The sequence below is a fragment of the Prosopis cineraria genome, unplaced genomic scaffold, assembly GCF_029017545.1.
Source record: "Prosopis cineraria cultivar Desert tree isolate PC_DT_omini unplaced genomic scaffold, ASM2901754v1 PC11, whole genome shotgun sequence".
NCBI lineage: Eukaryota > Viridiplantae > Streptophyta > Magnoliopsida > Fabales > Fabaceae > Prosopis > Prosopis cineraria.
This window is the reverse complement of record NW_026555342.1, coordinates 7,710,885-7,782,973: the sequence shown is the minus strand read 5'-3', so window position 1 is coordinate 7,782,973 and position 72,089 is coordinate 7,710,885. Positions and strand designations below refer to the sequence as shown.

General features: G+C 34.9%; 3 protein-coding genes across 4 annotated transcripts; 1 reads left to right on the top strand and 2 right to left on the bottom strand.

Moving 5' to 3' along the window:
• The first annotated feature begins 14,019 nt into the window (after window positions 1-14,019).
• LOC129286648 (protein FAR1-RELATED SEQUENCE 9) lies at window positions 14,020-17,915 on the top strand. Of its 2 annotated transcripts, XM_054922624.1 has the most exons (3): window positions 14,020-15,859; window positions 15,938-16,038; window positions 17,470-17,915. In XM_054922624.1, the coding sequence occupies exons 1-3, from the start codon at window positions 14,557-14,559 to the stop codon at window positions 17,635-17,637; spliced, it is 1,572 nt and encodes a 523-aa protein (XP_054778599.1). In that variant the 5' UTR covers window positions 14,020-14,556; the 3' UTR covers window positions 17,638-17,915. The 2 variants fall into 2 exon arrangements, with proteins under 2 accessions (XP_054778599.1, XP_054778598.1); XM_054922623.1 differs by having other exon boundaries at window positions 14,021-16,038.
• Window positions 17,916-18,376: 461 nt separating this feature from the next.
• LOC129286772 (brefeldin A-inhibited guanine nucleotide-exchange protein 1) lies at window positions 18,377-51,593 on the bottom strand. Its single transcript, XM_054922798.1, is given in 12 exon segments — window positions 18,377-19,810; window positions 20,711-21,381; window positions 21,672-22,029; window positions 34,560-34,881; window positions 36,725-37,227; window positions 37,554-37,827; window positions 38,080-38,372; window positions 38,965-39,320; window positions 39,323-39,386; window positions 40,489-40,822; window positions 49,184-49,501; window positions 50,211-51,593. Coding segments are annotated over 12 exon segments (5,184 nt in total). The 5' UTR covers window positions 51,293-51,593; the 3' UTR covers window positions 18,377-19,201.
• A 12,041-nt stretch (window positions 51,594-63,634) lies between these two features.
• LOC129286784 (probable serine/threonine-protein kinase PIX13) lies at window positions 63,635-67,941 on the bottom strand. Its single transcript, XM_054922825.1, has 6 exons — window positions 67,660-67,941; window positions 67,130-67,473; window positions 65,530-65,663; window positions 65,278-65,419; window positions 64,374-64,497; window positions 63,635-64,238 (listed from the first exon to the last, which is right to left on the bottom strand). The coding sequence occupies exons 1-6, from the start codon at window positions 67,727-67,729 to the stop codon at window positions 63,844-63,846; spliced, it is 1,209 nt and encodes a 402-aa protein (XP_054778800.1). The 5' UTR covers window positions 67,730-67,941; the 3' UTR covers window positions 63,635-63,843.
• Between the last annotated feature and the right edge of the window lie 4,148 nt (window positions 67,942-72,089).

The following is a 72,089-nucleotide window of genomic DNA, read 5'->3' as shown; positions in this document are numbered from 1 at the left end:
GTGGTCCATTTTGAAGATGCTTCTGCTTCAAAAGTACTTTAATGGATAAAGGTCCAATTTTATCCATATACTTTTTTTTTAAGAGCAATGGACACCCTATACTCTCAAGTAGGGCAATTTTACCCCTAAAATATTTTTCCGAGGTCCGAAAAAGCCCCTTCATTAAGAGCCCATGAAATCCACTGTTATATCATGATGTGGTAACTTGTGGGGCTTAGGGAAAATTTGATTTGGCTTTAAAGATGTTTAAACTTTATTCATTTCACATATACATGGTTTACTGCTTTAACATCAAAGGCAATCTTAACTTGGTTCAATATCTTCATCATTTTCCTTTTCCGTCCAGTTGCAGCGGCAGCCATTTTAGGTGTTGAGAATGGTTGAGACTTCATCTTTTTCAACAAGAAGTAGTAAAAGGAGGGTTGCTCTACTCCAGCAATGTGGTGGGTAGTGAGATTATGAGGGTCCACCCAGGTACTATCATTGTGGCTTGTTGGCTATGCGATAGACCTCATGGAGCGACAATAACTCAGGGACAAGGTTTTATGGTTGCCTAATGTATCACCAGGTAAATTGAAGCTTGTAATTTGTTCATTGTATCAGTTTCATCATTTTTTATATATTTAAAACGAAATGGCAGGGAGGTGGATGTGGGTACTTCTCATGGCATGATCAAAGATTAGGGCTGAGGGAAAAGAAAATCATACATGAGTTGCTGGATCACATTGATAGATTGTATGATCAAAATGCTATTGTGAGAGGAAGAGATGAGAGAGAAGTCATATGTGAAAAGCTCAATGTCATTCATGCAGAGGTGAAAGGGTTGGAGAAGAAATGAGGGAAACTTGATAGTAAAGTAGAGCTTGACGAGAAGAAATATATAATGGCAATTAGAGCTTTTTGTGCTTCTTGGCTCTTTTTCTTTGTTTGCATAATTGCATGACAATCATATGTAACTTTTGTGAAGGAATAAGGAATACTTTGCAGTTGTTGTCATTCGTAAATTAGTATTAATGACTTTGGTGTTAGAAATTGTGCCTTAGGACTAATCATTGTACAATAAATATTGTTATTTGATGAATTTCTCTTTTATTATCATATTAATTACATGTTCATTATGATAATTGTATCCTTGAACAAACTATAATAATTGTCTTAAATGTCTTTAGTCGATCATTTATGAAGGATCAAAAATGAAATAAGACTAGTATGATTTTAATTAATTATAAAGATATAAATCAAAGTTGTAGGCACTTGAAAGAGTATAAGGTACTGGACCAACCTGTTATGAGAAAGCTACATGGTATAAGTTATAAACTTATCTTATACGTAACTATATCACTAAACCCTTTGACCTAAGATCATCATTGATTCCTACATGATGACCATTAAGCTTTGATCAAGTCAAAAGTCACCTTTGATTGGGTGATCATAAAAGCTATGATTGAATTTAGTAATATTCATATAGAGGAATATGAGTGGTCAAGATGAAATTTGTCCCCCATATTACTTGAGAGATATTATTGGGCTCCTCAATAAGTAAAATTAAGAAAAATATATGGCTATACTATAATGGAAAGGATTTTTTATTGTTATGTCAGTTTACTCAAAGATCGAGAAAGTAATGGTTAGTTAAAGGAGAATGATAATTTCATGTCTCACACTTGACCGAAATATCGTGTGACAAAAGGAGTATGATATAGTTACATGATAGATTATATTAGATCATCGATCCTTATATGAATTAGGTAGTTGTAATGTCTTGTTAAAAGCTACTTGTGACTTATGGGCTAGTAACATAATTAGCCTGCTGTCAACTTCATGTGGGCTTATAGGGTCACACACAAGAATAGCCTAACTGAAACTATAATATTCAAATTTATTAAATTTAAAATGTGTCTAGATTCAATGAATGTAATGCTTTTTTAGGGTGAACAAATTTTATATATATATATATATATATATATATTTAAATATTTATTTGATGAATATTTATATATATTTATATGAAATATAAAATTTAAAATATAATTATATATATTATTTTTCAAAAAAAATATATATATCTAATATGTATATCTATACAATATATGAAATTAAATATATATATATATATATTTATAATATAATATACACATATTTTTGAAATATGTGTGTGTGTATCATATATATAATATAATATGTTTATGTGATATATATGTACATACATACATACATATATATATTATACTCCCTCTTTTTAATAATGTAAGGCATTTTAATTTTTTTGAGGTGTAATCAATGACTTTTTTTTTAAAATGCCCTTATTGATAATGACTTTATATTTATTAGAGGATGTTTAACACAGATAAATATAAAAAGATAGGATTAATTTAAAATTAAGTAACTAATTTATTGGGGGGTGAAATTTGATTAAAAATGCCTTACATTTTTGAACGAAGGGAGTATTGCATTGTATTATATTATATTATATTATATTATATTATGTGATGTTAGTTTTAAATTTAATTTTATGTGATAGATTAAATTTAAATAACTAATGTGATATGAAAGAATATCATGTCAGTTATATAATTTAAATTTATGAGATAAATTCAAAGTAGATATGATATCATAGATTAAATTTATGAGATAAATTTAATTAAATTTTCGTGGGCTTTTTAAGTGAAAGATAAAAACCCTAATCTATATATTATATATAAATAAGGATGTGTTTAATGATGAGATGAGAGTTAGAAAAGTTCTGACAACAAAACACATTGGGAGGTATGAAAGACTCCAGAGAAAAAGTAGTTCAATGTTTTCAGAAAATGGATCGACATTTCCAAGTATTAGCATGCCGTTTAAGTTAGAAAACTGTTCGTGTAGATACCAGTAGAGGGAGCAGATCTACATTGTCAGCTCTTGAGATTCAATTTCTTAAAGCCAGCACGTGAAGCATGAAATGTAAAAGATACTTGTTTTATCCACCTTGACTTAAAATGAGTTCATCCAGTCCATATCAGGATAGAGATTTAAAATTTTCAATCTTCTGTTGCGCCTCCCTATCCAACATTTGGTTAACATTAATATACCATTTACTTTGGATTTCATTCTTAAGTAGTCCTTGTCCGCCCTTCCAAAAAACATATATCATCAACATGGAAACCAATGCACTAGTAATCTAATGCATGATGGTGTTATTCTCCTATGGAACAGAAATATAGTGATATCTAGAAGCATTTTGAAGGAAAAGGATGCAAACTCTGTCTTAAACAATCACTATTTAATAGTACAAGCATAAATGCCATAAAGAAACCAACTCTTAAGAATAAGGATTAGCTGAAAGACGTAAATAAGGAAAAGGAAAATATCTAGCAAGTGCAATAAAAGACAAGAAATAATATTGAAACATATGCTAATGTGATTCAATTACAAGAATCAAGCTCAAGCTTAGTAAAAAGGTCCTTAGCCAGGGGTTGGAAGCGCCTTTGCTAGACTTTCTAATCGAACATGTGGCAATAGCGCAACGACCTAACCCAAACCACCTGCTTAAAAAATCTAGTGGCTTGGCATTCTAAAGCTATGTAGTTATTTAGAGCTAAGAAATATAATCTCATCACAAATTTTGGTTAAATCATGAATTATGAATGAAACAAGCAACACTATAATGATGTCAGATGGCTTTTAAATTTTAGAGCACCATCTTTTAAATTTGCCTGCTTGGACAGCTTCTGTTTGAGGTCAGACAGCAGAACATAATTTAGTCCTTAGAAATATGATACAGATGTCAAGAGGTCTTTACTTAAAAAGAAATCATACACTAAAGGGTCCCTGCCATAGATATTGAAATAAAAGCATACACTAATGATATGATAACTTAAAAAGAAATTACATTAACTAATATAATTAAGTAGTCCTTGCCATATACACATTGAAAATGATCCTTACCATGTTCATTATAGTTAAGAAGATACAAAATGAAAATTAGCCAACAAAAATAATTCAGTACTCAAAATGACATAATACTATATGGCATCCTTAGATTTGCTTTTTATTTGCATGTCAATCCTCCTTTATTGTTCTCTTTCAAGTTGTGTGGTGGTCACACTAGTGTGATCCATCCATGTAAGACCTAGAGGTATTATGCATAAATCAAAAGGTTATGATGCACCCCTTTATTCGCAACTCAGTCTTCCTAGAACAAGATGGTGCTGTTAAAGTTTGTGCTTGATTTCTTCATATTTCCTTCTCATTAGGGATATGAAATCTAGTGTCTGGGTCAGAGTGATGAACCATATACTCTATAGTAGTTCCCTCTTCAAGCATTAACTCAAATCTTTGTCTAGCCTAAAAATGAAAAAAAGTTTAGAGAATTATATGAAAGACATTTTTTATTAAGGAAGGAAACAAAAGATTACATTGTGCACAATCCTCCCTATCAATATATCTACTCTAATTCCATATCTAACTTTATTTCTTGACTGATACACGATTCTTCCTCTAAGTGTCCTCACATCAACACTTGTTTGACTTTGTTGAGTGATGGAGACGTCTCAACAGTAGTAGATCTATAAGGAACTTGACCTTTAGTATTTGAATTACTTTAGCTCTGTGGTGTTTGGTTTTGCCTGCCAAGTCATGTGGTAGGTATAGGATTTTGTAACAACATAAGATTGATCATCAGTACATTAACGTTATTTAAAACTGAAATAAAGTGTAAATAATACTCATTTAAGGGAATTTTGCTTTGTTATGGCCTTTTTCTTTATAGTACGAGCATGTAATTAATCCACGCTTCCTTGTAATTTTCTCAACCACTAGAGTTTGAAATGCAGAAGGTTGAGGAACTGCTACATCTCTATACAGTGAAATTCCTCTAATTCTTCTCCTAGATGCTTCCTCAATCCTTTGCCTTTTCTTTTTGGCCTGCCAGGCATCTTACAAACTAGAGGTGGCTCAATAGGCTTAATGTTGTCTAAATTCCAGAATTATTTTTCATGCACGGGTTAAAATTTAGTTCCATAGCTAGCAAAGTAAGAGTCTTTATGGTAGTAATGGGAAATGTAGGTTATAGGGTCAACTTTGGCATGGTACATCACACATATGGCCTGTTGGCATGGGATACCAGTTAAATCACATGCCCTACATGTGCAAATATTAGTACTTAACATCACAATATGCCTATCTTGTCCCTCGATTACCTCGCACCCTTGATCCTTATTGAATACAACATAACAAGACATAACATCTAACCTATTCTATTCAAACAACTCAACATACTTTAGACTGTAATCAATTGTCTACCTCTGTACAACATGCTCATTCTCAACCCATCTAGTTATCATTTAACTATAATACCATTAAACATCTTAATCACAAGTAAGTATTTGCACTCATCAATCCATGCATTAAAACTTTCACTAAAATTATTATCAACAACCTATGACTTACACCTATTACCAAAATTGGTCCTTACCCAACCTATTGGAGGATATGACATGGCAGTCTTAGCAGCTTGCTTGCTTAATTGTCCAAGGGCTTGTAGGTTATCCTTAAATTCTTCTTGAAATGTGCTCCACACACATATAAAGAATCTTTTCTTTAACTTTTAGCCCCTACAATGCCTACTCCAATTGGCATAAATATGTCTTGCACATAACCTATGCTCAACTTACGGCAAGACTTGCAACATAGCATGATATAAGCCCTGAAATCAAAATAGACAACTAATCACTACAGGTAAAATATTTATATGAGGCTTATATAAGGCAGTAAGATATATTTAAACATGTCAAAAAAGAAAAGCTACTAATCTTACAAACATTTGTTCCTTGAGTAAAACATTATCAGTAAATGACTTGAAGGCCATATGGAACATAAATAAAAATTAAGTCCTTCCATCATCTACTTAGGCTACAAGAAAAGTTAACAACTTTAAATCAATAATTTTACATAGAAAATAAATATTCATAGTCATTTAACATACTTGACATAGCTTCAAACCTTAATATAGTTTATGATTTATGCCAATGGTGCTCCAAAAGTACATAGATGCAAATATTGGCTGAATTACACATTACTAATCCTTCACCTATGTGGATATAGAATGGAAAGTTGGTGAAAACTCAAATGTTTTAAATTATGGTTTACAAATCATAGTTCAAGAACTTGTAGATGGTAAAAGTAAACTCTACTAAGTCAGATAGTAAATTCCTATATTAATTAACCAACTCAAGCTGTGACTAGTTATAGTAAGTAAAAATGAACTCTACCTTCTGTATGTCAGACATAAGGGTCACAGTTAATTTATCGCAAAGGTCTAGAGACCTTTGTAACCATTACAAAAACCACTTCTAGTTCACATCATTCTCTTTTTGTGTTAACCTGAGGGCAATGGGAAAGAGCCCATATCTGCATCAACTCTTCTGGCTATCAACATAATTCCTCCATCTTTGCCTTTCAAGAATGTACCATCCAAGCCAATTAATGGCCGACATCCCATTTTCCATCCAATCTTCATATAACAAAAAAAATTAAAGTAGTGACTAGTAAAGTATAAGATGGGTAACAAAAGGATAGGTTTCAATAATTACCTTAGAAGCATTGAAGTAGATAAACAACCTACTCAAAACCCTTCGACCTTTTTGTAGACTATCTCTGTTGAGATGAATAGAAATGTCAGATCCGGGGTTTGAGAGTCTTAACTCATTGTAATATGCTTCTAGCTTGGCAAACTCATCTTAATAGCTTCCTTCTATCTCTTCCATAATTTTCCTCTTGGCTTTCTTACATTTAAACTTGCTAATGTTGAGTTTCAGATCCATCTCTAAATCCTTATTCATATAACTGACCTTGTATTGTGGCCTCTTTTGAATTTTATCCTTGAAATATTTAGCTATCCATTTCACACTTGCTCTTGGATTCTTAAAAACCCTAAGGTATCAATGGTTATAGCATAGAGTCTTGACCTTTAAACCTAGGTTGCTGCCATCTCGTGAGACAAGAAGTAGAAATTGGCACCCCTCTTTACATTTTGCCTTGACTCTTGTGGGTTCACTCTTAATTAGCCTTAAACTCACACTAATAGTAATTGAATACCTATCTATAACCCTTTTAACCTCTTCTTTGTTAGCAAATGTCTAGCCTAATTAGAAGAAAGGCTTACTATTTAACCCAGTTTACTCTTTTGGCCTTCTATCCTCTTCAATAGGCCTAGCTTCATCATCTAAACCCATTTTTAATTTAGAGTAATCCTCATCATCTGAATCATCATCTTGTGACCTCTCTTTATCATCACTAGAACTCTTTACTCTAATTTGCTCCTCTTCATTTTCCTCATCCTCATTGTCCTCTTCCTCATAGTCACTTTCTTCTTCCACAGTGTCATTATCCCCCAAATTATGACTAATCAAATTGCCTATCCCTATGTAAGCCTCATCCAAGTACTTCGAAACATTAATTATAGCCTTTATGATAACTCAGTTAAAGGTGACTTTTGACCAGGTCAAATTTTAATGTCATCATGTAGGAATCTATGATGATCTTAGGTTAAATGGCTCAGTGATATGGTCACATATGAGCTAAGCTTATGACTTGTATCATGTAGCTTTCTCATAGTGGCTCAGTCCAGCACCTTGTACTCTTTCAAGTACCTATGACTTTGATTTATATCTTTATAATTAATCAAAGACATACTAGTCTTGTCTCATCTATGTTCCCTCATAGATGATTGACTAGGAACATTTAATACAATCACTATAATTTATCCAAAGATACAATTATTATAATGAACATGCAATTGATATGATAACAAAAGAGAAATTCATTAAATAACAATGTGCATAGTACAATGATTGGCCATAAGGCACAATTTTCAATAGTTGGACAGTCTTTGATAATGGCTAGTTTAAGGGACGACACTTAGTTATGGGGATTATAAATGTAAATGCATGAATTCACACCAAATGTTCTAGGATCCTCATTTAGTACTGGATTGAGAGGAGATTGGAGTTAATAATTAGTGTATTTATTTATCTTTATATGGGAGCTTGGATCACATAAATTAAAGGTTTAAGCTAAAAATTAGGTATCTTAGACATTAAAATTTTATTGTTATTATAATTGTGTTGCGATTAGGTATGCATTGTGATTGATTGTCATATTGGCTGCAACAAACATATCATTTTAGATTGGCTGCAACTAATTATGTTGTTGGTTGTGGTAAGTGGCCTTTTTGCCACTAATTGTAGTGAACAAACTCTCGACCATGCTTGATGTGTGGTTTTGAGGGTTGGCTAAGGCAGGATGTGTCGTAGGCCGCAATGAGTGGCTTTTGTTCCACAAATCACATCAGATGTGCAATTAGTTGCGGTAGATGTGTTAGTTTTGCTAAAATGTATATTTTGCCTCTATTTAGACCAGTCATAAATGCTTAACTTATCTCTATGTTTCCACAAGCTTTTATACTCTAAATTTGAATATTTTTAAATATTTATAAATTATTAATCTTTTTTAAATAATTTTTTAGATCCTATTGTTCCTAATACTTTCAAGTCATTTGAGAATTTAGCTAAGGTTGATCTTTAGCTTTAATGATTGGTTTATTAATTGAATTTAAGATTGATTAATGATGAAGGTCATTACAGCTTTAAATGCCATTAATAAGAGGTTGAAAGTTAACCCTAATATTAAGTAGCTAAGTTTAAGTTAATGAGGGTGACTAGAAGTGAACTTTAAGCTTAATGGAAGTTACTTTTGGGCTTAGTTGTCTTTAATCATGCTTCATGAAGGATTTAGGCCTTACTTATAATTAAGGATCAATTAATGATGATTAGTCATTAATGTTTTTTCATGACATTTGTGTAGAACATAGTATTTTGGAGCTCATGCTAGTGGGGTGAAGCTCCCTTGAAAATCCAAGTTACACTCTTAGGGTAGTAAACCCAAGAGTCAAGGTAACCGGAAATTTAATTTGAGTATATCATTATATATGTCTAATGGTATTAATGTCAGTGATGGTTTGATTGAATAATGAGAAGCATGATGATGAGTATGTTAGTTGTATATTAATGCTTGAATTAAGAAACATGTTTTTATGTAATAAAATAATTTAACAGCTTTATGTATCTAACTTTCTCATGTCTTATTAATTATGATTTTGTGAGCTTGGAGTAGTCATATATTAATTATGTAAGTATGATGTTGTATGAATTATGATAAATATGCAAGTTCTAGAATCCATTGAAATGTTGAGTTTATGAAGTATGCATGAGTGTGTAATTACATATGATCATAGAACTTGCATACAGATGGCGGGTGAGATTTTACCTAAGATATGTAGAGGTTATGATTTGGAAATCCATATGGTGTAGTCTCTATTGAGTTTGTGCATAGTAGTTGGCATACTTAATTACTAAATGTGCTTAATATTGCTAATGACTCATAGGTGTGGCATGGGTCAAGCACGATGCTTAATATCACTAGGCTTGGAAGGGATGGTGTGGGTCAAGCACATATAACACTTTAAAATTTGAGTAAAGGGAACTTATGGTACAAGAGTGAGAGTAGTAGCCTTTTGCTAGCCTCACTATTAGAGAGCATGGCTAGTCCAAATACATAAGCTAGCCCTATATGATTTAAAAATCTATGGGTTTATTCAGATGATATAAAGAAGGATATAAGGCAATCGTATTGAGCATATGGCATTTGGCTTTGTGATTAATTGTGATTAATGTATGCCTTGATTTATGTGTCACAAGTTGCTTGCTTGATTGTAATTGCCATACTTCAATATGCTTTAATTAGATTTCTTGGTTATTGGGATTATATAATCTCATTCTCATTTGTTAATGCCTTTTTAGGAGACTGTAAGGCAAAAAGAAAAGGGGATGCTATTGAAGTGAGGAACTAGAGTTTTCTAATTTAAAGTCTCTAATTTAATTATGCATAAATGGGATACATACTTGCCAACCTTAGGGATTATTTTATTCATGGAGCATTTATTTGCATGAACCCTTATTGCTAGACTTGGGTATTTTTCTTTCCTTTTTTTTAAAAAAATATTCTAGGAAAAAGGAAATTGAACAAGTATAAACATGCTGGGTTGAGGTTTAAATTTTGATAGCATGAGTTGTGCTTGATTTTATATATGTATCATCTATGCTTGTAGAGGGTGAATGATAATGGTCAAGGAGGGAGACACTTGATTTTGGTGCTTTTAGTAATTGTTGATTACAGTATAAAGTATTTTAGGATCCTTGTTTAGTATTGGATTAAGTTATCTTTATGTAAGCAGTTGGATCACCTTAATTGATGATTTAGGCTGTTAACTAAGGGCATTAGAAGTTTAATTTTTATATGTTGTATCCATATTGTTTTTACTTGTGAGCTGTGGCTGATAAAGTAGTTGGCCATAATGTAAGGGTTTGTGTGCCACATGTCACAATGTAGGGGTTTTTGTGTCACAAGCTATGGTAGAAAGACACTTAGCTGTCACAGAAAGACACTTAACTATAGCAAATTAGGTGCCTTAGGTTGGCCATGTCTGATTGAGCCGTTGGACGTAACGAGTGGCCTCTACGCCACAAGCCATAGTGGAAAGGTGGTTTAGCCTTAGTCGATGGTCCTAGTCTCATTGAAATGATGTCTTTATCCCTATTTAATTTTTTTCAATATTGAACTTTTTCTCTATGTTTCCACTAACTCTTGTACTTTGATTTTAAGTATTTTCAAAAACAACTACTTTAAATATTTATTTTCAAATGTTTTGGGATCCCATTATTATTTCTAAATCTTTTCCAAGGCTTATTGAATTATTAGTAGTCGTGGTTGATCCATGATTTAAGTATTTTTTAGTAGCAAGTTAAATTAGGTTTAAGTTGGGTTAATGATAGATGTCATTACACCAACCATTGTCTAGTAGTGCAAGTAAGCAGAGTCAACACCCGAATGGGCAGGATCCTCCCCCAAATGCTATTGTTTTTGTTTATTTGAATATTTTTATATTGGAATATTTTAATGTTTGGATATTTTAAGTGGTAGTTTTACTTTATAATATTTTGAATGTTAATTTATTTGAATTTTATTTTTTAAAATTATTTATATGTTTCATTTATAAATTTAAAAATATTAATTTAAATAAATACAATTTAAATATTAATTTATTTTTTAAAATTGTAGTGGTTCACGTAAACTAGATTTTTGTTACAATTTGATTTATGTTAAAATTGTAGTGGTTCATTTATAAATTTAAAAATATTAATTTAAATAAATACAATTTAAATATTAATTTATGTTACAATTATTTTTTAACAATTATTGGAAACCGTTGCATCTTCATTTTACTTCAAGTTGTAATACTAGATTTATGTTACAATTTGATTGGTTCTGGACTTTAATTTGAGATCATCATCTTTTGTAATGAAGAAATGCTTATAGACTCTTTTCATTTGCCTTGTTCTTAGCTTGAAGTTTGTCCATATCATATTGCTACATAATTTTGAGTTAATGTGATACGATTTGTCTTGAATTAAACTTTACATAATCTTGTGAGTTTCTTTATTAACTTGAATTGGATTGTTGCATAATATTGTGATCATTCATGTCTTTTTCTTGCTTGGCTATAGCTATGTTTAGAGAATGCACACTAGGAAACTTAATCAAGATGGTTGGTTGTGGCTTTATTCACCTTACTTTAGGGAATTGAATTAAGTGAACTAGCTAATTCAACTAGGTTTAATTGAATCTAGGTGGAATCTAATCTAGTAAGGAAGGGAACCTTAGTTAATCACTTTAGTGGGCAAATGAGATCTCTAACATTGAATCTCTAAGAATCTCCATAATTGACATGAGGTAATTTATCTATTTCCTTTAGTTTTGTTTGCATTAGTTTTTTATATAGCTTAGTGTAGTTCAAACTCTCAAACATTTAGATAATTTGTTCACTTAGTAATCTCACTTTTAAATTTTAGACACTTATTAGGGAGATGATCTAGAGTTGATCCTCCACTACATTAGAGTTAAAACTAATATTATTTTAATATGTATGCTATTAGCCTTGTCACATATAGATTCAGTCAACCTCTAGTTAGTGCCACGTATATATTTGTTGGTCAAACTTGAGTTTTAACAGTCAAGTAATTTTGGATTTAATAGTGGGGCAAAAAGCCCCCTTTTTTAAGTTCCAGGGAAAAAATCCTCCAAATAAAAATTTAGGATACCTAACATTCTTTTGGAAAAAAAGTTTTAGGACAAATTTTATCTCTAAACCTATTTTATATATCTATCATATTTTTAATATTAACTGGGTTCTTTAAATTTTTTATGTCATTCTATGTACTTTTTTTAATTTAACTAATAGTTTTCCTTCCGAATATTACACCACTTAATTTAATTTTTTTAATATTTTTAATATGTTGTAATTTTGTATTAAAAATGAAGGGAATGAGCCTAAAAATTAATGGAGGGATTTTCCCCTCATTTCTCCATTAAGGGTGAGGAAAACCAAACAAAATCAACCATACCAAACCAATCCAATAAAAACCGAATGAAACGAATTATTAGTAAGGCTTGGGTTGGTTTAATAAATTTAAAAACCAAATGGTTTGGTTTAAATGTCAATTTTTTTCCTTTAATACCTAACCAAACTTGAGCCGTACATTATTATTATTTTTAAATGTGTTTTTCATTATTAACACTAGACTATTAATTAGTATTTGTTTTCTTTTTAATTTTTACTTCAATTAAAGTCCAACCCAAACTCAAAAAACATGTTACATTGTAGATATTAAGACAATTTGTAAATAAATTTAATTAATGTTATTTACAAATGCATATACTCTAATGTTTATTGATAATGAAGTTTGAATATTTGTATTTTGGATATGATGTTCATTTTCATTCATGAATCATAAAGTTGAGAATAATTTGACTTGAAGTTGGAATATAAAGGGGAAAGAGGGTAAAAATTATGCAAGCCTTAACACATGATTTTATATGTCAAAAAAGTATTGAAGTTTGATCCATGTATGAATCAAACCAAACCAAACATCTTAAAATTCAAACCAAACTGACTTTAATAGAAAATTGATTAAGTGTCATTTTTTCTATTGCAAACCAATTAATTTGATTTGATTCAAATTTTGATCAAAATCAAATTAAACCACACCTTTGATCAACCTTACTCTCCATTATTTTTTTATAAAGTAACTTTTTTTGTAGCATATTAATGGGACAGACTATATCTTCTAAATAAAGTGTTTGTTAGTATATTGTTGGTCCTAATTTGTCATATTTTTAATTTTACCCTCAATATTATAGCGTATAAAGAGTATTAAATTTGAATGATGCGATATTTTGAAGGAAGATCATTAGTTCAAAAAAGTATAAATAATGAATTAAAAATTTAAGTAACTTAATCAATATTAAAATTATGGGCACTATTTTAAAGAGAGACTTGAAAATTGATATATAAAAAATAATAAATCATCTATTAATTTATGGAAAAACTAGTTTCAACTATTAATATTTTTAAAAAATAATTTATAAATTTTAGATGAATATTTATAAATAATAATATTTAAATTATTAAATATTAAAATATTTAGTATTTTAGTAATTTTTATTAAATTTTATTTTAACAAAATTTTATGATAACCAACACTTTTAAAAAAAGATTTTAAAGTATGCAATGCTATTGATAAAAAATTTAAAAATAAATTAGTATTAAAGGATATTATCAGAATCTTGCCTATCATTATATATGAAGCCAGTCTGCAATGCTATTGATAAAAAATTTAAAAATAAATTAATATTAAAGAATATTATCAGAATCTTGCCTATCATTATATATGAGCTTCATGCACATGTCATATTAACAAAAAATAACAAAATTAATCGTTGATTAATAAAAGATTTTTTTGCTTTTTAAAAGAATAATTTAAGAAAAAAATATTTTACCTATCATTACATGGTGACCAACATTTCTTTTAAAAAAAAGCTTTAGCTAAAAATTCACCTTGACCCGGTTTTTAAAAATGCTAGCTTGAATGGGATGACGTTTACCTCGTGGAAGGTTGCCTATTCTTCTTCTAGGGCAGGAGTCGGAACATTTTCTCACCCCCGTGATTCGATTTCTAGGCACGGAGGCTGGGCTGGAGATTGCATCGTTCTGGCAAGGAAAAGGAGGGGAAAAGAAATAAGAAGAAGAAAACTAAACTTGGTATCGGAATCCTCCACTGTGAGCAGTGGTTCAGAGTCGCCTTGAAAAACGCCTTCTGTTTTTTTTTTTTTTTTAAAATCTTGGGTTGAACAGGAATTGAGCTATCTGTAAAAACGTGAAGCATCCTCTGAATGGGCATACTCACTCGGTTTAAATCCTTCCTGCCCTAGCTTGCGAGATGATAAATCAGCGAAGAATTTCGGGAGTGTATGCTAGGCACTGCCCTTAGATTGTCGTTCCTGTTATCATATTTTGCAAGGTGGAGTCAAGAGTTCTTTTCCTTTGTTTTTTTTTTTCTTAGGCTCTTAGTGTAAGGGTGAACAATTGCTATGCAGTTAATCGTTAAAACTTGAAACATGAGTGGCACTAGACAGCGTCCCTTCGGCGGCGGGTCGCATTATGTACTGGACTATCTGAAGCGCATGCAGGCAGAGAACTCTGCTTTCTTTTACAAAGTTCAAGTTGATAATGATCACGCCGGTGGAAATATATTTTGGGTTGATGGAACATGTAGGATGAATTACTCTTATTTTGGGGATGCTGTTATATTGGACACAACTTATAAGACTAAGCGGTACAAGGTGCCATTTGCCTCTTTCACTGGTTTTAATCATCATGGACAGCCAGTTTTGTTTGGTTGCGCGTTGATTCTCAATGAATCTGAGTCTTCATTCATATGGCTCTTCAGGACTTGGCTCCAAGCTATGTCCGGACGCCATCCTGTCTCCATAACATCTGATCTGGATCCGTTCATACGTGTTGCTGTTGCCCAAGTTCTTCCTCAAACACGTCATAGGTTTGGTAAATGGGGCATATTTAGAGAAACCCGGGAGAAGCTGGTTCATCTTTGCCAATCACATCCCGCTTTTGAACCAGAATTCAATAAATGTGTCAACGAGAGTGAGACAATTGATGAGTTTGAGTCTTCTTGGGAATCACTTCTAAATAGATACTACATCATGGATAATGAATGGCTTCAGTCATTGTACAGTGCCCGGCAACGTTGGGTCCCGGTTTACTTGCGGGACACTTTCTTCGCGGAGATATCTTTAAACGAGGGAAATGAATGTTTGAATATTTTCTTTGATGGATATGTTAATGCATCAACTACCATACAGATGTTGGTCAAACAATATGAGAAAGCTGTATCAGCTTGGCATGAAAGGGAATTAAAAGCAGACTATGACACGACTAATATTAGCCCAGTTTTGAAAACGCCGTCTCCTATGGAAAAACAAGCTGCAAGTCTTTACACGAGGAAGATATTCATGAAATTTCAAGAGGAGTTGGTAGAGACTCTTGCAAATCCTGCAACAAAAACTAATGAATCTGGAGCTTTGATTACTTTTAGGGTTGCCAAATTTGGGGAAAACCAAAAAGCTCACGTTGTTACTTTTGATTCTTTTGAAATGAAAGCTAGTTGCAGTTGTCAGATGTTTGAGTATTCAGGAATTATTTGTAGGCATATACTAGCAGTCTTCAGAGCAAAAAATGTTCTTACACTTCCTCCACAGTATGTGTTGAAACGCTGGACAAGGAATGCAAAAGTTGGAGCTTTGTTAGGTGAGCATGCATCTGAATGCACAAGTAATTCTCATCAGTCGTTAACAGTTCGTTATAACAATTTGCGTCAAGAAGCAATCAAATATGTTGAAGAAGGTGCAAAATCTATTCACATTTATCACATTGCAATGAAATATCTTCAAGAAGCTGCTAAAAAGGTTTCTTCTGTAAAAGATCAAAATGCTGGGACTACAGAGGGCGCTGCACCGGCTGAAAGAGGCAGGGGCGGAATGCTTGCAGCTGATGTAGACGAACTGCCAACCTATACATCTGTGGTTAGTTTCTTTTACCTTGTGATTTAATTTTTATGTCACAATCTTTTAACATTGAGATGAAGATATCATCAGAATAATCATGCATACCGAGTCACATTTGAGGGGACTTGAGTTTGTATAAATATTTAAGGGAAATGATATCTGAATTTTATTTTTGAGCATGACAGGGCTTGATATCATCCAACATTTATCATTTAATAATCTAAAATTACCCCCCCCTTTTCATGATCAAGGTTTAAGGGTTCAGAGTTGATGTATATTACATGATCATCTTAAACTGCAAATATTGTTATCTTGACTGTGCCATTCTTTAATTTTATGTTTTCTTTGAAGTTGTCTTGTATACCTACATGATACATCAGCTAGAGTTAACATTGATTGGATCTTTACAGTAGTGTCTAAATAATTTTGGTTCAAAAGCTTTAGAATGCTTGTTTTAATTCAATTAAGTTACTCTTGCTGAGTATGCTTGATTTACAAGCTGGCTAAATTGCTCAAAAATGGATATATCAGTTCTAGGATCTCCTGTCAGCCGTGATCTATATAGGATCAAGAAATTTGTCTTGGCAATTTGTTTGGTTTAGCGTTGATCTTGGCATTGATATGAAAGAATTGGAATAAATAATTCAATTGTGATCTACGTAGATTCAAGTAACTCATTGTAGCTTGAATTGATGGGTTTGGATTTGAATTCTAAATTTAGAATCTTACATTTTAAATTTCACATTTAAAATTCATGTATTTAAAATTTTGTTTGAGTAGTTTATAAAGTTTCAAATGAAGGAGAGAGGTGAGTTGAGATTCGAAACAAAAGTGAAAAATTGAAAGTGGTGAGTTTATTTCTATTCTTCAATTGATGAGAGATGAGAATGAGATGTGAAAAAAGACAGGAGAGTCATAGAGGCATCAAAGTTAAAAATATGAAGAGAATGAGGTGTTTAAAGTAACTGGAATTTTAAATGATTAGGGCATGAAGAGAATCTGAAATTTATTCAAATCCAAATTTATAAATTTTTGTATATCCAAATGAGGGATTTGGTCTAACTCAAAATTCAAATTCCCATCAATCCCATCACACCATATGTGTGTTTAATTTTATTTTAAAAAATAATTCTATGATGATCTACTCTCCTCTGTCATCCTTAATGAATGTGAAGTTTCAACGTTTTAACTACATGAAAAGCTCTTAGCCTGTGAATTTGAAATTTTTTACCCGCAATGCCTAGATGAACGCCACGATCTGAATGCCACCTCGCGTTTTGTTTATCCTGTTAAATTTTTGGCATAATGGTACATGTCTGACATTTTTTAAACAATTTATCGGTTCTATGCTTGTGATGATACTGGGACGAGATCCTCATCTTGTATGCGGCTTGTATATATGTTTTCATGCATACTTGGTATGATATAAAATCTTTCCTCTTTCTTAAGGAGGAGAAGCAAAAAAAAATCAAAAAGTTGACTGCAGAGTTGAGGAGTACGAATCAGCGATGTGAAGTTTATCGTGCAAACCTGCTGGCTGTTTTGAGGGATATGGAAGAACAGAAGTTGAAGTTATCAGTGAAGGTCCAAAATGCAAGACTTAGTTTGAAAGAGTAAGCGCATTTGGTGTGAAGGATATGGGCACTTTTTCTAGGGATTTATCTGCTTGAGTGGCTGGCTTTTGTGGGTGGAGGCTAAATTAGGGCCCCTCAGGGCGAATTGCTTCTGCTTTGTACGGGAAAGATTCTTGTTGGGTGGCCAAGATAGCTCCTCTAGATTTAGTATTCATAACTATCTCATGATGTGGAATGCCAAAAGCTTTGTATGTCGTACACCAGCATTTCAATTTCAACATTGCCGTTTGAATTTGTTCAAATAAAATAAGTTTATCAAAACCATTGCTCTTTCTTGTAGTACTACTATTCTTCGGATTTTCTGATATCAAGACAAGACTTGCTGCAAACTTTAGAATTTGACAAGAAAGTCAAACGTTCAAATATGTAAATTATCTACTCATGATATTAATTCTTAGTACTATTGACGTTAATTTTTTTTCAATCACATCTATAACGTTATTTATTCCACACAAATCCATTCCACAACTAATCTATTCAATCGACAGTAGAAACTAGAAAGCTTTGCCTTTGCTAGTCTCCTAGATTCTACTCGTTTATTCGGCATGTATTATTTGAAAGCGAACAATTTCAAAATGCGATAATTGTGGAATTAATATTTCTACAAACACATAAACAGAATATATAATTTTATATTTTGTTATTAAGTTATTACGTATAAAACAATACTAATATATAAATACTTGAAATCAAAAAAATATATACAAGAAGTCGAGCAGAACTCATTAAACGCCATAAATGTCCATCAGAGCATTGGCAATCTTTCAAATAAAATAGAAAATCAATTGATAAGTTCACCGTCTCATTGGCTTGTTTTACAACTAGCCACTTTGCCATCCTCGTGGGCGAAAAGTATTGATTTAATGACTGATATATCAGTTTTTCTTTATACTCCCATTCTATTCCCAGGGATTACAGATCTTGTAATCACAAGGCAAACAAGATTTTTTTTTTTTTTGGGAATACAACACGAACCTTTTGACAGATTACAGAGATCGTTGGAACCGAAGAGGTCCTCGTTGCTGTACTCTGTCCTCTTGTTCTCGTTCGGGGGAAATTTTGTCGAAGTTAAAAAATGGCACGAAAGCCTTACAATACGTAAAGAGACAAGTCAAAATGTTTAGCTTCCTGCAGCTTTTTAACATCTATAAGATACTTTCGTTATCATGTTATGCTACGTGGATCTCAAGAGTGTCTATTCGTCACTTCGTCCCAAAAATAGGACCATGTAGCAACTTCATGGTGGTTGTCGCAAGGGGTTTTGGATCCCCGCCTGGCCAGAAAAATAAGAGACTGATGCTCACACGATCATCCATCTATAAACCTCATGTATCCATGATATTTCGACGCTGCTTTAATTGAAGTTTCTCATTTACGTAACGTCACAATCACGATCAACCAACAGCATACACCCTACAGCACCCCTGTTTCGTGTAAATGAAAAATAAAAAAATATATAAGGCCAAGGAACGACTCTAGCTTCAGCATGGAAGGATAATCCTGACAGCTATCTCGTGACATTTCATGCAGGATATACCAACCAAAACTCATTCCATTATCATTGGACCTATGGATGAACGGAACATATTGCTTAGGGCAAGTTGAACTTCTCCAGATGCGTGTTCACTCCGCACTAGATCTACCAACAAATGAAAGAAGTGTGGAATGTACTTCCTGAATGAATCCTTATTCAAAGCACTCAACCCTTGCAACGCTGAAACGACTAGAGAAGTCCTAGCAGCTATTTCCTCCTTCTTTCCTGAGCTCGAAGGATGTTTCCGATGTAGCACCAGCCGGGCATCTGGTTTGTTGTAGGTGGATACAAAACCAGTGCAATTTAGGTAAATAGACAATATATTTTCACATACGGCTACAAACTCTGGCTCTAAGTCCATCTCATCATGCAGAGAAGGATCACAGACAAGTATAGTTTGAAGAAAGTTCAGATGATTCAAGTAGGACTCGTTTTCAAAATGAACCATGGGCGGACCAGATAGCTCCAGGACAGAGCACGCCTTCTGCAACTTCTTCAGGAGGACTGAATCAGTGTTCAGCTGATGCGCATGAGATGCGATGGACGAATATAATTCAAGGAGGATTTTGATATTGATTGCTGATAAAGACTGCTGGTGCATTTTGTAGAGATCAGTTGCAACCTGTGGCCGGATCATATAAGGATTTTAAAATTAATTCATTCAAGAGCGAAACTTAGAAATCATAAATGGTCCACAAAGAGCTTCAAGCATGAGAATATGCGGACATAACATTTAGTCCTAAGCAATAAATTGATAGGATTCACACAAGTCATGGTTACACAAGCAAACATCAGAAGTGGCTTTTCCTCCATAAGGTGGTCAAGTCAATCAAGTCTAATCCTGAAGATTGACAATAGCATTTAAAAAAAAAATTTACTACTGAGAGCGGACGATGTCTCAGAGAACTGGCAAACTGGTTAGCTGCCCAGTTCAAGTATGCCTGTTAATCATGATGTTATAAAACCAGTCAATAACCAGGTTGAACTGGCCAGGTTAACAGGCACGTCAGATTCCAGTTTATGTCAAGAACTAATCAATTGATTCTCCAAGTCTAAATTATGCTACTATTCCTGTTTGCGCGAAAGTCCCAACTTTGAAAGAAAGAAACATTGTCGCACCATTAAAGTAAAACCATTTAGCTCAAGCACTTTATCAGTATCCATGCTCCAGAAAGCAAAATTAACCATTAAACAAATATAACAAGCTAATTTACAAATAATCATTGATGACACTCATTGAAGGATGACAGAGAGGGTAAGAGTCAGCAAACAGGGGAGAAAGAATCAAGGGGATAGAAACTGAAAAAGGCAGGTGAACTAAGTCTCCACTAAGACCTAGATCAAAGCAGCCAGTGAAATTTTATACTCAAGTTAAATGCAAGTGCAGAGAAAAGGAGGGAAAATGATAAAAGAACAGAAGTATCAAATCAACTGACACGTCATAAATCCATTGCCATGGAACTTGGCACGTTTATGCTACCTGTATGCATGCATTTGTGCAAGCAAAGGAAAGAAAACAAACCTGGGCAATAAGTAGCTGCGTAGCAATATGATTCTTCATTCTTGACACAACATATGCAGCAGTTTGAAGATTATCATCATCAAAATCATCACTTGTCAATTCATGATCCGAAGACCTTTCCACATCAGCAGAAGACTGATAAATGTAGAGAATATCTATATTATTCATGGTTCTTAAGACCTTCATGAACGCAGGCACAGTTGATGCAGCCGCATCTTTCAAGGCTAGAAAAATCTCTTTCCATTCTTCTTCTGAAAACCTGCTACCCAGGACACCAGTAAGACGCACTAATCCTGCAACTCCTGTACTAGCTGGACCTTGAACGGGACTTCTTAAAAATTCCATCAATACTGACACCACGCCTGGCAGTTGAGACCTCACCATGTCAAAAAAGGAGACAAATAAATCTATTAAACACTCGGCTGCCACTGCAGAAGTCTCAGAATCCCACAAGCTTCCTTCAGGATTCCCAGATACAGAAGCTGAATACTGGTCACTCGTTTCTCTGTTTCCAGATACAGAGTTATACAACGGGAAAATAACAGAACAAAAAAGACTGTCCCAAAATGAGCATGAGAATAGATGACCATGATCCTTTAGTATGTTAAAAAGCACCTCCAAAGAACTCTTTCTGATAGCTGATCTGGGATCACATGTTAATTTTGACAACCCTGGAACAGAAACAAAAATTTCAAAAGCAGACAGGCAATGTTTTAGAAAAGAGGCTTAACTCATAATGCAGAAACAAATGATTTAGCAAACTATTAAACCATGATATACTGCTTACCAAAAAGTAAAAATTACAGCAACCTTGATTGTTGTGTTTGTGAGGAATATGAAATATGTGATTTGCATAAGAAAACCGTTATAAACCAAGTGTACAAATATAGAACAAGAATGCTCTCTACTTTCAAAAATTCATAGCACATAACCACAATACTACATATCTGAAGCTTATTACCTGATAGCAATGGATTCCAATAAGATACATGATCATCTTTATCAATAGAAGATTCCACAACTGGAACACCATTAGATACAGCAATTGATGAGCCATCCACACTGCTATTCTTATTGCAAACAAGTCCTCCATCAGCAAGTTTGACCGCACAGAAGCGAAGAAAAGCAATTGCATTGAGGCTAACGTCACTGTTAAATCGGCTATTTGTAAATGTTAGAAGGCATCTAACACAATCAGTGAATGTAGTTGTTTCTGTCTCTGTAATATATGGGAAAAATTCACGAACAATTTTTTCCATGGTCTCAAATGCTAACAAGACAATATTCTTCCTCTCATCTTCAGCAGCGACAGTGAAAACCTGAACCAAAATTGCTGCATCAGAAAGCAAGATTTTTTTTTTTGGGGCCTCTTGCATACAACAATGAGATATGCTAACCCTTCTTGCTTTGAATTTCAGGTTTTTTCCTTTCTAGTTTCCACGGGTGGGCGTTGGGGGGAATTGATTAGGTAATATATAAACAGAGTAGTACAATAGGTTATCTAACCAAGTTTCATCACACTAATAAAATCACGTCTGAAAGCCCATAATTGTTGGTGGTAATTTACTTTGACATCCTTTTCTTCCTTTTCTATTTTGCCAAGAAAAATAAATTTAAGATGTTCAGTTTTTAATGAATTAAGCATGTAGAATATGAGAGAAACATGAGTGAAGAAATACGATACGGAAATAATAAATAACATGTTTCTCAGTCAGTTATTGGTTGTTGAGGGTAATAACATCTTTTGTGGCTCTTAATTGTTTTACCCAGCGTCCTATGAGTTATGGAAGTCTGTTGATCAGAATCTGTTTTTCTCTCTCTGATTATCTCTGCTTCTCCAGTTTCTTTCTCTCTCAATTCTTCTCTACTCATCTCTCTTTTCTGCTCTCTCTTCTATTTTCTGAAACAGTGGTATCCAGAGCCAGGCTATCCTTGGCAAACACCGCTGATTTATTCAAAGAGGCGTATGGTGATAGGAACTCGCTCACAATCACAGAAGGCAATGGAAGAATGTCTTGCAAAGATTGAACAACTTGCAAGATTGGATGCAGTAGATGCACTTAGCGACCAAGTAGAGGATTGTCAAATCAGATTCAGCTAATGATGTGAGATAAAGAGGAAGGGTCCTCCAATCATGGAAGAGAAGGGGGACGCAGTGGAGGCAAAAATGGCAGGAATGATCATCCTGGGAAGCAAGATGAATATAGAAAGCCCACCCAATTCACCAAAATGGAATTCCTGAAATTAGATGCTTTGAGTTAGAAGGCACTTCTGAAGAATCAAAGATCGAGATGGCCAGCATCAGTCTTGGTGACAATGCCTTTGATTGGCACATGACACCGGAGAAAACATGGGAGGAAGAGAACCCTAGCTGGGTGAAGCTTGCAGAAGCACACAAGAACAGATTTGGACCCTCATATGAATCTCCCATGGCTTATCTAATGAGATTAAGACAGAAGGGATCCTTGGTAGATTACAACGATGCCTTTGACTCAATAACTTGCAAGCTACGTATGGAACAAGAATATTTGGTTGAAGCATACATTGAAGGATTGCATGAAGATTATGCAGGACATGTATGACTTTTCAAGACAAGAACACTTCAAGAAGCAAGAAGCAAGAAGCTTGTCACTCATGCAAGAAATAACTTTACAAAGGCAAGCTGAATGGAGGACAAGCACCAAGAACAATGCTCCTGCTTCAGCTACAACGAATACTAACCAAAATTTTCATCAAAATTCATGGACACCCAACAAGAATGCTCTAACAGGCAGTGGGTCACAAGCTAAAGGGAAGTTAACTGCTATAACCCCTAAGAACTCTGTTTTGCCTTCTAAGAATAACACTAATTCTGTTAAAACTCCTACAAAGCAGAGCATAGGAGCAAAAATCTATGCTTTTATTGCCATGGGAAATATTCAAGAGACCATAGGTGTCCCCAAAAGCAGAAAAAAACTTCAGTTCATTGAATTCCAAGAACCGTTAGAAGATGACATCAGAATTAAAGAAATAGAGGGAGACACGATTGATGTTGATGGTACACCCTTGATTTCCCTGCATGCAATTGAGGGAGTTGAAGGTGCATCCTCAATGAGGTTTGTAGGGCACTGTGATAAAAAGAAGCTACATATTTTGATATACTGGCAGCACACATGATTTTTTAGATCTGGAAATAGCCAAAAAGCTCAGTTGGCAATCCAATAGAACAAGTGAATCTTGGGTAGAAGTGCCTGGAGGGGAAAAACTCAAGATTCATGGCATGTGGAAGAGTTTTAAGTGGAGAATGCAAGGCTTGGAGTTTGCTTTTGACTTCAGAATTCTTGGTCTCAAGATATATGACATGGTGCTGGGTTAAAATGGCTAAGTATCAAGAATGCATTCTGGAATTATGAAACTCTTACCATATGCTTTTGGCATGGGGATCAATTATGAAAATTGCAGGTCAATCAACCTAATTCATGGATGATGGTACAACCAAAAAGAGTAGAAACAAGGTGCGAAAGGGATGAACAAAGGTTTCCACTGCAGCTTATGAAACCAACAGCTGAAGAAATACATTGCTTTGCTGTTTCAGGGATGAAAGAAGGACCACCTACAGAGACACAACAAGCCCTAAAGGTTTTTTCTGATGTTTTTGAGGAACCAAAGGGGCTGCCACCTATGCGAGAGGGCCACAATCATCCTATAGTTCTGCAAGATGGGACTGATACTATCAGTGTTGGTAGGGTAGCTACTGCATTCAGGGGTTACTCAAGAAAGCTCTTCACCTTTTTCTGCCCAAATTGTTCTGTTAAAGAAAAAGGATGGGTCATGGAGACCATAAGGAGCTGAATAAAAAGACAACAAAAATTCAGCACCCTATTCCTCTAGTTGAGGGCTTATTTGATGAGCTTAGCAATGCCAAGTGGTTTACGAAGCTGGATCTAAGGGCAGGATATCATCAAATTCACATGATCCTGAAGATGTCTATAAAACAGCATTCAAAACACATTCAAAGCACTATGAGTGGCTGGTTATACCTTTTGGCTTAACTAATAACCCAGCCACATTTCAGGGAGCAATAAATTCTATTTTAAGACATCTTTTAAGAAAATTTGTTCCTGTATTTTTTTTTTTTAAGGATATTTTGGCATACTCTCCTTTTATGGTAGATCATGTGGAGGATCTCAAGGTGTTGAAGGTTTTAAGAGCCAACCATTACTATGTAAAAGAAGGGAATTGCACATTTGCAGCAACCAATGTTGAGTATTTGGGCCACATTTTGAGGAATGGGACTGTTTCTACAGATCCCAAGAAAATAGCAGCCGTGTTGTAGCCCCCTGAGCTAACCAACATCAAGCAACTAAGGGCATTCCTCGGTTTAGTAGGCAATTATAGGCAATTTATTTGCCATTATGGAGAGATTACTCAGCCTCTCATAGGGCTACTAAGGAAAAATGGGTTCATGTGGTTTGAAACAGCAGCAAAAGCCTTTAAAATTTTGAAGGAAGTGCTGGTACCTGTCCTAGCCTTACCAGACTTCAACAAGGTCTTTTTGGTAGATACAGACGCATGTGGATTTGATTGTGGCTGTGTTGATGCAAGAAGGCCAACCTATTGCTTTTTTCAGCAAAGCATTAGCGCCCCAATGTCTGAAATTATCAATCTATGAAAAGGAGTTGATGGCAGTAGTGCAAGCTGTAGAACACCAGCATCAATATTTGGAGAGGAAAAAGTTTAATATTAAAACAGACTAGAAAAGCCTAAAGTGCACATTGGGACAGAAATTGAAGACCTCTTTTCAGATGCAATGGCTAGCTCGGTTAATGGGCTATGAGTATGAAATCTGCTACAAAAAGGGAAAGGAAAACACAGTGGCAGATGCTTTATCAAGGTTATATGGTCCTCAGTTATTGCCAACGGCCCTTGACACTACTGAATTACTCCAGAAAACTAAGGAAAGCTAGGAAACAGATGCTGATTTGAAGGCTATTATTGCTGAATTGCCGAGAAAAGGAGGTAGCATTGAGAAATATGTGTGGGATGGACAGATTTTGAGAAGAAAGGGAAAGTTAATAGTTGGCATTGATGCAGCCTTGAGACAACAAATACTTGAGTGGTTACATGATAGTCCACAAGGTGGCCACTTAGGGGTGCACACTACTTATGAAAAAAATTAGAGGATTGTTCTGGTGGAAGAAGATGCACGAGGATGTGCAGGATTTTGTAAGAGGATGTGACACATGTGCTTGCTGTAAGTATGAAAAAGCAGCAACTTTGGAATTATTACAGACTCTATGCACTCCTAATAAGGTTTGGGAAAGTGTCACAATGGATTCATTAAAGGGTTACCTAAATTTGAAGGAAAGGAAGTGATTTGGATAATGGTGGATAGAATGAGCAAATATGCCCATTTTTTTGGTTCTTTCTCATACACTTTCAGCAGCTACCCTAGCTCAGTGCTTTTTGGATCAAATTTACAGACTACATGGTACCCCTAGGGAGATTATCAATGATCGGGATCCACTATTCATAACCAATTTCTGTAAGGAATTCTTAACGACGATCAAAGTAGAGGCACCTACGAGGAGAGTGGAGCAAAAGACTTTGAGCCTTGTTAAGAAGGGTAGAGGAAGACTGAAGATAATACTTTTGGAGGCTGTTGAGCGAGACCTTTTAATTAATAATATTCCTAAAAACTTAATAAATGATAGAGGACAATGGTGTCATATAATCTATGTAGCCAACCCCACCTAGTGAGATAAGGCTTGTTGTTGCTGTTGTTGATCAAAGTAGAGCAAAAACTCACCTCTTTTTGCCATCTTCAAATTGATGAGCAATTTGAGGTGTTGAATCATTGTTTAGAAACACATCTTAGATGTATGAGTTGGAAGAATCCTAAAGAATGGAGCAAGTGGTTACCTTTGGCTGAGTGGAGATACAACACAACTTTCCACACTTCAACGAAAGCAACACCTTATGAGCTACTTTATAGTCAGAAACCACCAATCTATGTTCCTTATTTACCTAAAGAATCAGTAACAAAATATAAGAAAGAGGACAAGAGAGAATGTGGGGAATGTAGTTAGTGAGAATTGAAATTCATAAATCTCTTATTATGGTTAGACCTAGTAATTATTAAATATTAAATGTAAATATTCACTATTAATATTCCATTATTCTAGGAGATTGGGTAGAATCTGTTTTAATTAGTTATTATCCCTTGGGATTATTGACCAAGTTTGGTCCCTTGTTTGCAGAGAGATTATTGCTCCCATTCTTGCATATATGTATTCGACACTCTTTAATCAATAATAGAAGACATAGACGGCTCATTCACTACAAGGTATCAGAGCCGATTGCTTCTCCAGTAAATTCTGATGCGAAGCACGATTCAAAAAGCATCAATGACACAAAGTGATGGGTCCTCACTGTATGATTCAAACAAGGTTGATAGTCCCTCTGGATTTACTACTAACCACAATGGATCTTCAATGCAAATTGTGACTATGATATTAACTGGCAAAAATTATCGCACACAGGCATAGGTAGTGAAACTTGCTGTTGGAGGCAGGGGTAAAATGGGTTTCCTTGATGGCTTGTCTAAAATCCTAGATGAGTCCAACGCTGAAGAGAGGCAACGATAGTGCATGAACAATTCTCTAGTCTCATCGTGGCTCCATTAACGTGAAGACGCTAGGGTTCAGAAAAGCTTTATGTTCTTACCTTTTACACATGAGATATGGGTGGCTGTGTGAGACTATTATTTTGATGGAAAAGACTTAACATGCCTTTATGAACTTAAATTGAAGGCATGGACCATTCAACAAGGTCAACAAGACGTTACTGCCTTCCAGTTGGAGCTCGTTACGTTGTGGCAAGAACTTGATCTAATGACTGAGGTGGAATGGTCAAGTGCTAGTGATGCAACCCACTATAAGGAGAAAATTGAAAATGAACATGGCTTTCAATTTCTTGTTGGGTTACATCAATCATTAGATGATGTACAAGGATGTATCCTCAATAAATCACTGTTTCCTTCAACAAGTATTATCCAAGGTATGTCGTGAGGCTTCAAGGGGTAAGATAATGCTCCCTATTACTGTTCCTAATTCTTCACCATCTTTGGACTTTGTTGCACTTGTTAGCAAAGGTGCATATGCTAACCATAGAAGCCAAAAAGGCAAGATTTGGTGTGAACAATGCAAAAAACAGGGGCATACTTGTGAGACATGCTAGGATTTGCATGGCAAACCAGTGGATTCGAAGCCTCAATAGGGAAAGATATGTGGATATTAGACTTCTCACAATACTCTACAAGAGAAGATTGACTCCAACTCAATGACTTAGATAGACAAAGAAAAGCTAGGTAAGTCGATTGAAATGCTTAATTTGACTCAAAAGACAGAGCAAAACCAGAAGCTAAGTCACACTGCATCTTGAACAAACAAAGGTAATTGTGCTTTAGTTACTACGACTAGTAATTTCAAATGCATTGTTGATATTAGAGCCATAAATCATATGAAATCAGATTCTAAGTTGTTTAATTCCTACATTCCTTGTGTTGGAAACGAAACTACATTCAAAATTCTATGGTATCTAAAGCGTACACCTGGTAAAGGTTTATCTTTCAAAAGGCAAAAGTAACGGTCAATAGAAGTTTACACTAATGCAGATTGGGGAGGAACCAACAAGGATAAAAGATCAACTTCAAGTTATTGTTCATTTATATGGGAAAACCTTGTTACTTGAAAAAGTTAGAAGCAAAGGGTAGTTTCTAAAAGCAGTGCTGAGCCTAAACTAAGCTTTCTTTCCCAAGGCATCTCAGAAGGATTGTAGATAAGACGAGCAATGGAGGACATACATGTCAAGATTGATCCCCCATTGACACTATATTGTGATAACAATGCTACAATTAGTATAGCCTTAAATTCTGTCCAACATGAAAGATTCAAGCACATGGAGATAGATAGACATTTTATAAGGGAGAAAGTGGACGAAAGTATAGTGTGCCTTATCTATCTTACAAAACTGCAAGTTGCAGATGTGTTGACTAAAGGCCTACATGGCCTAGCATTTGATAGCTATATACACAAGTTGGAGCATAGACCGATATTTATGCTCCAACTTGAGGGGAAGTGTGGTTAAAGCTACTAATTATTAAATATTAAATGTAAACATTCATCACTAATATTCTGTAATTCTAGGGGATTGGGTAGAATCTGCTTTAATTAGATATTATCCCTTGGGATTATTGGCCGATTCTAGTCTCCTATTCATGGAGAGATTATTGCTCCCATTCCTATATATATGTATCAAACAAACTTCCATCAATGATGGAACATGCAGACTGCTCATTCACTACACTTATTTATAGTGATAGGGTAAGACAGCATATAAATGACAAATAGTTACAAAAGCAATTTCCCGAATTATTTACAACCAATCACAATCAAATCTGATTATCTACAATCAAATCCTAATCAACCATTGTCAAAACCACTCAATCATAATTAACAAAACAATTAAGAAAATTATTAACATTTGTAACTCATACATGGCAAAATTTTACAAGAAAAAATTGTTAAAATGTGTAGTTAAATTGTATAAATTTATTTTTATTTCGTTAATAGGTAGATTAGTTGGTGGTTAGAGATTAAGATAGCATTTATTACTTTATGTTGATATACTTTTGTAAATACCACAGCTAGCTTTTATAAATTAAATAGTGAAATAATGAAGAGTATTTTTTCACCAAATTTGTCATGGCATCAGAGCCTATCTGAGGCTTAAGAGTTTTTTTTGAAGATTGGGTTCATTTTCGAGTTAGGGTTCAGCTGTCTCTGTGTGTTAGGGTTCTGAACAGTCAAACTCATTGTTGCCGGACATTATTTAGCCTACACGCGCCGGACCACCACCTCCACTTGCCACCAACCAATCGAACCCAGAAGTCCGATAGCCTCCTGCCACTGCACACGCCACCTGACTGAATCTACCTAGTGTTGTGTTTTCGGCATGTGAAAGTGCATTTGGCACCGTTTAGCCTCCAGTCACCTCCATTTTGCTTGGAATCTCCTTCTCTCCTTGTTTCAGTCATGTCTGATGAAACAAACACATCTGACAATATTGGGTCTTCCCTGTTGGGGGTTTCTGGGGAGCTGCCAAGTGTTTTGGTTACTTTTCGATTGACTAGAGCCAACTTTCTAGCTTGGTCTCAATATGTTTGTACTTTTTAAGGGCCGAGAGAAGCTTAGTCATTTAATTGGGACTGGTCCTAAGCTAGGAGAACCCAAGTTTGATGCTTGAGAAGAAGCTAACTCAATGGTAATGTCTTCACTGTGGCAATCTATGGCCCCTAAAGTTAGTCGCACGTATTTGTCTCTATCCTCGGCTAAGGAAATTTAGGATACGATGCACCAGACTTACTCAAAGGTGAAGGGTGCTGCCCATATTTATGAGATACAGACCAAGATTTCTAATACCAAACAGGACAACAAATTTGTCATTGAACACTCTACCCTTATAAAGAGTTTGCGGCAAGAATTAGACTACTATCAATATATTACTTTGAAAGATCCTGATGATATAGCTACCTTTAAATGCTTCATTGAGAAGTAGAAGATTTTTAAGTATCTTGCTGGGCTTAATTCAAAATTTGATGTTGTAAGAGTTCAAATTCTTAGTCAAAAAGATGTTCCCTCTCTCAATGAGACCATTGCCATTGTATTAGCAGAAGAAGGCCGTCGAGGAGTGATGATGGAAACTCCATCTGTGGAAAGCTTTGCCCTGGTTTCAAGGAATGTTGCTTCTTATTTTGTGAAAAATGAAAAACAAGGGGACTCTTTTAAGAAAAAACCTTTTCGGTGCTCTCATTGCAAGAAGCTATGGCACACTAAGGAGAAGTGCTGGAAGCTGTACGGTAAGCCTCCAAATATCAAAAAAGGCCAAGCTCATGTGGCTACTGATTCTACCAAGGAGAATTCTAGTTAGACTGATCTTAAGGGAGAGATTGAGAAACTAAGATTTATGCTATAGTCACTTGACAAGGCAACTACTTCTGATTCTGGCACAAGTATATGTTCTTTGGGGTTCTCAAGTAAATCTTTTCAGCCTTCATTTATATTATTTTTATCTTCATTTATTGCCTCAAAACAAGATTTTTTTCACCCTTGGATTGTGGATTCTGGAGCCTCAAACCATTTGACAAATTCCTCCAAGAATTTTATATCTTATAATCCATGTCATAGTACTAGAAAAATCATGTAAGGTGACGGGTCTGTAGCTACTATGGCTGGTCAAGGGAATGTCAGATTGAGTGATAGTCTTCTCCTAAAAAATGTCTTGCATATTCCTAAACCATGCACACACCTTATCTCTGAAAAAACTTACTACTAATTCTAATTGTTATGTCCTATTCTCTTCTACTTGTCTTTTTCAAGAGCAAGAGACGAATCAAATGATTGGACTTGCTGAAGAAAGAGATGGATTTTATTTTTTTGATGAGTCTAGTGAATATAGTAAGATTCAAAGCTTGATGGCTACCTCCTCTTCTCAGTCAAAAAGAGCCGAGTCTAGAAAAGACAAGATTTGGCCTTATCATCATTGTTTGGGTCATCCTTCATTTAATGTTTTGAAAGCTATATTTCCTTCTTGGTTTAAAGGTATAACTATTGAGTCCTTTTATTGTGATGTTTGCGAGTTTGCAAAAGATAAACTATCTTCATATCCTTTGAGTAATAAAAGAACTTCTATTCCTTTTAGCCTGATTCATAGTGATATTTAGGGTCCCTCTAGTTTCCCTAATGTTACCAGGTCTCGATGGCTTGTGTCCTTTATTAATGATTGCACCCACGTAACATGGATTTATTTCCTAAAGCAAAAATATATTGATAGTACTATTTTTTCCTACCTTTTATAACATGATTAAAACTCAATTTGGAGTTGGGATACAAAAGTTTAGGTCTGACAATGCAAAAGACTCATTTAATCAATCATTGTCCATATTTGTTGATACACATGGAATTCTACATGAATCATCCTGTGTTAATGCTCCCCAACAAAATGGGGAGGCTAAGAGGAAAAATAGTCATCTTCTTAATGTTACTAGAGCCTTATTGTTTCAAACTAATGTGCCTAAGCAATATCGGGGAGAAGTTGTTTTAACTGCTATACACATGATTAATAGACTTCCAACCCTGATCTTTGTTCAAAAAGTTCTATTAATGTTTTGACCCAATTTTTTCCTAATTTTAATGCATCAAGTAGTCTTATACCTAGAATATTCGAATGTGTGGTCTTTGTTCATGTGCATTCTCAACAAAAGACTAAACTTAACCCTAGAGCTCTTAAACGTGTGTTTGTTGGGTATTCCTCTACTAAAAAAGGGTATAAGGGTTATCATCCTCCTTCTAGGAAGTTTTTTGTGTCTGTTGATACCACTTTTTCCAAATCTAACTCTTATTTCAATACCTCTCTTGAAAGAGAGAGCCCTCTTAGTAAGGACTAGGGTCATGATCCTTTTGTCAACGAACTTCCTAATTCCTTACCTAGTGAGACCTTGGAAGCACTATCAACTTCTAAATCTAGTCGTCCACAATAGGTTTTCACTCAGAAGAAGAGGAGAGAATATCTCAACTTATACAAGTCCAATCATCTAAAATGGCTCTCGCTCAAACTTCTGAACCCGTGCATGAAAATTGTGAGCTAACTCTTGATCTTCCTAAAAACATTGAAATTCCTTCAAGTTCTCATGATGTCTTTGATAGTCAAGATATATCTAAAAATAATTCTGAAGAACTTGATTTTGATATACCTATGGCTCTGAGAAAGGGGACCCATAATTATACTGAAAATCCTTATACCTAATGTCTTCATTTCTTTCCTATGAGAAATTGTCTTGCAGTCACAAGGCTTTCCTTATTAGTCTTCATCCCATCTCAATACCACAGTCTATATTTGAGGCATTAGCATATGAGAATTGGGTTAAGGCAATGAAGGTTGAGATGGACGTACTTGAAAACAATACATGGGATCTTGTTCCATTACTAGAGGGAAAGAAGCTTGTTGGGTGTAAGTGGATCTTCACTCCAGATACAATTTTGATGGTTCTTTAGACAAATAAAAGGCTCGGGTCGTTATTAAAGGGTAACTCAAACATATGAGGTTGACTATAAAGAAACTGTTGCTCTTTATGCGAAAAAGAATATTTTCTATATTTTATTACTTTTAGCAGCCCTCTATGACTTGGAATTCCTGCAGTTTGATGTGAAGAATGCCTTCTTACATGATGACTTAAAGGAAGAGATTTATATGGAGATTCCCTCTAGGTTTGGTTCTCATCTTCCTCTTGGTATTGTTAGCAAGCTAAAAAAGGCTTTGTACAACTTGAAACAATCACCCAAAGCATGGTTTGGTAGGTTTTCAAAGGCCATAGTTGGCATAGGGTTCAAACAGAGTCAAGGCAATCACACTTTGTTCATCATTCTTCTTTAAGAGGAGTAACAATTTTACTTGTTTATGTCAATGGTATCATAATAACAGGGAATGATTTGGAAGGGTTCAATCTCTGTGAAGTCAACTGATGAAATAATTTCAAATGAAAGATTTAGTGAGGTTGAAATATTTCTTGGGCATTGAAGTGGCGCATTTTAAACATGACATCTTTATATCCCAACATAAATATATTCTTGACCTTCTCATTGAAACAAGAAAATTAGGGTGCAAACTTATGGACACTCCAATTGAAAAGAATCACAGACTTTGTAAGGAAGGAAAAAGTCCTGGTAAGCTGAAGAAAAAGCCCTCCTCTAGAGCCTCCTGTCAATAAGGAATCCTATCAAAGACTTGTTGGAAAATTGATTTATCTTGTTCACGTTAGGCTAGGCATTGCTTATGCCGTGAGCATGGTAAGCCAATTCATGCATGATCCTAAAGAACCTCATCTACAAGTGGTTTGTCGAATACTTGAGTATTTGAAGGGCACTCTGAGAAAAGGCATTCTATTCAAGAGAGGGAAAAAATGATTATTGAAGCATGCACAAATGCAGATCATGGAGGGGATATAGATCATAGAAGGTCTACATCAGGATATTGTACATTTCTTGGCTCAAATCTCATTACTTGGAGAAGTAAGAAGCAGGATGTAATATTTAGATCTAGTGCTAAAGTTGAGTTTAGAGTTATGGCACTTGCAATTTGTGAGTTGTTGTAGGTAAAGATAATCTTATCAGATTTGATAATCAAATGGGAAGATCCAGTGAAACTTTACTGTGACAACAAGTCAGCTATCAACATTGTTCATAATCCTGTACAATATGATAGGACCAGGCATGCTAAAATTGAAATTGATCGATACTTTATCAAAGAGAAGTTGGAAAGTGGTCTAATCTGTACTTCTGGTGATCAATTGGCAGATATACTCACAAAGGGATTATTAAGAGAACATTTTCATACATTAGTATCCAAGCTGGGAATGGATGACATCCACTCTCCAGCTTGAGGGAGAGTGTTAAAATGTGTAGTTAAATTGTGTAAATTTATTTTTATTTCTTTAATAGGTAGATTAGTTGGTGGTTAGAGATTAAGATAGCATTTATTACTCTATGTTAATATACTCTTATAAATAGCACAACTGGCTTTTGTAAATTGCAATAGTGAAATAATGAAGAGTTCTTTTTTACTAAATTTGTCAGAAATCACTCGTAAATCTCTTAGCAGTTAAGAATATGAAGAGAATATTAAACAATAGGCAATACCATGTCTAAGCCTTTGTAAATAACAGTCATGGGTTTTCCGCTTAATGAGTTGAAACTTTGAAACAATGAAAATCCCACGGAAAAAATGAAAACAAAGCCAGCCAAATTTAACATACCATAAAAACACTTTTCCAGCCAGATTTCACATTACTGACCCTGCTAAGGACCATTTGTGAAATGCAGCGAACTATCAATTCTCTGATTTCTGCAGAACTGCTTTTCCTCATAACAATCACGAATGGTCTCAAAAATTCATTCTGGAAATTGTAATTAGCTAGCTCTTCACGTTCCAAAAACTTCATTGCAAGTTGCCGCAAGGAGTCCATCACAAAGATTGCAACTGATAGGTTTTCAGATAATCCAACAGATACAAAGAAATCTGATAGAACACTCCATATGCGAGACCACACTAATCTGATGCGGTTCATATTATAATGCCTGCAAATGACACCATGTTATAGTCATGACTACTAATATCGGCTAAAGGTGTGGTTAGCAGAGCTTACAGACTGAGGAAAAAACACACAGAAACACCTACGGGTGTACAAGGCCTCTTTTGGTCTAGTGATACTAATAAGAAAAATATTTTTTTAAGGGAATTGAAATGAAAATTTTTAATCTTTTCTCAGTGGCTAAATATAATTTCACAAGGGCATATATGAATCTGATCATCTTTTTCAGTTGTCAATCAATCAATACATCAATATAAAAAGTATAAGAAATTGCGCTATTCACAAGGCTATGAACAGTGCAGTTTATCTTAGGTTTAGTGCAAATGCAAGGGGCTTACTCTGGTTTTCACCAAAAATTGAGAAAATAGCCTAACCAGCCTAGGCACTAGGCTTCAAATATGATGAGGACGTTTCAAAGTGACGCTACAAGTTAGGCCACTCAAACCATCATGTGAAAAAAAAAAAATGTATGCTTGATCCATAAAAGTACCACATTCCTTCATTAAGAAATCTGTCAAATTCCTACATGTGAAATATTCTTACCCCTTTCACCCATATCAACAGTCATTTATATTTAAATCGTTCAAAGTAGTTTGTTATGGTTATTATGAACACACTTGAATCACCTGGTTTTGCCTTTTACAAAGAAAATCTGAAGTTGCAACTAGCTCTCAACATCTCCATAAATACAATTAAAACCAGTTTCGATGCCCATCAAAATTTCCAGAATTGACAACGCTAGAGACTTTTTTTAACTCCACCATTGTGCCCTGCCTCACCCAACAAGGTGTCCTACTCCTAAGTTATAGTATTAACTCACCCCCAACAAAATGGGACGGTTGAAAGGAAGAAAAAAACACAATCTAGAGATGGCCAGGTCCCATCTTTATGCCTTTATTGCTCTAAAATTCTATGGGGGAGGAGCAATGTTGACAGCCACTTATCTAATCAGTAGCATCTCTTCAAGAGTGTTAAATTTCTTTTCACATTAGAAAAAGCTCCTTGAGGCCTTTCCCACAAATCAAACCGCGCACACACTACCTTTATAAGTTTTTGGCTGTGCCTCCTTTGTGCACTATGATCTTGGAGAGAAGCTTGAGAAAAGAGACGTGTCTTCATCAGGCATCATAAGGGTGTTCTTCTAGCTCAATGACCTAGCTGATCCAATGATGACAAGCCAAGTGGCACTAGTAAAAGAAAATTTGAGTAGGGTCAGGACAGCCACGCCAACCAGTTTCGTCTGACCTGATCTAGAGGGTTTTCAACATTAAAAGAAAAAAGTCCTAGGGGCCACATTGGAACTTTAGAAAAATAATTTAAACACATTTTACAAATCATAAATCATTCGGAGAATCAAGACTCTTATCACACTCCATTGAGTATGATTGTCAATTCCAATAACAACAAACCTCATCCCACTAGATGAGATCAGCTACATGGGTTACACAACATCATTATGCTCTATCATCAACCAAACTTTTATGAGCATTGTTAACTAAAAAGTCAGTTCAGATGAAAGAAAACAACAGAAACATGTGTTTTTGGAGTTTAAGGAAGGAAGGGGGAAAATAGAGCTCAAAATTGAGATAGTGAATGAGTGTCCATTGGGGGACATAAGCAGTATTTATGGTCAAGATCCGAAGCACCTAGTGGATGAATTACTATGTGACATTTATATTAGTAAAGATATTAGGGTGCCATTTTAACATAAAAAACTGTCCTTACTGTACATTCACTTAATAATTTCATATGTCAGCCAGAATGATATTGCTAAAGAACTGATTTTGTAAAAGAGCAACTCTACTTAATGGAAAGAAAAGATAACTTACGCAATTTCTACTATTTTAGTGAGGCTGAATACACGGGGGTCTGTGGGAGACTGCAACTCCAAAATGGAAACTTTACAAAGTGCCTTCACAAAAGCTACTATTGCCTCACTGTTCAACCTTTGACTATGAGCAAACACATGATTTAATTCAAGGTTCCCAATCTGATCCAGCAGATTTAAGTTTGAAATGAAGTTATTAATCTGTTCTGGTGTTACAAGTCCAGAAGCGTTGATCCCAGCACTTGTGCTGTCATATGAACCACCACGAACAACAGCTGCCACAGCTGGATTCTGAAGGGTTCCTTTCTTCTTCAAAGAAGAAAAACCTGAAGTCTTTGACACTTTCTCCTCTGATTCAACACTAGATGAAGCAAAGAAGGATGCATCAGGCGGCACACCCTCACCCAAGAGTTGCAAATGCTCGATACGGGAGAGGCATGTTAATATGTGTTCCCATGCTTCATGAAGGTAATCCCCATCTTCAATGGCAATTGAAATTATAGCCTGTAGAAAAAAGATGTAGCAATTACAGCACTACCATGACAAAAAGACATTTACATCAAATTAAATGGGTCACCCACTAAATGCATTGGAAAAATACGTATCATTCATATTTTCCTTCCACACAGAAGACTAATCATATAAAAACTGCCAACTACTACCAGTCTATGGTGTGAGCACAAGGCTAGAGTATTGCTAATGGTGGTAAGCAGTAAGCCATTATTGTTGCAGATGAAATGATCTTATTCATTCTTAAATCATCTCTCAATTCAGAGAATCTCTAATTATCAAACCTAAGGTCAACAGCAATAAAACTACAACATGTTTACCTTGACTGCATCAACATTTTTCTGCTTCATATCTGCAGCACAGTGCAGATACGTAAATTTTGCAACAGATGTAACAAAAGCATCCCTCTGAGTCTGCATACCCATCACGGATGTAACATGTACAGCATGTCGAAATCCCTGCAAGCATTCAGAAGTGGCCATCCGGTCATCACTCTGGTCAAGAGTTACACTGAAAGCAGCCAGCATAGGACCCCAGCAGACTTCCACCATAAACCTCAATATTGCCACATCTGTGACAGCATGATAGACAGATCTGCAACAAGTAAAATTGGAATCCCCACAAATGAGTAGCATATGCAAAATGAAGAGCCTTAACACGCTAAAATATTTGTTTCAATGTCACAAATATTATTGAAAGCACTCATGGTAGCATAATCAAATAGAAATTCCACATATATGAAAGAACAGCATAAAAACTCTAAAAGAAAGAATTAGTATGATTAGCTTTGTAAGAGAGTACATTTCCACAAAAACATTCCTGAAATTGGTCAATATTTTATCTTACTCTGATTTTCCAGACTTCGACTTAAACTGCTCCTGAATGTGACGGATGAGAAGGCCATTTGCACCCACCACTTTATCCTCATTCTGCTGCCAGTTCATAAGGTTGAGTAAACCATCCAAACCCAGCAATCTATTAAAGCTATTTGCCTGTTTGCTCTGAGGTGCAGAAGAATCAGCATTCATCTTGATTTCACTTTTAACAATTTGATCATACAGGGCACCGAGATATTCTTCTGGCAGATCCTTGCCATCATCTATTCCACGGTTGTTTCGAATAAAATCAGCCTTTGTCATCTGGAAGGTCATCAACACACAATGTAAACCAAAAACCCATGTCAAACCCACATTCAACATAATCAGAAAATAAGATATCCTGAATCTGCTATACTATATATTAGAAATAATGATAATCAAACATTGTCATTTACAAATGCGTGAGTTTCATGAACACATAAATACTAATTCAGCAGTATTGCCACCCACATAAGGAAAAAAACAGGGATACCAAATGACAATTTCCAAGTAGAAATAACGTTGGCTTCATAAGATGTTTGCATGAATAAAATTATTATATATATTGGTATGGTCATATGGTATCCAGTAATAATGAGTCAAATTTAAGTATTGTTAGATAAAACAGGGGTAACCCACGCAACATAATTTTTTTCAACTAGATTCAAACCTACAACCTTAAAAGGCATCAAGTCCCTTCCACCCAATCCAATCATCAGTAGTTTAAAATAGAATGAAATACTCAGGTTTCAATCAGTACTAAAACGAATGGAACCATGCTTTAGAATGGACATACCAGCTAAAATTATATATAAAAAAGAGCTGATGTTCTAATTATAGGCCAAAAACATTAAAATAGATTCAGCACTCAAACCTTATCTTTCACCATGCTATTATGAGCATCTGTATTGAGCATTATCACAGAGTAAGCCAAAACATAGGCAGTATCTGCACTACTAAAAGAACTTGGATTGCATTTACAATAACGTTCAGCAAACTTTTCCATGATGCGATCAATCTTCTGTGCCTCACCAGGCAGCCTAAAGCCCTGAAGAAAAAACCTTACGGCTTCACCAAAATCCATCCCTTTGAAATTAAAGGAGTCAACGTAAGCATGCATAACTTTGAGAGAAAATTCATCTCTTTCCCCCAAATAGTCACCAATCTTGGTTTGATCAAGGGAAGTAGTGTTCTTAAGGAAAAGAGCCACTTCTTCTGGAGAAATTCCAATTTTTTGTTGCTTGTCAAAAAATCAATACCCTTGGAAGGTTTTCGATTAAAAAGTGATATACCTTTCTGCATTTAACCCAGGAAGATCATCAATAAAGAGGCAAATTTAAAGGTCAGTCAGATGAGAGGGTGCACTTGATAAGGCCAGGCTAAAAACTATTACAGATACAATGCAGGTGTCTGTAGGTATGTAAAACCAAGTAGTATATACCTATGATGCACAGGTTACTAGTATATAATCAATAAAGCTATAAAGTATAGTTGTCTTTCCATAATAAAAAACAGCAATAGTTGTTACTAAAAAATTAAGAACATATCTCAATTTTTACAACATAGAAAGGAGGATAGCCTTATCTGATACGATGTCAAAGTTCACATAACATTGTTGAAAGTAAGATTCAATTCAGATCTATGAGATTCTGACTTAAATTTTGCAAGCATAATAACACCTTACTCAATATGCAATCAAACTTAACTTAAAAAAAAAATGGTGTGGATGCGCACTCTTTTTCTTAGTACCAAAATAGTACCCCTAATACAGATGCATATACAATAACGGTACCCCTTGGATCTAGAAATACCCATGCTTCATAGGGGCGACTCAATGCAGTATGAGATGATATTTCATATTGGCAACCATATAAAAAAAGGGAAAATTGATGAAAAAGACCTCGTTGGAAGGAAAATTGGTCCCAAATACCAAATGCAATTGAAGGACCAATGCTAATATTTTATTCATTAAACAATCTGAACAAATGACCAAAAAACCCCTTTATTTAAACAAACAAAATTGAAAAAAGAAAAAACAAAGGCAGGCTATTCAACACATGCACCCAAAGCCAGAAGCCTTACACCCAAGATAATTAAAATTACTAGCTTCTAGCTTGAGGTGCAAGGCTTCTAACTTGAGGTACAAGATTTCTGGCTTGGATACAAGGTTTTTGGCTTGGAGTACATGTGTTAAACATGCAGCCCTTTTTTTTTTCAATTTTGTTGGTTTAAACAAAGAGGTATTTCAGTCATTTGTTCATATGGTTTAATGAATAAAATATTAGCATTAATCCTTCAATTACATTTGGTCCTCAGGACCAATTTCCCTTTCAATAAGGTCCTTTTCACCAATTTTCTCTATAAAAAATTGTCTTCCTCTATGTGATATAATATCAACCTGAAGTTCAATTTTATATGCCCGACGCTGCTCTAGAGTAGCAGCATCTGAAAATTCAGGATTTACATCAGGATGAAACTCATGGTCAGAAGCATTTCCTTCTTCTCCGTTTGAACTTAGATGATTCTCTATCATGCTACTGCTTTCAGAGCTTTTAGGCAAATATGAATCACCAATCCTTATTTGCTGGTCCATCCATGCTCCCATTGACTTGATGATGCTGGCCAAACACTTCACAGACTCATGTCGGAAAGTAATATCTTGTGCTGGAGACAAAGCTGTAGTTGAGCCGGCAGGTGGCCCTAATGCAGTTTTAAGAAGGCCATTGACAATCCTGCAAGCATCTGAAGGAATTATAAGAGTTTAAATACTAAAACAAGATGCAGTGATCAATGGAATATTAATAAAGAAAAAAAATTTACTATCCTTAGGCCTGATTTGTTGCACCATACAGGATAAAACTTGATAGCATAAGTAGCAACAGATGGTATTGTATCACCTATTTGCTGGATAAGCCTTATATAATATAATATGTGTGTCAATCTATTACATTTGGAATACAACAACAACAACAACAACAAGCCTTTATCCCACTAGGTGGGGTCGGCTACATGGATTGCAAGACGCCATTGTGCTCTATCATTTATTAAGCTTTTAGAAATATTATTAATTAAGAGATCACGTTCAACAACTTCCAAGAGTGTTCTCTTAGGCCTTCCTCTACCTCTCTTAATCGGACTCAAAGTTATATGTTCCACTCTTCTCACTGGTGCCTCCCTTGGTCTTCTTTGTACATGCCCAAACCATCTCAACCGATTTTCTACCATTTTTTCCTCAATAGGTGCCACCCTCACTTTTTCACGTATGTGCTCATTTCGAATTTTATCTTTACGTGTATGTCCGCACATCCATCGTAACATTCTCATCTCTGCTACTCCAACTTTATGCTCTTGCTGTCCCGTTAGAGCCCAGCATTCACTACTATATAACATTGCCGGTCTGATAGCAGTACGATAAAACTTTCCTTTAAGTTTATTAGGCACCTTACGGTCACAAATAACTCCTTTAGCTTTTCTCCAATTAAACCACCCAGCTTGAATTCTATGTGAAATATCTCCACTGATTTCGCCATCATTTTGGATAATGGCTCCCAAATATCTAAACTTTTCCACTTGAGGTATAATTTGATCTCCCAATTTTACTTCCAAATTATTTTCGAATAGTCCTTTATCAAATTTACAATATAAATATTCCGTCTTACTTCTACTCAGACGAAAACCTTTCGACTCCAATGTCCTCCTCCATAACTCAAGTTTGCAATTAACCTCTTCTCTTGTCTCTGCTATAAGAACTATATCATCCGCGAAGAGCATACATTTCGGGATTTCCTCTTGAATATGTTCCGTCAAAACATTTAAAATCAAGTTGAACAAATAAGGACTCAGAGATGATCCCTGATGTAGCCCAATCTTTATAGGAAAATCCTTTGTTTGACCACTAGGCGTTCTTATACTAGTTTTTACCCCCTCATACATATCTTGTATGGCTTTAATATAAGCAATCCGTACTCCCTTTTTTTCCAACGCTTTCCAAAGCACTTCTCTTGGTATACGGTCATAAGCTTTTTCCAAATCAATAAAAACCATGTGTAGATCTTTATCTTTACAACGATACTTTTCCATTAATCCCCTTAGTAGATAAATCGCCTCTGTAGTTGATCTACCTGGCATAAAACCAAATTGATTCTCAGAAATACTTGTCTCCAATCTCAACCTATGCTCAATTACTTTCTCCCACAATTTCATTGTGTGGCTCATGAGTTTAATCCCTCTATAGTTAGTACAATTCTGAATATCTCCTTTATTTTTATAAATAGGAATTAATGTACTTCTCCTCCACTCATCAGGCATTTTCTTGGACCGTAAAATCACATTAAATAACTTAGTTAACCATCTCACCCCTTCTTCACCTAAACATTTCCACGCTTCGATAGATATACAATCAGGTCCGTTAGCTCTACCATTTGCCATTTTCTTAAGAGCTTCCTTTACCTCCTTATCACGTATGTTTCGATAGAATGACAAATTTTGTTCTCCTTCACCAGTTACTAAATCCTCCAAGTTACTAGATGAATCCTCTCCATCATTGAAAAGTTTAGAAAAATAAGTCTCCCATCTATTTTTAATTTCATCATCTGTAACTAAAATTCTTCCCTCTTCATCCTTAATACACCTTACCTGTTCTAGATCTCTTGATTTTCTTTCCCTACTCTTGGCAATCTTATAAATATTTTGCTCTCCTTCCTTCGTCTCAAGGTTCTTATAAAATTCTTCAAAAGCTTTAGAACGAGCTTCACCCACAGCTCTCTTAGTTTCCTTCTTAGCCATACGGTACCTCTCCCAATTTTCCTCATTGTTACACAAATGTATGGCTTTAAAACAGTTCTTCTTATACTTGATTTTGTCCTGTACACTATTATTCCACCACCAAGACTCCTTATCTCTCGGACCAGGACCTTTCGATTCTCCCAAAACTACTTTTGCAACCTCCCGTATCTTTTTAGCCATATCCTCCCATATGATGTTAGCACTTCCCTGAGAATCCCAAATTCCTTTATCCAAAAGATTTCGCTTGAAAATATCTTGCTTCTCACCTTTTAATTGCCACCACCTAATCCTTGGTGTTACTACTTGTCGACGTTTTTGGATTTTACTCATAATACACACATCAAGGACTAGGACCCTATGTTGTGTCGTTACAGCATCTCCAGGGATCACCTTACAATTTTTACAAAGTTTTCTATCTGTGTTCCTAACCAAAAGAAAATCAATCTGCGACCTTGAGGCTCCACTTTTGTAGGTGATGAGATGCTCATCTCTCTTCTTGAAACAAGTATTGGCAATCTTAAAATCATACGCCAATGAGAAATCAAGAAGAGTTTGCCCTTCATTGTTTAGCTCTCCAAAACCAAAACCACCATGCACCCTCGCATACTGACCAGCTTCCCTCCCGACATGCCCATTAAAGTCTCCTCCAATAAAAATCTTTTCACTCTGTGGTATGTGTCGAATCAACCCCTCCAGATCCTCCCAAAATAATTCCTTAAGACTGGCTTCTGTCCCGACTTGCGGCGCATAAGCGCTAACAATATTAACAGTCTCACGTCCAATTATCATTTTTAAAGAAATAATTCTGTCTCCAATTCTGCTAACTTCTACAACGTTCTTCTTCCACTCCTTATCTATAATGATGCCTACTCCATTGCGTGCACTTACTTTTCCTGTATACCAAAGTTTGAAACCTTGAATATCCTTAGCTTCTTCTCCACGCCATTTTGTTTCTTGCAAGCAAAGGATATTGATTTTCCTTTGAATCATAACCCCTACAACCTCTACAGATTTACAATTTAATGTCCCAACATTCCAAGTACCAAATCTAATTTTGCTCTTATGGACTAACTTCTTTAGCCGCGTGCGTCCAGAATGACGCGGTAGCCCTTGCTCATTTAACACTACATCCGGGCGCCGATGCAGCGGCTCTAACTCACTTATCACTGTACTCGAGCCATGCAGCGCGTTACTTACGGGCAACGACCTAGCATTAACATTATAACGTCTATTGTCCATGTTCATGATAGATTCAACAAATTTTTACATTGGCTGTTGATGGCCTAACACAACCCTCCTCCTTTACCCGGGCTTGGGACCGGCTATAAACATAGGCGGAGTTAATCTATTACATTTGGAATAACACAACAATTTGTCTGATGGTGGCAAGGCATATTATATATCTACACAATAATACATTCATGCCACAAAACAATAATATTATGGGAAATGGAGGTAAAGGAGAAAGAATGACTTCAATGTTGGTGGTGACAAGGCAGAGGGAGTAGTGAAGGCAGTAAGGTTGTGTTAGGTACAAAAGACAGGAAGCTCTAGAAAGAGATAGGGAGAGAGGGACTTCCATTAGTACTACGCTAAGTATGCAAAAGGAAGCTTGGTTCTTTGATTTGTAGTTTCAAATTCGCTAAGTCTCAACATTCTTTGTATCTACAATTTGGTTCTTGTTTTATCTTTGCAATGTTATTGGGTTATTTGCAATTTAGGAGGCCAAATGAAGCTTGCTAGTTTTTGGAATAGATGTTGCATGTGAATGTCATGCTTGGTTAGTAGATTTAAAAAGAACTGAAGATGCAAGGAAGTTATTTAACCTAATGCTTGAGAGGAATGTTGTTTCTCGAAATTCTTTAGTTACAAGGTTAACTAGTAACGAAAAGTTAGAGGAAGCAAGGTAGGCAATTGATCAAACTCCTAATAAAGGTATAGATATGCAATCAGTAATGGAAGGCTCACGAGTTTGTTGATAAATTTTTTTTTATTTGCAACAGTTTGGTTCATGTTTAAAAATGTTCAATGTTCTTGTTTTGTTCATTGCTAGATGTTAAATTCTTCTTCATGTTGTAGTTTTAAAAAAAGGATAAAGGTGCAAATTTGGTCATCAACCATTTTTAGAGGAATGTCTAGTAGCCCATACTATAAGGTGGTGCGAAATAAATTCTAAACTTTAAAAATCAAAGCATTCAGCATCTCCCATTAACCTTCATTGGACGGACATTAATTGACCATATTCTGACCCAATCTCTATCTAAGTGGCCATACATATGGTGAAATTAATCCACCTAGTGTCTATGTGGCAAAAGCACAAAACCAAAAGGCAACCAAAGAATTCCTCCCACCTTCTCTCTCTCTCTCTCTCTCTCTCTCTCTCTCTCTCTCTCTCGTGTCAAATCACTCATCTTCATCCTCATCGCCCTCTTCTCCCTTTTGCATCTTACTCTCCTACTTGTGATGCAGCTTCAAATTGTCCATAGTAGCTAATAGTAGGTTCCTCTCCTGCTCATGATTCCAAGTTCAAATCATCCATCAAAACTACTCATGGGTTGCTCACGATCACCATCACTATGTGCTTTGCTTGCCATTTTCTCTCCTCCTCGCACTATCTCAAGCTCATCCAATCGCTCCACCTCAGCATCCCCCTCCTCCTCCTCCTTCTTTTGATTTCTCTCTGATAAAGTCGTGGACGAATCAGCTTCTCATTGGTGAAATTTGATTTCTCCTTGATTTTATTTTTCTGATTAACAAAAGGAAGCCTACATTGGCCACGCATGGATCTGATGGCCTAGATTCACATTCATCATGTAATGATCTGATTGGATCGAAATGAAGATGTTAAGGAACAACCATAACCGAATGATCCTAGCCAACAAAAGCATCTCTGTTCAGGGAATTTTTCTTCATTTGTCCTATTGTTTTTGGGTTTTATTTTTTGCATGTTTCTGGATTTTTCTTGAATGTGTTCATCAACGCTCTACATGTTCACTTAGGTTCAATTTCTTTGCTCTTGATTAAGATTTCTGGGTTGACTATTCTTGTTTCTTGGTAATCTTTGTCTACCAGTCGCGACAGAAGATAAACTCGATTAAGCCACAGCACTCTACATAGCAGAGTTCCTTTGACTGGTTCTTCTTCTTCGACACATGAGTGGTAGCCTGGTAGGGAGTACCCCCCATACAACGGTCAAATAAAGGGAGTGCCACCTATCAAAAAATATAGGGCCATACATAGGAAACTAACATCCGTCCAATGAAAGTTAACGAGACACCTTTACCCTTTAAAAAGATGAATGAGCAAATTTTCTCTCTTGTTCTGGATCTAAAATGAAGATCATCTTGCATATTTTTAGATTTGTTAATAATGGGTATTTACATCATTTGAGCCTCTCTATCACTTTTTTTATCAATTTTTTTTTACTTTCTAGTTTTGAATCTCTAAACATTATTTCCTTTCATACCAAACATGCTGATTGGTTTCATGGAAGGCCCACTTCCCATTCTCATTCCATTATTTAAGGGAAGTGTTGCCAAACATGACCTAAGGTAAGAGTGCTACATGACAATGGTGGTATAAAGTCGATAATTTAGGCCAAACCTAAAGGGCCAGCCCAAACTCACCCGAAAAAAGTTAGGATCAAGCTTGACTTTATCAGCTTTTTTAAGAGGGTAAGATATTTTGAGCCCGATCCAAATAAGCCTGACTACTGAAATTTCCATCTTTATATAAATAGAGTTAATAATTTTGGTCAAGTCTGACGGGCTAGCTTGAACCCAACCAAAAAAAGTTAGGGCTGGGCTTGACTATATGGGCTTTTTTAAAAGAGTAGGATACTTCAAGCCCATCCGAATAAGCCCGGCCCGAATTGAGTCCGATTCGAATAAGCCTGACCTGCTCGAATTACCAGCTCTACAGTGGTAGTGATGCCTACAGTAATGGCTACAATAATGATGGTAACAAGATGACAATAGTGATGACGGTGATGAAAAGATGGAGGTAGAAATGGTCGTGTGATGACAAAAATTGGAATAATGATGGTGCTAAAGCTGGTGACAGTGGCAAGGTGAAATTAATAACAATAGTAGTATTATCATGACACTCGGTGTTGGCAACATTAAAGATGGCAAAAGTAGTGGTGGCAATAGAAATGGAAGTGGCAAAAATAGCGTAGCAATAGTGGCAGGGGTATCAATGCTTGCAATAGAAGTAATAATGGCCATAGTGTTATGGCAACTAAAAAAACTAGTGCCCAATTTGGTATAGTGGAAATGATTTTGATGAAAATGGAAATGGATATAAAAATGGAAATACATAGGGAAATAGAAATGGATATGGGGTTTAAAAAAATGTTTGATGAGTATAGAAATCTAATTTAGTTTTTAATTAATATATGCATTTAAAATGGGAAAATACAAAAATAACCTATAAATTAAAAAAAAAACTCCACTCCACTAGAATCAACAACAACACCAACAATTTAGCAAAATCAACAAATTACAAACTAAAAAAGGGGAAATGAAGTGAAGGAGATGATGTAGAAGGTAGAAGAAGAAGATGAAGTGAAGGAGAAGATGTAAAGAATACAAGAAGACATAGCGAAATCGCTATCGAAGGTGAATTTGAGAAATCGCTAGAGGTCGCTAGAAGTTGTTGCTGCAGATTTGGAAGCAATGGTTTCTAGATTTGACATCAATGGGCTATTAAGGAGGAAGATGAAGTTGGGGATGGCAAAAACAAATGAACCATTGTCATTGAGCTTCAGCTAAATGCAATGGACCATTAGGCCTTCTCCATGAGCACAATGACAGCAACACACCCACTCTTTTCGCCTGTCTTGTCTCCATCACATGCACTGGGACTTTGACCATTATAATTACATATATCAAATAAAAATTATACCACCATTCCATTAACATGCCAAATATATTTTTAAACCTCATTCCTATTCCCATTATCATTCCTATTTTCATTCCATCAAAAATCATTTCAATATACCAGACAGGGCCTAAAGGGAGTATTTATATCTAACAATGATATGCAAATGAATTACACAGCTTATAACATTTCTAAGTTGTACAAGCCTTTTTTTTTTAGGGTAAATGAGCAAATTATCACCTAAACTTTAGATTTAGTAGCACCATAGATCCTGAACTCATTTATTATACAAATTGTTCCCTCAACTTTTAAAAACAATGCAATTTAACCCTTACTATTAACAAAAGTTAACATTAACTGTTAGTTGACTAAACAATGACATAAAAAGACCTCAAAATTATATAAAATGAGCAAAAGAATAAAATAAAGGACCCAAAAATTGCAAACAATGATCCAAAAAATTACAGAAAATGACAAAAAAAATTGTACTTTACTATAATTATTTTAGGTCTTTTTTTGTCATTTTTTGGCCAATTAATAGTCAAAATTAACTTTTGTTAACAGCAAGAGTTAGATTGCACTATTTTCAAAAATTGAGGAAACAATTTACATAATAAACAAGTTCAAACTCTATAGCACTACTTGATCTGATGTTTAAGAATAATTTACTCATTTACCCTTCTTTTTACTTTGTTTAATGTCGAGTTGTGTCTTTTGGTTTGAGAATATTTTATCAACCATCAATTTGTATACTCTCCAAATAAGAAGTCTTCTCTCATTATTTTTTTCATATGGAATCCTACAATAGATATTTGAATGATATCTCTATAATTCAAATCACAAAGTGACTCATCTGTAACTCTTTTTCATGTCTTGTCTCTATGCTGAAATGGCTGTTACACAGCAATTTCTATTGCAACTCCCTTTGCTAAATTCGAATTCATAACACACTTCAACTTTCAAGATTAACTTCTGTATGCTAGCCCGCCTAGTTGAATGATATTGTTTGTTTCACTTTTCTTCAATTTTCATTTTATTTTCCCTCATGTATTCTAGCAGAATTCTTCACAAATATTGCAGATAATCTATTATTAGCAATATAATCTTCCCAAAAAATATATCTGTTAGATAATGACTTGACCTTGATGTGGAAGAGAAAAAGGCTGCTTTAAAAAATGTTTTCCAAATACTAAATTCCCCATTACACTCCTAGCAGCTAGTCAATTAGCGTTCATCACACTTCAAGGCCGGTCCATTCTTATAAGTAAATACTAAAATTCAATGATTCTACATCAACAAGCCTATTTTTTTGGCAACCAAGCTTAATGCCAACTTGAAACAACAAGGTATTAACCCATGTCCATTCTTCTTTGAAGGTGGTCGTCAAGGCATAATCAAGAAAGTAAATATAATAAAAAACATGATACCTTTCAAATATATTCGAAGCGTCCACATCACAGTCATAGTTGACAAAAATGTCAATGATAATTTGAGGATCTTGAGCTAATTTGTCCAATAAGTTGAGGACAGTCATTTTCTGTAGAAAACTTGGCTGCAGAACATTCTCAAGAACCTGGAGGATAAGCATGGGAAAAAACATGCCAATTTCTTTTTTCAACCCTGACCTGAACTTTGATAACAAGTTCATGAAAATAGAACATTGAAGCTGAAAGATGGCCATGACTGACAGGGCACTGTTCTTTAACAATGACAAGCAAAGATATTGTTTGATGGCATCAAGGAACCTGTGGCAAATTAAAGTAAATACGAGTTTTATGCCAAATTATCAAAAAAAGAAGGCAGTAAAAATTATAATAAAAAAGAAAAAGCAACAGTGGCAATTCAATCCTCTTTGGGAAATTGCGTCCAACTGGGAACTAAATAATTAAAGATTTACAGACTTGATGGTAAAACAAGACCCATTTGAATATTCAGTTTTATTTCAATCACCAACATACATGCTACTAGAGACTAGAGCTGTAATGAACTCTTTACAATAAAAAAAAGGATAAATGTACATTTTTGCTCTTAAAATATTCTCCAAGGAACGCTCAACATCCTAAGCTATTGGTCAAAGCAATTTTACCCCTAAAGTAATTAAATGGAAGCATTTTTGCCCTTCAAGATTGCTCTGACCAATAGCTTAGGGTGCTGAGTGCTCCTCAAAAAATACTTCAAGAACAAAAATATACCTTTACCCTAAAAATACTAAGAATCCCACACAGTACTACAGTAACTTTATGCATACACAAGTATACTGTTGAAACATATATCCACCTGCTTATTATCAGAAATCGGCCAATATTACAGATGCATTCCATAGACTATATGATGTCGGCTAGGATGCCCCTAGAGAGAAGGTTAAGTAAAGTAAATGAGACTAATAATATAGGTCATTCACAAGCTTGTTAAATGTAAATGTTAACTGTGAGTTACAAGTTCAATACCACTTGCCTCTCATTAACGCGCCAAATTGAGCCGGTACTATCCATCACAACCTTAAGGAGCTCCAATGACAAAATTTTACCTCTCAAGAGGATGCGATCGTCAGAGTGTCGTTGAGATGAAAATTTCATTGTCAATTTGCACAGATTTTTGAAAAGAAGAATACCGTCCTCCCTAATCTTACTGACACTTACTCCAGCTTCATTATCAAACTCCCCATTACTCGAAAAACCTGATTCATCTGCTGCTTGCAACACTGATCCAGAGCTATTTTGCAATTCCAGTGGCGATGAAAGGGACATTGCCTTACTATTAGGAAAAGGAACACCCTCACTTGCCTCCATTACCTCGTTAATGAAGTTTTGGCAAAAAAGTATGGAATTCCCCTCGTTCAAATTCTTGTCCGTGAATTCCAAAAGTTGACTGACAGAAGCTCTTTTGACGTGGACATCCATAGAGTCTTCCTCGACCCTTGTGAAGACAATGATCATAATCTGGGCAAGAACCGATTTTGCACAGATCTGATTGGTACCGTTTAACCCACCAAGGTAAACATTATAACAAGTTCTCACAATATGAATGAGACAGTCCGCCCGGATCAAAATGCAGGGGGATCGTACAGCTGAAAGCAAAACTCTGAGCACGCCCAATTCAATCGCCTCCTCCCCAAGGCCGCCAGACTTACAAACGGCATCAATAAGCCTGAAGACAATTTTGGACTGTGAATCAGTCGCAGTAGTACCGCTATCAGCGCGATCAATCTCGCCATGGACAAGGCCGAGAGAGATCAATTTAAAGGTACATTCAAGAGCAGGTTCAACAACCTTCGAGTAAGCGGAGTCCAGCGCAAGAAAGAGAGGTTGAAGCACATATTCTGCGTCCGAGTAGGAGAGACCCGAAAGAGGAGATTGGGCATCGGATGGGGCAAAGTCAGAATCAGATAGGGTTTCGAGCTTGTCTAGGGATGATTTGCAGGCGGAGACGAGGTGGGAGTGCTTACGCCAGGCCGCATTCTTTATTATCTTGTCCAGTGATGGACCCAGAACCCGGCCGCAGCGTGAAGGACCCCCCAAGGCCAGGGATGCGGACATCTTGCAGGGATAGAATGTACAGCGAGAGAGATTGGACCATAGAAAATGTTCGCATTAACTGGTATGTGTCAACAAGAACCAAAAGTGATGAGTACCACCGTTCAAAAATTCGATCTCCCTTTGGTTGGCGTTGGGGGCTTGGGAATAGTGTGACAATTTGCAGGATGAGAGGCTCTGGCTCCTGTGCCGATGTTTCTGTGAAATGAATTGGAGTCCTGTTAATGGCACTTCGAATGCTTAGATCCAGATTAGAGTCGAGGGGGAAGCAGAGTTTTGACACGAATTTTTCCTATAATCTTCGTTTTCCTTCCATGTATGGTAGGAATTTTTTCTTGCGTTCAATTTGAACCTACGCAAGGCTTTCGACGATTTGAACTTTTCTAAAAAAGTGTATTTTAAATTTAAAAAAAATAAAATTAAAGTAAATTTACACTAACAGTTAAATTTAAACTTTCAAATTATAACTTAATATATAATTTTTATCAAATTATACTCTTCCTTTCTTTATCTTCATTTGGTAAAAATTATACATTAAGTCTTAATTTAATATATATTTATCCAAATGTAATAATTGAAGTGAAATTATCTTAATTTTAATTATTTAAAATTTAGAATACACCTTTTAAAATTTAAGAATTTAAATTATTCCTAAGCGTTCAGGATTTTAATTTTATATTAATTCCTTTTTTCTCCCATGTTATTTTTGTCTCGTCAGGATACAGGCATCCTCAAAATGTTACCATATATCCTCCCTAGCTTTCTTTGTATTTTTCATTTTGCTTCTTGTTTTCTCTTTTCAATGAAGAATTTCAATTTTCTTCTTTTAAATAGATCAAATATGAACATTCGCCTATCCTTACGAATATACTTTCTTCGTTTAAAAATATAAATTATTTTTTGAGAAGTTAGGTGTTCAAAAATGTAAGGCATTTTTAATTTTTCGAAGTCTAATTATTGCCATTTTTTTCAAAAGTGCCTCTATTGATAATAATTTTATTTTTATTATAGAGTGTTTAATAAAGATAAATATGAAAAGATAGAGTTAGTCGAAAAGTAGGTAACTACTTTGTTAGGGAGTGAGATTCGGTTAAAAATACCTTACATTTTTGAATGATAGGAGTACTCCTTTTCCCTATAAATAAAGGTAACCATTCTTCTAAAAATAAAGATAACCTATACATTAATTAAATTAGATATAAAATCCACAACTTTTTTTTTTGGGAAGAGGATGTAAGGTGTCATTGAATAATGAAACTCTCAACATGCTTGAAAAATTAATTGTACAAATGTTACTATGCTATTATTATTTCAGTTTATATGCCATTATCATTTTATTAATATATATTTTACCAACCTTTATGCATGTTTGACATGACATGCTTTAAAAATCAACTATTAAAAAAAAAAGATAATGGTAATAGGAATAAGAATGATAACAGCATTATGTAGTTTGGTGTGTCAATATATTATATATAATAAAATAGAGGAAGTCAAATATGAAAAATGGCTCTTCACTCATTTCACTATTCCTAGAGCCATGTTCATTGTTCGTAGAGCTGTGGCTCAAATAAAAATGCTAGCTTCATTTTGGGCTACTTGTTATTGATCCAAAAATTCCCTCTTCTCCCTCTTTTAAACCTCAAAACTAACCCCATTTGAGTAATTTTGTTTTAAAAAATTGATTATAATCTCAAGGTCCGTGCATGTATGTTCATTTAACCTCTCCTACTCTACTCTCTGATTTACTTTCTCCATTTCATATCTTGACCCAAGAGTAGTTTCATCTCTAAAGAAATCCTGGTAAATGCTGAGATATGCTACAATCTAATCTTATAGATGATGCGATGCTTGGAGTCTGGTTCATTCTTTCTCTCAACTCTGTCAACCATATCTTCAACAAATGATTCACCAACGGATGGTTGGTCGAGGTTTGAGAGTCTTACCACGGCACCACTATTATTCATTCATTTGGACATATGCATGTGCCTCTTCATCGACGGATGGGTTTCCTTTACTGTCATAGTGCTCTGTTTCATTGCCGACACCTTACACCTTTGGAACATGGGCAACTCTTCACTATCTCAAGGTCAAGATTGGCTTCTTCTTCAACTTTAAGGGCTTTCTCCCTCTACCTTAAGTCACTATTTCTTGCCTAAATGGATTGGATATTGGTTGGGTTACCTTATGCTCTTAAATTACTTCGTCAATTTTGGTTACACTATCACTCCAACGCAGCTTGTATGCAAACCTCTGTATCTAGATTCTTTTAATTTTATTGAGCAAAGAGTCGAAAACATATCTATAAAAATATATATAAAGGGAATAGCCATGAGCCTATGAAACTTTCAATCCTGCGCCACACAACTTTTTGTTCCTTTTTTGAACCTCACATGATGATGCTTCTCTCCCTCCTCTAACTTCCTTATTTTCCTCTTCTTTCTCTTCAAGACACAAAGTAATAAAACAAAAGAAGTAGAGACTAGAGAGATTATTTGTAACATTTTGAGTTTTTAATTTTGAAATTTTAAGTGTTCAAGAAGGGTAAATTGGTCAAAATGAGTGATTTATGAATTAATAATTTTTTATTTGACTAATGAGGTTATTGGGTCATTAGATAGCCTTGGAATAGGGCTAAGTTGGAGATAAAGCGGATTAGGGGTGGAGTGAGGCCTAAATCATTTTAAGCCTCATTATGCCATTGGCTGTAGCAAATATACACAAATTTGATTTAATCTGAGCATTATGTGCATTCTAGATAGATAAGAGGGGAGAAGAAAAATGTGAAAAGCGATGGAGGAAGCATTTGGCTCTGTTAGGGCATCATTTTTTAGGCTCTTTTAGGACATTTTGAGTAAGATTCTTTCTTAGGTAAGTTTCTTATCACTCCCTTCCTATCTCTATGCTAATTTTTGGTAGTTTTAGGTAGTGTTGGTGTTGATTTTCGTCTCTCCCCTTAGATTTTAACCAAACCCATTTACTTACTTAGTGCTTTAGGGAGTAAAATCAAGCTTCCAAACCTAAGTTTAAGGTTTTTATAGTGATTTAGGATTTTTTGTTAGAATTTGGATGAACCTAAAATGAAAGTTGAGCTATTGGGAATAATATGGACGGATGAGTGATATTATTTAAGTGTTTGAGTGCTAGATGAAATTAACGGAGTGTGTTAGGAGTGTTGATGGTGTTAAAGTGAGATTTTTAGGTATAATGAGTACCCAAAATTTAGTAATAAAGGGGTTTAATTAAAATGATAATTGATTATTAGTGTTTAATCATGTAGATTATATATTGATTGGGTGTTGTTACGTGTGTAGACCCTTGTGGAACAAATATTTAACCACAATAACTCTTTTTGTGACAAAAAAGTTGAGGTAATTGAATAATTCACTTTATTTGTTTAATTAATTAACTGTTTGTAAGAAAAAAATGTAACTTTGCATATCTATATTTTGAAAGTATTGCATATTACGAAATGGTTATAATGTGTATGGAAATAGTTTTAAAAATAATGAATATATGAAATTATATGTATACGAGTAATATGTGGTAGAGATAAAAGCATACGATTTTTATAAGTGTGAGCATGATCATGTTAAGGGATAGAATTCACCTATAAGAAAGAGTAGTAGAAGTCCATATGGTATATATTCTCCATAGTGCCCAACGGGGTATAGCATTGGAGAATTCCTCTCCTTAGTACCTGTATAAATATGATGTTAGAGAATCCTTTCTTTAGTGCCCGTTTGACGTACGGTATTAGAGATTTATACTTCTTAGCATCAATATGATGTGGTGTTAGAATAATGATGTAAGGTCTCCCTTACTAAACCATATTAAACTCCACAAATAAGATAATGAAGGGATTAACCCTTAAAGAATTACCAAAGTTGTAAGATTACATAAAAGAGAAGAATTTTCAAATCATACAAAATGGGATCCCAAAATTCAATATCTTCAACCTTCATCACACTAAAAATGCTTGAAATCAGAGTTTAAAAAGAAAGCAAAAGTTTAGAAACCAAATGGGATCTAAAATAAAGAGTTTTAAAACTCAAAACAGCATTTGGTATTAAAAGCATGACATACGACGCGGCTTGTGACATATGTGCCACAGCTCACCCCTTTCTGTGCTATGCGCCTTAATGCATTACACGAATTTGACAGCATTAGTTGATGTCATTTAACAGCATTGGGAGTGAACTTCTGATGAGTCCTAAATCTCCGTCCAATATCCAACTGAGGTAGTTTCGGTGTTTACACAGAGTTTTCTCCTAACTCTAACTAATGGCACTAGTTTCACACTCAAGTTCTTTTTCTATAAAAAGTTGGACACCAAAACCTATTTCACCATTTTTTAACAAAAATCTCATAACTTTAGTGTCCCAACTCAACTACAAGTGCCAAAAGCCCACACTGACTCTCCGACCACACTCAATGTACTCTAGTGGATTTGTGCAATATACCACACACAACCAAAAACACATATTTCTTAAAATCATCACTCAACCCTAAACTTTACAAAACATAAGGGGGAGGAAATTCATGCACAAAATCATCATTTTCATTCCAAATCTTTCAAAATAGATATGTTTCTACTTACACAATTATTTTGACCTTATCTACAAGTTTGTAACTAAAACTCATTAACCCAAGACAAAAAATACATAAGTTGTACACAAACTAATGCAAGAAGTGCAAAATAATGACATATGATTCTAGTTGGCAATTGTATTAACATTTATACATAAAAACAATAAAGAAAGGCATACAGAAAGGATTACTCTACAATCCTAAGCCTCTGTATGTTTTTTCTCAACTCGAATTTGATGTGTTAGGCCCTAAAAATATTAAGAATTGAGGGGTGAGTGCAACTACTTAGTAACCAAGTTCTCACCTAATCTATATGGTTACATATCAATTTTAAACAAATGCAAATAAGCCAACACACGTATAATACTTTTGAGGAACTTGGCCACGGTTCATAAAACTAACAACCATGTGACCGGGCTCAAAACACACATAATCATGTTATTTTGAAAAGCACAACACGGGGTCACAATAATACTAACAATACACCCCAAACTCATACAAGACCACAATACTAATAACCATGTGGTTGGATATATATGTATGATTATATGCCAGTCTTATACCTTCCTATTACTTCCGATATGAAATCAGTGGCTATCATGTGACTACATCCTTCATGGACTAACCTAGACTTCCACTTCTGAGAAGCTATCAGGTCAGGGTTAACTCACTCACTTATGTAATTTGGTTTCCCCAAATACTAACAACCATGAGATGTCATACCCCTAATCTAGCCTCCTCATGAATCGGTGAAGACTAGTTAAGTTTAAGTCTTTCATAAAATAAGTGGGACAATCTTGAATTAACCATGGGATAAGGGCTACCTCTCAATTTCAAGGGTCAGTGCCAAGGCAAGTTCCCGATTCCAACTGTCACTGCCAATATCACGTTGATTAAAATCAATCTACTCCTTTCGTTAAGCGAACTCCTGCCAATGATCATGCGATGCACATTTTCACATAATATGCATTTCAAACAATCAATTCATGGCATATAAACTCACATACTCTAACCTTAAGTTTATAAAATTTATGGTGATTTGAAATTTTTATTGAGGGTTTGGATGAATCCTAGGTATAATTTAAGAGTTTTTGGACAATGTGGATAATCAGATGGTGATTTTGGTATGTTAGGATGTTTAATAAGATGGTTGAGTGTTTTGAAATGGTTGATGTTGTTAGATAAGAAATTTGAGTGTTATGGGTACTTGAAACCTAGTAAATTTGAGGTTTTATCAAAGTGATAATTGATCATTGTCACTTAATTATGTAGATTAAGGGTTGTTCGAGTGTCATTGTGCGAGTAAAAATGTGTAGAGCTAACATTAAACCATGGTAACTCTCTTGTGATAAAGGGCTGAGGTAATAGAATCATTTATACTACTTGATTATATTGCTTCACTGTTTGTGAGTAGATATGTTAAGTTGTTCCTTGAGATTTAATAACCTTGCATATTGCAAAATGTGATTTTGTGCATGTAAATCTATTTGTAAATGATGAGAATAGTGGAAGTTTTATATGGACTGGTCAAGAAATTTAAAATGTATATATGTTATATATGATGAGTGTGAGCATAATCATGTTAGGGGGTAGGAGTTCACCTGTAGGAAGAAATAGTGGAAGTCCATATAGCATGAATCTCCTTAATGCATAGTAAGGCACGGCATTAAAGAAGGTCTCCTTAGTATCTATGCGAGATACGGTGTTGGAGAATAACGCTCTTTAGCATAAGTGATGTGGTGTTGGAGTAACGATACCTCGATTCGTGTGTGATAGGGGGAGACCACAATTCAAAAGTGGGATATGACATCTTTAGCTGGGTGATCCTACTACTGAAGGTGAGCTTGAGCCATTGTGAATATGTACTTAGTTTAATAGCCTATGATTGCAATCAGGGTAATATAGAGGCTCAAATGGTAAGATGATCAAGCTAGTCATAAATGACTTGTGTTTATGGAAAGGATTTATTGAATATGCTAAAGTCAAAATAAACATTTACTATTGAAAATGTTATGTTGTAATATGCTAAAAGTATGTTTTAGTGCTCAAAAGTTTTACTCCTATATGATTGTGCATATTAATTAATAATAGTGAATTATTCTATTATTGAGATGTTTATCTCACCTCATGGTTATATTTTACAGGTGAGAACTTTGATAGGGGCAAGGGGACAGAAGGGATGACCGAAGAGTGAAGAGCTCATTCGTATAGCTCTTCTCCCTTACCACTTTGGGTCTTTTGTAAATAATATTTATATATATATTTTGCTAACTTAGGAGCATGATATTGTTTTGGTATCACTTGTATGACGATTTGTGATATGTGTGCGTATCTTAGCCTAACATTGATGCTATTGTGGTTAAATGAATGTGTTCGGCCAAGATACAATACAAATAATATAATTGTGATGATTTATGTGTGAAAATGACCAAAATGATATTTATATTGAGTTTTATCCACCCTTTTGTATTATTAAGAATTAGGGGTTTAGTGGTCATTTTGAGTCTGAATGCTTATTTGTGTGATATGATTAGTTTGATATGTTATGTATAGTTTATTTGAGGTGGTCAAAGTGATTCTGAAGCTAATGACATTTGGTAGTGTGTTTTGGACACCTTTAAAAGTGTTTTGAGGTGGAAACAAACTATTTTAGGTTTGAGTATTTATCTTTTAAATGGATAATTATTTGAGTGTATGACCAGTGCCATTAGCTAAAGGGCTCTAAAAGCTTTGTGTGGATACTTGAACCACTCAAATTAGACATTGGATGGCAAAACGCCGCGCTCCAAAAGTTTAAAGTGTTGTTAATATGCTGTCATAACAGTAGGTACGTGCCATGGCACATAGCAGTTGGGCTGCGGCGCAATGCTCAATAAGGGATTCATCCCTATGTGCCATCTGCAGTGGTGGTTGTGGCCTACGTTAGAGTTGATAGGCCAAATTCTAGAAAACTTTTTAGATTGTATCAGCTTATTTTTAAGTGCTGTTTGATTTTCTTACTTTCATTATTCTATTTAGTTGATTTTAAACTACAGTTTAAACTCAAACAATATTTTAAAAGGATTTTCTTAAAATCCTATTTTTTAAAACTAATTACTTTTAAACCTTTAGGTTGTAATAATTTTTACTTAGGATTTTAATTAATTCTGATTATTATAACGGTGTGTTAGTATGTTATCTTGATAATGTCAAAACGAACATTATATTAGGTTTAGAGTTTTGGGCATAAGGCTTTGAGGTTTGGGTTTTGAGATTGGGGGTTTCGATTTAGTGTTTTAAAATTGGGGCTTTAAGATTGGATTTTCAGCTTGGGAATTTATTGTTTACAACTTTGAGATTGACATTTTAGAATTAAGGTTTGGGGTTTGGTCTTTAGGGTTTGGTCTTTTAGGGTTTAGGGTTTAGGGTTACAATTTTTGTTTGCCATTTTGAGATTGGGGTTTGGACTTAAGGGTTTGGATTTTGAGATTAGAGTTTTAGCATTGAGGTTTTGAAGTTTGGGTTTTGGGTTTGGGCTTGATAGATTGAGGATTAGGGTTAAGGGTTTTAGGTTTGGAGATTGGGATTTTGGCATTAGGGTTTTAGAATTAGGGTTTTGGGCTTAGGGTTAGGATTTAGAGATTAGAGGTTTGGGATTAGGCTTTTACAATCGGGTTTTTTGTTTTAGGGTTTTGAGATTAGGGTTTTATGTTTGGAATTTTGGGCTTTGGGTTTGGGTTGTTGAGATTAGGGGCTTAGGAATGGGCTTTTGCAATTAGGTTTTTAGGTTTAGGATTTTAGGATTGGATTTTTGGCATTGGTGTTTTGAGATTGGAGTTTTAGGTTTACGGTCTGGGGTTTAGAGATTGGGTGTTTAGGATTGGTGTTTTATGATGGTGATTTTAAGTTTTGAGTTTTGAGATTGTGGTTTTGGCATTAGGGTTTTAGGTTTAGGGTTTTGAGATTGGGGGTTTGTGATTAGGGTTTAGGGTTTTGTGTTTTGGCATTGGGGTCTTGAGACTAGGGTTTTGGGTTTGGGGCTTCAGGCTTATAATCCGGCGTTTAGAGATTGGGGGTTTAGGATTAGGATTTTGTGATTAGGGTTTTGAGATAGGGGTTTTGGCATTAGGGTTTTGAAATTGGGATTTTAGGTATGGGGTTTTGTACTTATGGTTTGGGATTTTAAGACTAGGATTTTAGAATTGGGGTTTTGAAAATGGGGTTTGGGTTTAGGGTTATGAGATTGGGGATTAGGTTTGGGGTTTTAGGCTTTAAGATTGGGATTTTGGATTTTAGGCTTAAGGTTTGGGGTTTTGAGATTAGGGTTTATGATTAAGTTTTGCAATTAGGTTTTTTGGGTTTACGGTTTTGATATTGGAGTTTTAGGTTTAGGGTTTTGGAATTCGAGTTTTGGCCTTGAGATTTTAAGTTTTGAGTTTTGCAATTGGGCTTTTAGGTTTAGGGTTTTAAGATTGGGGTTTTTAGCATTGGAGTTTTGGGCTTAAAGTTTGGGGTTTGGACATTGGGGGTTTTGGATTGAGGCTTTGGGCTTAAGAGTTTGAGATTTGGGGTTTAAGTTTTGTGTTTTGAGATTGGGGATTTTGGATTAGGGTTTTACAATTGGGGGTTATGGGTTATGGTTTTGTATTTTGAGATTTGGGGTTTGCGATTAGTGTTTTGCAATTGGGGTTTTGAGTTTAGGGTTTTGAGGTTGGGGATTTGATCTTAGGGTTTAAGGTTAGGGATTGGGGGTTTGGGATTAGGAATTTGAGATCCTTGTTTAGGCATTGGGATTTTGGGCTTAGGTTTTGGGCTTAGGGTTTAAGGTTTAGACATTAAGGGTTTACGTTTGGGGTTTTAGACTTGGGATTTTGGGGTTTTGGTCTTAGGGTTTTAGGGTTAGGGTTTGAGATTGGGGGTTTAGGTTTAGTGTTTTGAGATTAGGGCTAAGATTGGATTTGGAGCTTGGGGATTTAGCATTTGGGACTTTAAGATTAGCGTTTTTGGATTAGGGTTTGGGGTTTGGTCTTTAGGGTTTGGGGGTTGGGGTTATGGTTTTTATTTTCCGTTTTGAAATTAGGGTTTAGACTTAAAGGTTTGGGTTTCAAGATTAGGGTTTTGAGATTGAGGATTAGGTTTTGATGTTTTGGGTTTTGAGATTAGGGATTTGGCTTTAGGGTTTTAAAATTGGTATTTTGGGTTTGGGGTTTTGTGATTAGGTTTTTAGATCTAGGGCTTTGAGCTTGGGGTTTTGGCATTGGGATTTTGAGATTAAGGATTAAGGTTTGGGGTTTTAGGTTTTGAGTTTATGGTTTTTGCATTGGTGTTTTGAGATTGGGGTTTTCGGTTTTGGATTTTAGACTTAAGATTTAGGGTTTTGGATTAGGGTTTTATGAGTAGGGTATTAGGTTGAGGGTTTTGAGATTGGAGTTTTAAGATTGGGGTTTTGATATTAGGGCTTAGGGTTTGGGGTTTTGAGATTGGGGGTTAAGGATTTGGATTTTTGGTTTGGAGGTTTAGCGTTTAGGGCTTGGAGGCTTGCATTTTAGGATTGGGGTTTTGGGTTTGATCATTAATGTTTAATTTTTACGGTTTTGGGTTTGGGGTTAGGGTTTGGGATTGTGGTTTTAGTTTGGCATTTTGAGATTGGGATATGGACTTAAGCATTTAGAGTTTTAAGATTGGGGTTTTGGGCTTAAGTTTTAGGGTTAGGAGATTAAGGTTGTTACATTGGGATTTTTAGATTGGGGTTTTGGGTTTGTAGTTTCAAGCTTAAGGTTTAAGGTTTGAAGATTGGGGGTTTAGGATTTGGGTTTAGGCTTGTTGGTTTGGGGTTTGGGTTTTGAGTTTTGAGATTGGGGGTTTAGGTTTAGGGTTTTAAGATTGGGATTTGTTCTTGGTGATTTTGCATTGGGGGTTTAGCATCTTAGGATTGGGCTTTGGAGTTTTAGATTTAGGGTTTTGAGATTGGAGTTTTGGCATTAGAGTTTTGAAATTAGCGTTTTGGGTTTTGGAATTTGGGATAGAAGATCGGGGTTTGGGGTTTTTCGCTTAAGGTTTAGGGTTTGAAGATTAAAGGTTTTGAGATTAAAGTTTTAGGATTGGGGCTTTAGGTTTGGGGTTTTGAGCTTGGGATTTGGAGTTTAGAGATTAAGGGTTTAGAATTAGGGATTTGGGTTTAAGGGTATGGGTTTTTGTTTTGTATTTTGAGATTGGATTTTGGGCTTAGAGGTTTTAGGTTGGGGATTTAGCGTTTGGCACTTGGAGATTGGAATTTTAGGATTTAGGTTTAAGGTTTGGTCGTTAGAGTCTAACTTTTTAGGTTTTCAGGTTTGGGGTTTTGGGTTGTGGTTTTGATTTATCATTTTGATATTGGGGTATAGATTTAAGGGTTTAGGCTTTCAAAATTAAGGTTTTGGGTTTGAGGTTTTGTGATTAAGGCTTGGGGTTTGGTTTTTTATGTTTTGAGATTAGGGTTTGGGGTTTTAGGCTTAAGGTTTGGGGTTTGGTTTTTTGTGTTTTGAGATTAGGGTTTGGGGTTTAAAGAATGGGGGTTTGGGGTTAGGGTTTTGGGTTTAGGATTTATACTTGGGGGTTTAGGGTTTAGGCTTTTAAGTTTGTGGTTTTCAAATTAGGATTTGGAGTTTTAAGTTTGTGGTTTTGACTTAGGGGTTTAGGGTTTTCGGTTTATAGTTGGGGTTTAAGGTATGTGGTTTAGGTTTTTGAGTTTGGGATTTGGGCTTCAAGGTTTGGGGTTTGGGGATTTAGGCTTTGGGGTTTGGGGATTTGGAATTTTGATTTTGATTTATTCTTTAAGGTTTGAGGTTTTAGTTTTATGTATGGGGATTGTAGTTTGAGGTTTTAAGGTTTTGAGTTTAGGTATTAGGATTTTGGTTTTCGTGTTCAGACGTTTTAAGTTTGGCTTTTGGAATTTTTGGTTTGGGATTCAAACTTCGGGGTTTGGGATTTAGGGTTTTGGGGATAGGATTTTTAGTTTAGGGTTTTAGGGTTTCCAGTTTAAGGTTTGGGATTTTGGATTTCAAGTTAAAGATTTCGACTTAAGGGTTTAGGGTTTTTGGTTTGGGGTTTGGGTTTTTTGTTTTAGGATTTGAGCTTAGGGATTTGGGATTGAAGTTTTAGGTTTTAGGTTTGGGGTTCCAGGTTTTGAGATTAGAGTTTGGTGTTTTAGTTTAGGGTTAAGGGATTTTGGACTTTTTGATTTGTGTTTAGGTTTAGGGTTTTGAGTTTGGGGTTTTTGGATTAGGGTTTTTAGTTTGGGGTTTTAGGTTTTATGTTTAGGATTTGGGATTTGGTGCTTTAGGTTGAATTATTAGATTTTGGGTTTAAGGCTTTTTGGTTTAGGGGTTTCAAGTTTGAGGGTTGGCTTTTGAGATTTTGGGTTAGGGATTCAAGCTTTAAGGTTTAGAGTTTAGGTCTTTAGGAATGAGGGTTTTGGTTTGGGGTTTAAGTATGCTAATGAGGTTATAACTTTTGGTAATAGTATTTGTTTTGACCATTTTCCATTATACAAATTTTAATTAGTAAGCAGCTTTGCCCCAAACGGCGATGTCTAGCAATTGTGAAATTCTTTACCAGTCTTAGAAGATTGATAAGCACTTGTCACTTCAGATGGATCCCAAGACATGCTAATGCCTAATGCCCTAGCAAAGCTTGCCAAAATCGAGTTAAGTTTTGCTTAGTCATCATTGATTGACCCTTTAAGCCCATTAAGTCATTGTTCATCTATTATGCTTCAAGTAAGGCGCAACGCCACAATAATTCAAACACAAATTCAAGGATTAAAATATTAAATGGAAACTACAATTTTTCCCTTGTCGGTAATCAATTACATAAACAGAATTAGTAAGACATAATTCAACAATACAAATCTCACTATATTAGAAAGAAATTGGAGAACTGAGATTTGCTTTAATTAATTGGAGATACAAATAATACAATGGAACTAATGGTAAGGAATGTTTGATTTAGTGAGATTGAGGGCGCAAGGGTCGAGAAGCATGATGAGGAGCCATACTACGGGTAGAACGAGGTCTCGGCTCCACAGACCTATCGTTAGCAGCTTGAATCCGCTCTAAGTTCTCTAGGACTTCCTTCATTGATGGCCGATGTTTAGGCTCTAATGCAAGACATTTTAAAGCAAGTTGAGCTATACGAAATGCAGATTTGGATGAATACTTTCCCTCTAATCGTGAATCCATTATGCCCTTCAATTTTCTTCCATCTTGTAAGTATGGTTTCACCCAATCCACAAGATTATGTTGGCCACTAGGTCGATTTTGATCCAGTGCTCGAAGGGCTGTCAGTATCTCAACCAAAACAACTCCAAATCCATACACGTCACTCTTCACGTATAGATGCCCTGGATAAAGCAATCCATATATTGATTGATGATGTTGATCAAAATAATTATTTACTTTTCATGACAAAATAAATCCTACATAAATAGGCACATAAAAACCAAAGGAAGAAATAAAAAAAAAATGCATGAGTTAACCTGTTGCCACATACTCAGGAGCTGCATAGCCAAATGTGCCCATCACCCTTGTTGTTACATGGGACCGACTAGCTGAAGGTGCCAATTTTGCCAAACCAAAGTCTGAAATCTTAGCAGTATAAGACTGTACCACAACCAAATTCCAACGCAAATTTAAGTCATGCACCTCATTAGTTATTTTACATTAAAAAACATATCTAACATTGATGACTATTCTTTGAAAATAGCATTTTGATATACCCAAATTATGCATTTTATCATAATTCAATGATAATAGATAGGACCAAAATTTGTATCCATAAAAGGATGGTACAAATCAAAATAGCTATTGAGAATATAACTACAAGTCATGGGTTTGGCTTTTGACCTTGGTAACGTACTTTAGTATAAATAACCATATGGGAGGTTGATCAAACCAAGTCAAAATCCTTTTATGAAAATTAACTCCCTTGATTTTTTTCCTTTCCTTTTATCATCCCTCTTGCTAATAAACACCATTTTCCTTTACTATATCAAACAAAAATTGCAAAAAGAAAATATACTGATGATTCAAATAAGATTTAGCCCTTGTTATCATATTTTTATCAATATTTTGTCATAGAAGTGAGTTATTTTTGCTTCATTATTTATATACTATTGTATTTTTTACAATAAATCATCATATTGGAATAACATATAATTAATTACATCAATCAAATTTAATAATTACTCATAAAGTTTTAGTAGTAGGAAGTAGGAACTACCTTAAAAATTTTGTTAATAAGAAGGATTCATTCAATTACAAATTTTAAATTATAGGACCTAAATTTAAAATTGTATAAAATTCTAAGGACTAAAAATTAAATACTCCCAAACTCTTATTATTAATACTTGGTTAAGAATTAATATATTTTATAGAACTCACCCCATCGAGCAATATATTGGAGGCCTTGAAATCACGGTAAATTACTTTCTCAGATGTGTGTAAGAATGCCAAGCCACGAGCTGCTCCAATTGCAATCTTAAGCCTAATTTCCCATGGAAGTGGTTGAACAGCAGAACCCCTTGCAAAAGCAAAAGTATGTTAGTTATCAATTTTTAAGATCCCTAACAGATTATTTCATGTTTTGACCTATTCAGTTGACCCAAGTAGTGATATTTAACTAGTCACTCACTTCCAAATAGATGATTTTCCAAACTGCCCTTTTGCATGAATTCATAAACGAGAAGAAGCTCATTTTCTTCCCAACAGTATCCTAACAGCTTAACGAGGTTAGGATGAGAAAGCCGTCCTAGAAAATTTATTTCCGACTGCATAACATGAATGAACCATTAATACTGCAACAAATTTGCAAGTCCAAATTTGCAGAAATTAAAGAAAACAAGTAAAGCTCTTTTCTCAATAATTAAATCATTTATATGTATAAATCCACAATTCATTGATTCCTACAATTCTAAGGTAATTCCATGCAAAGGTATACTTGTTTTGAGAGTGATTTTTTGGCATTATAAGACAAATCTTGAATTTTAACTAACAGCTTGACCTACGAAATGAATTGAAAAAAATTGATACAACCAATGCGGACTCAACTGTCTCAACTTCTTGGGAGGACTGATCTCCTCCACAGAATTAATCAAATTATGTGGATTATAAAGTTTGCCCTAAACACACAAATTACAGCTTTAAATGGGAAACAAATCGGACATGCGGCTTTTTGTAGTTTGGTTTGAGCTGCATTATTTACTTGTTCATGCCATGCAATGATCCATATACTTTAAAGCACAAATTAGCACTCACTACTACAGCTAAATGTACCATCTTAGTAATACAAGAAGGAAGATTTTGCAAGTGTTGAGATTCTCAAACCTTTTTTACTGATAGCACATGCTATTCTACCATACTTCTTATCCTTGAGGGGAAAGGGATTTGCAATGATGTCCTGTAACATTCACTCATATCTATATAAATCTACCAATAAATAAAAGTAACATTTTGCTATAATCTCTGTTGGAGAAGGTAAATCAAGGAAGAAGCTTGAAGTAAAGGAGAACAAGAGACGCAGCTAGAAGAAAAAACAACGAAGGAATGTGATAGAACTGATGATTCACAATGGATTTACAAATCATTTCCTAGGACCTGTAGCAGAAGATTAAAGTAGGGAAAGGATGTAGGAAACGGTAGCACCAGCAGTCCAGAGAATTACAAAGAGGATCCAGGCCGTAAGGGTAAAGAAGTGGTGAATGAGCTGGATTTAGGTGCAGCTAGGGCATGAGCAGTGTTGTTGTAGCTTTTTGGGCATTTTTTTTTTTTTTTTACTTCCATTTCAGCTAGAAGAGGGGAATTCAGTCTTTTGGGAAGTAGAAGTGTTGTTGGGAGAGTTCTGAAGTCTCTAAAAGTCCAGCGTCACTGCCTTGCGTATTCCTAGTTTTGTTCACGAGTCTGGGACTGTGTTAAAATTGTTGTACTACGTCTTTGGGTGTGAGAAGGATCAGGGTTTTGGCTAAGTTCTCATCCAATATCAATATCATGACCCCAGTTATTCCTCAACTTCCTGCTGTTTACTGCTGTTATTGCATTTTATCTGTCTTGTTAGAATGCAGGATCTATCAGAAAGAAAATTTCTTCTTTCCCGAGATTCGGGCAGAGGGGGCATAAATAATGTTTTTGCCTAATCTAAAATTTCTGCCCTCTGGCCTTAATAGCTGCTAAATTCAACAGGCACGAATAAGGTAAGTGAACCCCGGCAATTATCTTCGTCAAAGCAGGGTAGAATTACCTGCCATTCCTCAAATCCTTGTAAGCTCTCTGAGTTCAATTTTTTAACGGCAACGACCGTTCCACTTCCACTTTTTGGCGTTGCCTTTTCTTCAAGCCAACCCTTGAAGACTTTTCCAAAACCTCCCTCTCCAAGTACTGTATCAACTCTAAAATTCTTAGTTGCAGCCTTCAATTCCGCAAAAGAGAATATCCTTAAATTTGCAGTAGGCAAAATCTGCCCATTTGGAGAAGCTTCACCGCCAATGGACTCGGAAAACTGGCTATTTATGGAGATGCTTCCACTCCCATAAGATGTAGTAGCAGTCGTAGTATTGCTAGTAGTCCGGGATGTTCCCGTTGTAGCTGCATAAAAGAGCCAGCAACGATAAAGGAAAAGAATTCCAGAACAGAGATACGGCAAAGATAATCAGCAAGATCGAGGCAATTCAATAGAAGTGTCCTTTAAAATCCAATCGATGGAAAGTAAAGTGAACCTCCCGAAATAGGAGAAAGAGATTGAACAAGCAGATACAAGTTTCCTTATGCTACCTGCACTAAGGTGATCAGATGTGCTGGCGGTGCTTGGGTTGTCAACTGGAGAACCCCAGCAAATCCCCATTTGAATCGAGCACTTTGTCTTCCCGTTGTTAACCAAAACTAGAATAAGATGGAGAATAGATGTCTTAATCCCACGAGACACGCTAGTGATCCAGCGTTATTCAGATCAACGCTTTGATCAAATCATTCCTCGTCAAACATCTGGTTTCGTTCTTCTTGTTTCTCTCTCCTCCCCCTTTGATTTCTCTTTTTTCATCCACTGTTGTTTACACGTTAATTAGTTTAATATAAAAGTGTTGTAAGTCCCTCAGTTCAACAGATAAGTAAAAACAGACTGCTTCGTGGGTAATTGCGTGCTACAATAGCATTTAAAAGTCAACTCCCGTGGCGGGGGGTTTAGTCAAGGTCAGACCGAAGAAATTTTCTATTCAAAGAAAGACGGCGGAAACAACTGTCATGAACGCACAGAGACCGGGTCCGGTATGTATATCGAAAACAACACAAGAAAAATAAAAATGAATAAGAGGTGTATATCTCTAATGTACTTTAATAAATTCCTTTTTTTTTTTTGCCAACAAATAAAATTCCGTTTCTTATATCACCCCAAAAAAAAAAAACAATTTCTTAAGATTAAGCGGTAGTTGCTCCACTTGTCACCCACGAAGTTAGAATTTGCCGTGATGCGAATTACTTGCCAGAATTTATCGCTTGGAATGGGATTTCTTCGTGGAGCGAGAGGGAATCATCAATCATCGAGAACCAACCAACTTGCAATGCAGGATAGTCCTCAGTTTTTAAATATAAGCCATGCCATCGTGTGTGTTTCTTCTGAATAGTTCTCTCAGCTTCTCTCAGCATTACCAGCGATACCCCTTCGTTTTTTGTGTTCTTCATTTTGCCTCTCATCTTTCCGCTCCGGTGGCTTTAATTTCCCCCGATCTGTTGCCTCGCATCGTCGGCGTTTGTTTACCATCTGCTTCTTGGTCTCTGCCATTTGCTTCGTTCTGCGTCTTTATTGATCTTCGATCTGCTTTTTTTTTTTTTTAATACAAGACAACAGTAAAAATATCATGCAAAAAGATCAAAGTCAAGTCATATTAAAAGATAAAATATTTCTACAATTTATTAGAGCGTCATCGGATAGAGTAGTATCAAAATGTTCACTAGAGGTCTCGTGGGTTAGAAGATCAGCACAGCAATTTGCTTCTCTTTAGACATGTTTTAGAGTGACCTCCCAACTTCTTATGATGAGATTTATAATTTTTTTGATTATTTCTAAGAGTAGATGATTCTGGATCAAGCTGCTATTAACAAGGGATAGGACCTCCATAAAATCAGTATTTCATTGATTTTTGGAATTTTTGCATTCCAACAAATGTTTGGCCCTTCTAAAATTCTTATAAGCTCAGCAGTAATAATGTGTTGGTAATTAAGGTTTTTAGCGAAACCTTTAATCCAATTATCCTTGTCATCTGTGATAAAATCTCCACAAGTTGCAGCACCATTATACTTGACTGAACCATCAACATCAAGTCTTGATCTACTTTTTTTTTTGTTTCATTCTCTGATCTGGTCCTTGCTCAACTTGTGTTTATCGTCATCAGAAGGAAAAAAGTAGAGATGATGTGAAGCTTACGGGAAATGTAGAAAAATAATTAAAATTAATAGAGTTTTTCTTTAGGAAAACCACTTCAAATTTGGATCATTAGATATGATTATTTAGATTTGATAATTTTTAAAATATAAATTTAATTTAAATAATTTAGATTTATAGTAAAAAAGTAATGAGGAAAAAATAGTAAAAAATTACCTAATGGAACTAATAATAGGTCACTTTTTTATGAGAAAATATAACTTTGAATCTCTACATTTTGCTTACATTTTATTATAAATTCTTACACCTTTTTTGATGTTCCAAGTCTTTAAATTTTTGTTTTTTGATATTTTAGATCCTCCTAAAATCCCTACATTTTGTTCATTTAGGAACTTAAAATATCAAAAAATAAAAGTATAAGAACCTAGAATATTAAAAAAAGCACAAAGAGTTATGGCAAAACGCGAGTAAAGTATAAGAACTTAAAGTTATGTTTTTTTTATTCACTTTAACTGATTTTACTTTAAATTTATTTCCCCATAATTAATTATTTAAGTTTTTTAATTTAAAAAATACATGATTTTTAAATAGAAAAAATTATATATTACATTTGTTGACCGAAAAATTATATATTATGTATTATTTTTCCAAAATAATGTAATCTTAACTAACCAGTAAAAAAGGATAATTTTTTTTTGGCAAAATACTACAACATCCCTTTTATTTTACTTTCATTATATATCTGTGTGTATCTCTTCTATTTTTAAAATTTTTTTTGGTGAATTTCTATTTTTAAAATTTATATGAACTAATAGTTACAAAGTGCAACCATCTCTTTTATTTTTAATATTTTATTTTGCTTCATTTAATTATTAGGCTATGTTTGATTTGAAGAAAGGGTTTTTAAAATACCTTATTTGATTTGATCAGAGGAGAGGGGAGGGGTTTTTAATGATAGTTTATTTAGTTGGAGAGGGGAGGGGAGGGGAGGGGAGGTAATAATTAAATTACCATTATACCCTTGTACAATAATATTTTTATTTTTTTAACATTTTATCACACAAATCTATTTTACATATAAACTCAAATTGTATAATTTTTTTAAAAAATTACCCTAATCTTATCATTTTTTTTACTTCTTCACCCCAAATAAGTAAATTAAATAATAGTATTAAATAATCTTATTAGTAAATTAATTTAGATATTAAACAATACTTTGTGAAAAAAATCAATGAAACTAATGATTTTATACCCCTTATAATTTCACAAGACAATGCTAGTCCTTAATAACAATTGAGCAATAATTGTCCTTATTAATAACAAAATATATTGGACAAGAGCATTTAACATATTGATCATGATTAAGAACCACATTTTGAGCATCTAGCTAACAAAATATATAAAAATTATCAATAAAAGTCATCATTTAATTAGAACTATAAAACATCCTCATTATCACTTCCTTTCATACCGGTGCTAGACATTGAGTTGTTGCTTTAAGTCTATCATTATCAGCCATAAGAAACCAATATATGTCAAGTAATTTTATAGCATCAATCCCACACTCTTCAAGCATTTTTCAAATTTTTTCTCTTGATAATTGTGGCACCTTCTTGAAACTTTATCCTATCATCACATTTCCTTATTGAATTGCCTTAACCACGGCTAACACTGCTTCCGTCAAACTCATTTAGACTAGTCTCCTTCTCCTTAGACACCCTCTTTGTCTTCTTGCTACATGTATTATTAATAGTGGGTGAGTACTCTTGGTCAGGTGAATTTTCTTGTCCATCAAACTCAACATTAATTGTGGCTCTATTTTGTAAGACAATATTGTTAATGTCATTGACAGTTTTAGTGACTTCTTCCTGAGAATGACATCTCTTTCTCCACTCACGTGCTGTCTCACCCTCATCTCCATTAGCTCTATCTATTCCATATAATATCATCACTTTTTCATAGTTTGGAAAAAGAGTAGTTCTCCACAATGCTACCTTAGGTTTAGCCTGAAACAAGTGAAATTACAAAAGCAATTCAATTGAAAATGCACACTTTTCCATTTTCAAAAACCATCAAACAGGTATAGCTATGAATAAATAGGAAATTATAAAAGAATAATATAATCAATGCATATGTAAGAAATTTACCTCAATTAATGCATCCCAAACTTCAGGCTCAGCATCCCATACTTGAGTTATTGGATTTCAAGCAAACCCACTCAAACTTTTGAAAATGTCAAAAACATCTGAAAAGTTTCTCTTTAAAGTCTTCCATCGATTTTTCACTTTTTCTTGATCAATTTATTCACCGAATAAAGCACTCAAATATTTATATATGTTATCATAAACTGTAGTGGTAAAAGTACCATTAACTTTGTAACCCTCATTATATTTATTCATGAAAGCATCAACGAGGGCATCACCCATTGATCTTGTCCTGTTCACAATCTCTTTATTATTATTTGGTGCTATCCTATCACATAACAACATAATCACATAATACCAATCCTAATATAAAAAACTAATCAAATTTCAATGTCAAACTAAACAAATAATATAAAGCAAATAAAAGTTGAACTAAATGAGAGAAATTGAGCCCCTCCCATCTAAAATTTTTGAACCAAATGAGAGAAATTGAGCCCCTCCCCTCTAACTAAACAGATCCTTAGTTGATCAGTTAAATTTGAAATGTTGAATGAAAATTTCCTTTATATAAATGTTATCTAAAAATCATTGAAATTACAAAAAAAAAATTAATACATATAGTCTGTACTTTTTTATTTACATTTTAATTTTTCACTAGTTATGTAAACATATTTATTAGGGAG

Coding starts and splice junctions, on each gene's coding strand:
- LOC129286784 (XM_054922825.1), bottom strand. CDS start 67,729: ATGGGGATTTGCTGGGGTTCTCCAGTTGACAACCCAAGCACCGCCAGC. Junction 67,474..67,659: donor ATCTGATCACCTTAGTGCAG/GTAGCATAAGGA, acceptor TCTTTTATGCAG/CTACAACGGGAACATCCCGG. Junction 64,239..64,373: donor TCCTGAGTATGTGGCAACAG/GTTAACTCATGC, acceptor TGCTTTATCCAG/GGCATCTATACGTGAAGAGT.
- LOC129286648 (XM_054922623.1), top strand. CDS start 14,557: ATGAGTGGCACTAGACAGCGTCCCTTCGGCGGCGGGTCGCATTATGTA. Junction 16,039..17,469: donor TGCCAACCTATACATCTGTG/GTTAGTTTCTTT, acceptor CTCTTTCTTAAG/GAGGAGAAGCAAAAAAAAAT.